This window comes from Dendrobium catenatum, unplaced genomic scaffold (assembly GCF_001605985.2).
Source record: "Dendrobium catenatum unplaced genomic scaffold, ASM160598v2 fragScaff_scaffold_206, whole genome shotgun sequence".
Taxonomy (NCBI): Eukaryota; Viridiplantae; Streptophyta; class Magnoliopsida; order Asparagales; family Orchidaceae; genus Dendrobium; species Dendrobium catenatum.
Window position 1 is genome coordinate 184,071 of NW_021318668.1, and position 72,089 is coordinate 256,159.

Sequence of the window (72,089 nt, forward strand, 5' to 3'; positions counted from 1 at the left end):
ATCTAGAAGGATCTTAGGATTTGGAATCTAGAATGGTCCTAGGATTTGGAATCTAGAGTATGGATGAATCCTAAGCTGTAGAGCAGATCCTAGGGTCAAGATAAATATGGAGTCTGGAAGGGTCTCAGTGACCTCATATAAAAATGAGTTCAACAAATGGACCCCCAATGTGTCTAGCAGAAGGAACTTCTACTGCACACATTGGCGTTGACCGAATGGAAATTTAAAAGGAATCTCAAGCATGTAAGGGAGGGCATCACCCAACCTTATGTCTATAGGATGCTGATAGAAGACTTACACCAAGTAGACAAGGTAGCTAGGAAAACCAAGGTAGGGAATACCTAGCCTTGGGTCTAAGGAAGGGCATCACCCAACCTTAGGCCTATAGGATGCTGATAGAAGACTTACTCCAAAAAGGCAAATCAACTGGGACCTAGGATGGTGCCCCAAAGGGCGTACTCCACCACTAGCGGGTCTAATCCTAAGGATAGGAAGAATCGGACCTTGGGGAAAGGATAAAGGTGCGTTAAAAAAAAAGGGTAGAAAAACATAAAAGAACCAGAACAAAGTTACGAATCAAAAGAAGATTTTATTAATTGATAACACGAGCTACATCAAGCATAGTATTTCTGAAGAAAACGCCCGTTGACAGGTAACATTGGGTGATTTCCCTTATAATCCACTAGCTGATACGAGCCTCCTTCGTAGACAGTCTCTATGACGAAGGGTCCCTCCTAAGTTGGTTTAAATTTACCACCCAACTTTCGATGTCCTAAGATAGGCCTCCAAAGGACCAGTACCAAATCTCCCACTTGGAAGGTCCTAGGTCGCACTAGCTTATCATGGGCTTGAACCATACGGAATTTGTATGACTCTAGACATTGTTGAGCTTGGAGACGTCGCTCTTCAATGCCTTCGAGTTCTTCCAACCGCAGTTTTGCATTTTGTTCATTCGTTATATGATTCCGAACTACAATCCTAAGTGAAGGGATTTGTACTTCCAAGGGTAAAACGGCCTCGGATCCATACACTAGTACAAACGGGGTGGATTAGGTCAGGGTTCTATAAGTGGTACGATAAGCCCATAAAGCTTCCACCAACCTCTCATCCCATCGTCGTTTGTTGTCATCAAGGTTCTTTTTAATGATTTGCACCAAGGTTTTGTTGAAGGCCTCTGTCAATCCATTTGCCCAGGGGTAATAGATTGTTGAGTATCTCTAATCAATATTGTGGTGTCTTACAAAGTTGTTGATTTTCGTAGACTTGAATGCGGACCCATTATCGGATATAATTCTGCTGGGTACGCCGAATCGATATACGATATGGTCACGAAAGATATTTAAGATATGGTGTGATGTTACATTACCTAGGGGAATTGCATCCACCCACTTTGAAAAGTAATCAGTCGCAGCTAATATGAAACAATGACCTCTCGAAGAGGGAGGGTCAATCGGCCCAATGATATCTGTGCCCCAACTCTCGAAGGGCCACGAGGCTATCGTTGGGTGTAACACATTAGGAGGCTGATGTAAAACCACACCATGGACCTGGCATTGATGACAGTGCTTTGCAGTATTCAAGCAATCGTTAATCATTGTCGGCCAGTAGTATCCAAGTCTTTTAATTTAATTTCATTTTTGGACCCGATTGATATGAACCGCATAGTCCTGAATGAACTTCATTAACAATTTTTAGGGCTTCTCGTTTGTCTAAACAATGCAGCCACATCTGATCGAATGATCGACGGTACAGTAAATTGTTAACTAGTGTATAAGATAGGGAACGTTTCTTAATTTGATTGGAAAGAGATTTATCTTGGGGAAGTTTCCCTTCTCAAATGTAGTCTATTAAAGGTTGTCTCCAATCGCCTTCCTCATCAATCGTTGAAGAGGCAGAAAGGACTTGGAAGGGACTCTTACTGATGTGTTTCAAATCTATAGGAGAAAGGGTTTTACGGCCCTGAATCTCTATAGGGATGGAATCTTCCTCAGGACATGCAAATTCCTTCGCGAGCTTTGCTAAGGCATCCGCTGCGGAATTGCTTCCACGGGGAACCGTATACAGAGTAACAGTAGGAATTTGCTCAAGCAGGTGAAGGGTGTACTGGTGGTATTTCAAAAGATTAGGATTTAAGACCTTATAGGTTCCTATGACTTGGTTGATCACCAACTGGGAATCACCAAAGATCTTAATCACTTTAATTTCCATTAAAATTACAAGTTCCAAACCAGTTATCAGAGCTTCATATTCAGCCTCGTTATTTGTGCAGGGCTCTGACAAATGATAGGAAAAATGCATCATCCCTTTCTCTGGCGTTATGAAAATTAAGCCGACTCCAGCCTTTCCAGGAATTATAGACTGTTGGGTGGTATTCCTACAAGAGGATGCTGCACCATCAAAATATAATTCCCAGATGGCTTCTCCAGATTCCCTCAAACGCATGATTTGTTCGTCGGGTAAATCATCATTCAAAGGAGAATCTGCCGGCAACGGGTGTAATGCCAAAAAATCGGCGACGGCCTGTCCTTTCAAAGCACGGAGGGGAATAAAAGTAATCTCAAATTGGAGTAGTATCATAGACCAACGAGCCAAGCGTCCCGATAATGTAGATTGGGTCATAAGATACTGCAAAGGATTAACTCTCGAAATTAAACTAATTGGGTGGGAGAGCATGTAATGCCTAAGCTTCTGGGCTGCAAAAACCAAAGCAAGACAGTGCTTTTCAATTGATGGGTACCGAATTTCGATAGGAAGAAGTCTTCGATTGAGGTAATAGAGAGCATTCTCTTTCCCTTCGTCGTTGACTTGAGCTAGCAAGGCACCTAAAGACTCGTCTAAGGCAACGGTATAGAGAATCAAGGGTTTTCCCGGAACTGGGGCTGCCAAAACTGGAGGGTTGGAAAGGTATTGTTTAATGTCGTCAAAGGCATTCTGTCACTTCTCGTCTCATACAAATTTAGTATCCTTTTTCGCAATTACAGAAAAGGGTTGACATCTCCCAGAAAGGTTAGAAATAAACCTTTTTATATATGCCAATCTACCTTGTAGAGACCTTAGTTGAGTAAGACTCTTAGGAGATGGCATATCTAAGATGGCTTCAATTTTAGCAGGATCAATCTCAATTTTGCGGTGCCTCACTACGAATCCTAAGAATTTCCCTGAAGTGACGCCAAAGGCACACTTCAAGGGGTTCATTTTCAAATCGTAGCAGCGCAACCGTTCAAATACAACTCTTAAGTCATACAGGTGAGTATCTTTGACCTTGCTCTTAACAACTAAATCGTCAATATAGCACTCAACTTGATTATGAATTAAGTCTTCAAAGATGCGAGTCATGGCCCGCTGGTAAGTTGCTCTAGCGTTCTTTAGGCCAAATGACATTACCTTATAATAGAAGATTCCTATAGAGGTTCTGAACGCAGTATTTCTCTCATCTTCTAGGGCCATCCTGATTTGGTTATAACCTGATGAGCCATCCATAAAAGAGAAAATAGCATGTGAAGAGGTAATGTCCACCATAAGTTCTGGTATTGGTAGGGGGAACTCGTCTTTAGGACATGCCTTATTCAGATCCCTATAGTCGACACAAATCCGAATTTGACCGTTTTTCTTTCGAACTGGCACGAAGCTGGCCACCCAAGAGGGATGTTGTTTCTCTCAAATGAATCTGGCTTCTGCTAATTTCTTAACTTCAAAAATGACTTGTTGTTCGATCTCTAAGCACATGCATCGAGGAGCTTATTTTACAGGAATGGCATCATGCCGAACCCCAAGTTTGTAGACTGCTACCTCAGCGGGCAAACCTGGCATTTCGTCGTATGTCCAGGCAAAGCAATCCCTGAACTCAGACAACAATTGAATTACATCTTGGGTTTCACCCTCGCTCAACAGAGTACTTATAAAAATCGGGCGGGGGTCATCATCGTTTCTCAGGTTAATTTCTCTTAACTCATCGACTGTAGATTTAATTTCCTCCTCAAATTCAGGGGGTGCATCCCGAACTTGAAGGTCATTGGGATCATCTAATGTCTCCAAACATAGCCCATCTAGAGGATAGAAGGGATCTGTAGGGACATTTGGAGAATCAAGATGGTAAGTTATCATTAGGCAATACTCATCATCATCAAATGAACTAACGGTTCCAAAGCCAATACCACTTGTTGGATTTTTCTTTATCTTTGTTTGCCAAATATTCTCGTGGTATCTAGCTTGACCCTTAGTCCATCGGTATGGTATAGAACCCTTAGAAAAAGTATTTTTCACATAAACAGGGAAGTAGCCGAAAGGTAATTCTATTAATTCATTGAAATATGCCTCCTCAAGGGTTACATCACCTTCATCCCTTACGGAGGAGGAGCCAGGAAAGAATTTCTGGACTTTCTTAAATTTACCATTCAAGTTGGGGGCCACTTTAACTTCTAACCTACAATCCGGCCTGCCAATAGTGGGGTCAGAGAAAGGGCCTCAATCCTCATACTGAGCTTTTCGTACATTGTTAATTCAGGCTCGTCACTTTTAGATTTTGAGATATCTACCTCAGGGTCACTGTCCTGGTCTAAAGTAAGATCAAATTTTGGAGGAGTATTTATGTTCTGGTAATCGAGAGAGAGGGCAGCACCTTGATTTTCTAGTTCACCATCAGAGTCTTCCAAATCAATATACACAGGTGCTGCTCTCCTATCTAATGAAGCACGGCCTCGACCTCGTGCCCTTAAAGCCATCTTCCCACCTCTTTGAGGTAATGTGCTTGGAGGCCTAAGGACAACGATATCAGAGTCGTCTTCACTACTCGATCGTGTCATTTCTTGATTGATATTTTTATCTTTTTCTTTCTTTTGATTGAATTTTTATCCAACCATTTTCTCCTCAACTTTGATCTCCAATTTAGAACAGGACAAGGACCCTTTTGGTATGAAATATGCAGCATCTTCTTAGATCCCAATTTCTTGAATTGAGAATGGTTGAAGATCACCCTTAATCACATGTTCATTTCCATCTCGTTGATACTTAACGCATTGGTGCAGGGTAGATGGAACCATTCTATATTCGTGAATCCAAGGTCTACCTAGAAGAGCATTAAAAGACGTAGTCGAATCAATTATATGAAATTTAGCTTCAGTTTTTAACCCTCCTATTTCTAGGAGTAAAGTGATCGAACCTAAAGCTCTCTCGCCCTTCTCGTTGAACCCATGAAGCACCAACCTATCGATTGAAAGCTTGCTAGTATCAACTCTGAGATAAGCAAGGGTCTTTATGTTCATCACGTTGACCGATGCACCCGGATCAACAAGAACTCTCGATAACTTGAAGTTTCTCACATCTACAGTAATGTAGAGGGGACGGTTGTGGTCAGCAGTTCCCAAGAGTAAATCTTCGTCGGAGAAGGTAACCCCGGGGACCTCTTTGAAGTAGAAGGCCTCATCTTTTGAAGTTGAAGCCAGTTGGGCTAAACAAATCTCAGGGTCGAGAAGTGCTTTGACCATAGACTCCCTTATTTCATTTGAAATAAGGAGGGCATCGTAAATGCTTAGTTTGGCTGGCAACTTCCTAAGATGGGCCAAAACATTATACTCAACCCTAGGGACGACAGACTCGAAACCCGGTGGAATTAGAGGAAATTTTGGTTGTTGAGGGGAGTCTGGATTTAGATCTTCGAAGGGGGATCGCTTGCCTTTGTCCTGAGGGGGCAACCTAGGAGGTAAGACTTTACCGCCACGGAGTTGCACCTGCTCGATATCCTCGGGCGGGCAAACTAGAGCGGTGTCTACACTCACTGTAGGCATTGGATCGTCGTTTCCCGAAAGAGAGTCAGAATCTAAAAACTCTATCTCGATAGGACTTCCCTGAAAATCAAATTGGGGGATATCACTTTCTGATAAGGCTTCACATTCTACACCTTCTTGAGTAGTCGACTTAGGAAGGTCGGTTTGATTAACATCAAGATTTATTTCACTAGGAGTTTGATTTAAAATAGGAGAGTCATCAATTTGCATTTGAGATTCATGGCCAATCATAAAGATAGAAGTAGAAGGATGTTTTTTATTCATCTTTTGACACTTCGCCTTTGATGGGGCAAAGTAAAAGTCAGATAACAAAAGAGGGGAAAGGGTTTTAACACCACCATCCGCCATTCTAATACATCTCTCATCCACACACTTCCTCTCTACAAAATCAACTTTCTTTTCTTTTATATTTTTCTCAGTAGTTCATACGACTACTAGAGGGGGAAGTGGCTCAACATCCTTCTACGAAGCGTCTAGGTCAACCTTCCACTCAGAGGCCAGGGCTAACGTAGTTAGCTGTTGAGAAAGATGAAAAGACTTGTTAATCGACTTTTTAAATGCCCGAGACAAAGCAATGTCCCAACCATCTTCAATAGGAAGAGAAGAATTAAGAAGATTACCTGAGATAGATTTTGACTGAAGCCTTTTCCAGATCGACCAAGTATTCTTTAGGAATTGTAATGTTACCTTGGATGTAGTTCCTCTCTAACCAATCTTTGAACACAACACAGTCCTCAAGTGGGTGACTAAGCATCCGATGGTATGGGCAATACTTGGGATCATCTTTCTTACTCTCATCCTCGGGTCTCCTAGCCTCTCGCAACTGTAAGTCAGGTTTCTTTAACAAGCTCTTGAAGATCTATTTAACTGATTCTCTTTTAAATGGATAAGGCTTTGCCAATCTCTCTTTAAAAAAGATAAAGGTATGATTTCTAGTATGCTGAGGAACTATCTGAAAGGGCTGCTTCTGAGGTGGCTGTGGTGGAGGTGGAGTGCTAGGCTGACTAACCACTGACCTCTTTCCTTTATCTACTATTGAAACCACAGCTTTCTTTTCAAAAGTTTTCACCAACTTAGGACCCTTCTTATCTTCAGATTGCTCTCGTAAGAATGGCATCCTAGGAGCCTCTTCCTGCAAATTGCTAGCCTTGTTAAGAAGTTTTTCAAAAGCTTTAATAGTTAAACCCTTCAGGAGAAAAGCAACAGGTCCGTGGATATTCTTTAGAAGAATCTCCACCGCGTGTTGATCTTGCAACTGGAGTTCACACTTCATCGAGAAATTTCTCCACCTCAAGATGTACTCAACCAGAGACTCTCCCGGCTTTTGCTTTTCAACCACAAGATCGCCCACGGTGGTGCGTTGTTGCGCTCCAAAAAATCTCTTAAGAAAGAAGTTTTCTAGCTTGCTAAAGGTTCTTACTGAACCGTTGGGCAAATTGGCGTACCATTCAAAAGCAATGACGGATAGACTACTCACAAATTGGCGAAATAGTAGAGCATCTGACCTTCCTGCATTGCAACAGCTTGCTCGGAAGTGGGTCAGATGCTGTCTCGGATTTTCAATTCCAGTGAAAATTTTAAATGTTGGTGGCACAAAGCCCTTTGGGTAAGGAACTAAGTCATATTCTTCAGGGTATGGTTTACCCTTTGGAATAGACGGGTTCCTTGCGAAAGGGCTAAGGCCTCCCTTACCTGGTCCTCAATTAGTTTCTTAATGTCCTTCTGAGGCAGAATTGGATGAGTGGTGGAAACTGTGGGCTGAACTGGAGGTGCTTCTAACAGGCAGGGAAGGGTCACAGGTGGTGACTCTAAGGGTTTGGAACTAAATTTTGCCCGCTTAGCCTTTTCTGTGAGCTCTCGAGCTGACTGTTGAATTTTAAGGGACTCTTGCTGTGATTTATCTAACTTTTCTTGCATCTCCCTGAATTGTGACATCATGCTCGCAAGTTGAGTCTCCAAGTTTTTTATGTGCTCTTCATCTCTGGCCTTTACAGACTCATCTGAATCTGACTCAACAGCATGTGAATCGTCATTTCTAACAGATCGACATTTTCTGGGCTCAGTTTCTTTATTAGACCCCCTAGTCTCAACCATACAAATGCTACCAACATAATAATCTTCATTTTCAAGGAGATCATCCATATCAGGGTCAAAAGAGGTAATTCCTTCTTTATTCAACAAAATGTTTCTTATTTCTTGAACTACCTCCTCGACCGGTCTATCCCCAATTGACTTAGGATCGAGGGGTAAGTATCCTTTGTACTCAGCCATATCAAATAATTCTTCAGAATCCAAGAGGGCAATGATTTCTGTAAGTTTTGGGTTAGGATCTGGTTCAGACTTTGTAACTAGTTCATCTTCCATTTCTAGATCCTGGTCAATTCTCTTCTCTTCGACTATCCCAGAATTGGTAGTTAGAAGAGTGGCATCCTCTACGGGGAGAGGGACATATACCTCGGGGGGAGAAGCAGGAGCTTGTAAAGTGATAGCTCCTACATCTGGCAAGGTAAGGTCCTCAGACACTTGACTAGGGAGCCTAGGAATAACACTAGGACCTTGGGGATCATCAACTGGGGTAACAAGTGTGGTGACTATTGGATTTTGAGGTAGACTGGCTGTGGTAGGACTGTCAACTGCAACAACCGGGGTACTAGTCTGGACATCCATCAAGTCAACTGAAACCGGAGTAGGGTTGGCTGGAACTCGTTGGAGCTGCAAAATGAACTTAAAAGTTCTTGGAGGTGGTGGCAGACTCTCCAACTTAGTTCTCTTTGGCACATATTTCTTTTCAGGAGATTTGGGTCTTTTCCCTTTAATGTCCATAGACTTTTGAATCTCAACCCCCTTTGGTTTAACAATCACTGAGGCCAATCACACAGGTTTATGAGGGGGTACCGGGCGTCTACCAGTAGGATGGTGGCCTCTCTTGGACAAAGTCAACACAATACCCTCCGTTTGAGATGACGGAGGGCGTGGCACCCAAAGATATCCATCAACCTGTACCGAAGTAGCGGGTTGTCTAACATACTTCTTATTCTTCATGAAGAATTGTGGGGTCAAATTCTTTGCCTCAGACACTTCTTCCCTCAACACTTCTTTTTGGAAGCGATGTGAGATCACTCCCTTTAATTGTTTTACATACTCCTCCTTAGTTTGTCCATACTGTGCAGCGCAGGTATGAATTATGTTTCTTAAAGTCCTTGTCCTCTGGAGATATTTTTCTTTCTGAGTCTTCTTAGTTGAGTAGTCGACCGGGCATGGTGGTGAACGGGCTATCCTAGCTGCCCACTCCTCCCCTTAAACTGAAGCCAGGGGGTAAAAGAGACTCACCTTTAGGAGGGGAGAGGAAGCAGGAATAGGTAGCTCCTCAGCAGCCTCAGGCTCTACTTGAGCTAAGGTCTTAAAGGGTACAACTCTCTTAGCCTTAGAGATCTTCTTTCTAAGTCTCCTCAAATAAATTTTCTTCTGATTCTTGGTGGCGAAGCTAAGTCCAGAACTAGACCCTTCCTCAAAAATAGATTTAACTTCAGTGGGAGGCTCAACAACTGATTCAGACTGTTTCTGGTCATCACTAACTACTGGCAAGGTAGGTGCAGATCCCACAATCAACTCAACCACTGGGGGAATTTCCTTATTGGCATCCAAACTAACAATCTGGTGTCCATCCATGGAGAGCTCAAGAGTACTGAATCCCATTCCAAAAATGATAGTGCTCCCTTGGTCATTAATAGTTGAGGACAACTCTCGGTCGAAAGAGAAAATTAATTGGCCAACCATTTGGGATTTTCTGAAAGTTAAAGAGAGGATTGAAATTATATTTTCTTTAAAAGGGAGATGAAAGAAATAATTTTTTTTTTAAATTAAGGCTTGTAAGAAAATCTCAATCCTCCAACACATGTGGAGTAGTGAAAGATATCACTTAGCATATGTCAGTGGGGTAAAGAAACTAAGTACATGCCAAAAAGGTTTTCTAAAAAAAAAATTGACATATGTTAGCCCACAAGGAGATCGTATGGGGTAACATATGACAACTTGGAGCTCAAGGAGAAATTTTTTGAAGAAAATTTGAATCTTGAAGGGTTTAAGGTGGATTTTCTCACAGACTCCAAAACACAACGGACAGAGTTTCCCCTTGCCCGAAGGCTTATGGAAATGTGAGAGAACCCAGGTAAAAGGAATAGTCTAACCCTCCCCACCCCTAGAGGTTAAAGAGGAAGTGAGGGGGTTAAGACTAAAGCACTTTGGAATGTACGAAATCAATAGTTTTCGAATTCTTTTCAATTTTAAGGATTTATATGTTGAATGCAAAATTTATTAACCATAAATCCATAAGATTGAAAAGGATATCCAAGGATCTGATTTGACACTGTCGCCTCATAGGCTGGGCCGGGGCCGAAGGTCAAAATCAGAATGAAAATTTACATTCAATAAACTTTGGAGGTAAAACCTCTCTTTTAATGTTTATTTCATCTTAGATGTTGGCCACACTCTCCCAAGAAAGAAATGGGTAGAGGGCCCAACGGAAGAAATGATAGTTAAAACTACCGAAGAAACAAAATTCTGCCATTATTAAAGATGGGGAGAGAAATTTGGTCCCACCAGGCGTGCCATTTTTTATTGGTAAAATTTTGAAAACATGTTTTAAAAAATATTAGTTTTCTTTGGGAATCATAAAATTTAGATTTAATTCTAATTCTGAAGTCGAATCAACTCGGTAGAAAAAGTATATCATCCCGAAAGACGAAAATAAAATTTCATAACGATGTTCAGACTTAGAATTATGAAACTCATCTTGAATATCATGACCGAATTCTAAAGAGAACTTCGTATGGCCCCGAGGGAACAGAATGAAGTTTAACTAAATGTCAGATTACAATATTCAATAAGTATGATCGTCGAATTCACATCCAAAGCCTTATCAAAGAAGGATGTATATCCCCAAAGGGAGATGACACCATTCAATTATAATTCTTCTAATGTAATACCAACGATCATTTTAACTTTTTCCAAAGAAATCTAATAAGATTTTAGAAAAGAATTAATTTTAAAAATCAGGTGCATGTGTGGTTCCAAATCTCCTATGAGCGCAAGCCCTCGTAGTTAATTACATCGTAGGTAGATAGAATCTCCTACGAAAACTCCCGATTAAAATGGTGGCAGAATTTCGTTAGATCATCTAGGAGTGATATCAAAAAGAGAGGAATTTTAGAAATTCAACAGGGAATGGATCAAAATTGAGCAGTTATTAACGGAGCTAAAGGTGGAGAGGTAGGGGACACTTTGAGATTCCGGAACCATCTGGAAGTGTCCCAACTTAATCTAAGTGTTGGGCTTTATGTTTTGGGTGGAAATGATATTTAATTAAAGTTGACCATTTTATTAGAAATTTGGGATTATATTCCCGAAATTTGGGGTCTTATAATCAAAGATCTGCCTGGATCGTAAATCTAATTTTTGACGCTGTACCACAGTCGTCCGATCCTAACTGATGCAGTGCAAGGTCTGGACTTACCCCGGCCTGGATTGGGGAGCCAGCTAACCACCTAATCGATTTAAAAAAGATGAGTCTGGTCTTTTATTAAGGAGTGGTAGGGATGTTGTATTTAAACTTTTGGAGAGTCGGGGCCGACATCTAGAGATTCTCCTAATTGGCCCCTTTGACTTATGCCGGGTGCAAAAAATGCTAAAGACTAAAGCAATTCAAATTTTGACACTTTTAATTTATTTCTAATGCGATGCATGCTAGTTAACAACCTCAAATCAAGTATGCTTAAAATTTTAAAAACAGGCTTAGAAAATAATTTTTTAGAAGATTGGACTTCCCCAGGTCCGGCACCTCATCCTCATAGGTCAGACTATCCGGACTCTACCCGCATGCGGGGAAGGGTCTAAAGCAAGAAGAGAGTAATGCAGAAATATGCATGCGACCCCAGGGTCGATTACCGGCTAATTCCCTAGATTCGTTATCTTTCTATGTTATTTAGACTCACTAAAATTTTAGACTTTAAGGTTATGAATATAAAAATTTTTCACACCCTCACGAGCCTCACGAGTCCAGGCAAAAACAAAAGTGGCACACAAACGCCAAAAAACTAAGAAAAGCAGGCAATCCTAGAGGCAATCAATTCAACTCATCGAATATAAATTAATTAATTAAAAATGTCCATAGGCAAAGTTGCCTTGCTTATTACAAACCAGAATTTTGCAGAAAGTAAAGTGGCCGGGCACCACTGACAACAACCCATATTCTAAACCTTGTAATGATGCAAGTAGTTTTGAGTGGGATGTTCTCAATCTTCAAATCTTCAGTCTTGTTGTTCTTTGGGCTTCTTTTCTCCAAGCTCCTTGGATTCTTCATACTGGACTACCCAGATGAATAAGAGGGCACTTCCTTTAAGGGGAAGGCCACTCTTTCCCCTTTGGGTAGAGAGGAGTGTGGCTCAAATTTGGATCTCCAAATAGAAAAGGTCTACTCTACTTAGGGGCATCCTTTTCTCTTCGGAGTCCAAGCTTTGGACTTATATATCCCAACTCAAAGCTAACTTTCACAACACTTAATAATTACATAAATTACATTTATCTGAAAATAAAATCTAGACTCACCTGCAGGGTTATCCCAAGCCGTTAATAAATGAAAAGAAATTATTTCCAAACAGTTATATTTGTTAAGAAAAATAAGTAAACACACTGGCCACGCTCCTTTTATTTTGGGGCTTTAGCAGCTGAAGCACCTGTGCAAGCATTTATAGCAATTGATATTTATTATTAACTTAGCCCCCCCTTTTTATTGCCCTGCATGAGCGTGGCCACCTGCTGAAAACTATGTGAACATCCAGATCGTACCTAACCTAAGAGTAATCTAGTCGCCAAACACATCAATCCATCCATAGAGTGCAGAAAAGTAAGCAGACACAGTAAAGCAATTTCATCCACAACATGCAGTAAAAACTATGAAAAATCTGGCACACAGCCGTAAAGTAAACACCGGCCTAGCCTAGATCTAGAGTTGGTTGTCCTAGCACATCATCTAAAGTGTGTGTAAAAGGTTGTGTGGCTGGGGTAGATCCTAAGTAGATGATTAGTTAAACTTCTCTAAAGTTCTGTGTTTGTTAAGGCTTAAAAGGGGATGTAAATTAAGGTTTAAGTATTAATAGATTAAGATTTTTTTTAATTAAATATATTTAAAAATTTGATTGATTACTACCTTTGTTTCACACCGAGGCCGTGAAGTTTATTTCACTTTCCTTGGGGCTAAGCTAATAGCCTCGTAGGCCTGGGTTACCCAGTAGCAATTGGGGTTGATTAAGTTATTTAAATTATTTAGAATTAAAGGAGTGGATTGATATTAAGGGGAGTTGGTTACTAATTTTAGTAGATTAGTTAAGAATTTTAATAATCAAGTTAGAAATTCTGGAATTTGGGGGAGTCAATAGATTTTAGAGAGTTATCCAGATATGTTAACTAAGGGGTCAAAATTTGATTTTTAAAATTAGGGTTAATCTTAAGGCTTTCAGATTTTTAATAAATACTAGACCTTATTATGAGTTGTTAGACAGGTGGTACATTCAATTTGGAGTTTTCTATCAAAAGTTATGATTTTTAGAAGTTTTGACCTGTGGTTGACCAAAATGTTGACTTTTTTATTTTGATAGTTTTTTGGTACTTTAATATTTTTAATAAATATTAGGCATTATAATGAGTTGAATTCAAGTGAGTTTGGTAAATTTGGATTTTTCTTGAATTAATTATGAATTATTAAAGTTTTGAGTATTTTAATGAATTTTGAAAATTGTTTAATTAAAGGCTTTTTATTGTTTTTGCTTCAAATGAGTTCCCAACTTCTTGAAAATACCTCCAAAGGTCAGGAATGACCTAAAGAGGGATTCGCAAGTGTTTGGAAAATTTTTGGATTTTTTTAATTATTATTAATTAATTATATTAATTAAATATTAAATTTTACTTAAAATTAAATTAAGGCTTAATTAGCTGTCAAATCAAGGGGATTTTAATTTTCTTTGGTTAAGGACCTGATTCGGGTTAGGTAGAGGGGTTACACAAAATTTTTAAGTTCAAAATGGATTTATTATATTTTTTAGGAGTTTTAAGGGCTTAATTAAGGTTTAATCTTAGGAAATTTGATTAAGGGGCTTAATGACTTCAAAAAATAGTGAAACTTTTTTTTAAAGCTGAGAGTGTCACTAAGTTTAAATGGTTAAAATTTCAAGTTCATATGATGTACATCCTAATTTCTAGAATTTTTCTAAGTTTTCTAAACATGTCCTTAATTATTGTCCCTAATAATGTCACTAAGTTGTGTAGGTTTGAATCAATGTTTTGACTAACCCTTGGACAAGCATAAATAAGCATACACAATAACACAATCAAGTCCTTAAAACTAGGAGAGCCTAGGCTAGGTGGTGTGTGTACCTTAAGCATGGAAAGGCTAAACACAAGTTAATCAATTAAAGAATTATTCAATGAACATTTACCAAAGTAATTGTCCATTGATTAAACTATCATTCCCCACTAATTCCATTGAAATATACTTAATCCATGCTTAAAATTTCAAAGGGGATCTCTCAAATTTTTAAGGGTTTAAATGTATATAATTTTAAAGTAGGTTTTAAAATATATAAATACATATATATGTAAATATATATACTTTTTAAAATAGAATAAATGAAAATATTATAAAAATAAATTTTTAGGGATTGAAAGACCCACTGATTTGTAGTTAGGGAAAATAATTTTTTTTTAAAGAAAGTAATTAGTATAATTTTAATTAAATGTTTAATTAAATATTAAAATATTAGAATAATTAAAATTAACATCAAAATTTACTCAAGTAATATTGAAGATATACTCTAAAAGTTTAACATAGGCTGAAATATATATTTTTTTATTAGAATTTTGAATTTATTTGATCTAATAATAATTAAGATAATCAAATAATTAATATTTAAAAAAATTACTCAAGATATATAACTTATTTCAAATTAATTTTATTTTTAAATTAAAGGCCCAGAAAAACTAAGCAATTTGATATATTACACTTAATTTTTTTATTAGTATTTGATTTTAAAGAATTTTTTAAAGTTTCTGGTAATTAAAAATAATAAAAACATTAATTAAACCTTAATTAATACGATCTGGCGGCAGGATTGACACGTGGCTCAACGAGGATCGTCCGATCGAAATGCAAAAATGGCAGAGCGATGTGGCGCAACGGGGACCGCGGGATCAAAGCGTGACGACGCCAATGATTAGCGGCGGTGGTCAGCCACGTGTCAGCCACAAACTGTTTCACGCTGTTTCACTTAACCACGTCAGCGCCGCACCGTGGTCGTTGGATCTATGAGGGTTTGATCCAACGTTAAGGATTAAATCCCGTCGTCCGATCTCAAATAGGAACGATCGAACGGTGGAGGATCAATCCCGCGGAAACGAACGGGCAGCCCGGATGTCGTCGAACGAGAAAACCATAAATAAACCGGATACACGGTCGAAAAGAGCCACGGAATGGCTCGATCTGAGCCGTTGATCGAGCGATCAACGGCCCAGAAAATGTGCATCCTTGTCAAACAACGGAAACGCCCTAGAAAACATTCTTTGGCTTGTTCTGGAGATCAGATGGACGAAATCACTTGAAATTTTAAACTTAATAAGAAGACATGAACAAAAATAGTGTGGAAACATTCGTTTTGCCTAAAACATTCAATACTTGAAGCTAATTAAATCCATCTAATGTGAGCTAGATCTAAGTTTTTGAGAGATTATACCGTTAGATCTTCAAAGTTTCTGGATGGATGAGCTTGTAGACTTTCCAAGTGTAGATTCCCAGCACAAAATTGAGCTTGAACACGCCTGGATCGACCGCTACAAGCCTAGGACGGACTAGGTGGTGGACTCGCCGGAGAACTCGCCGCCAGTGACGTGCAACCACTTGGATTTTGTAATGGAAACGTAGAGGAGACTCTAAGGATCTATAATGAAACAAGAGTTTTCTCTGGGAGGCTGGGATGAGTGAGAGAAAAAATGTTGTTTCTATGCCCTCAAAATCAACTTTTTCCCTATTCAAATGGCCTGGGCTAGTTTGGATGGTTGTGATGCATCAGGGGCTTCCCTCTGATGAAGGACAAGTATCCCAAGCTGTTCGATAACAGGGAGAAAGGCTGGAAAAGGCCTTCTAACCATTGGTTAATTCTTTTGAGGTGGGGGGGGGGGGGGGCACCATTTAAGGCTAAACCAAGGGCTGGGCTTGGTTAAAAAGCCTGTTAGAGAGCTTTAAGGTTTTAATAGGTCGGTCTAAAGCAGCCTAAATCAAGGGAAAGTGGGCTAAAGGCTTATTATGACCTTTTGGAGAGGTTTAAGCCTTGGGTTTGACTATGTTGACCAGTCAAGGGGTCAAGGGAGGCTGAGTTGGCATCAAAGCTGTGTTTCACTGGCTGGATGGGCCTGGGTTGAGCTAGATTGGTTAAAAAGGTCGGGTTGACCATAGAAATGATCCTTTAAGCCTTGAGTGGACTGGTTTGACCAGTCAACTCAGTCAAGGGTCTGATGAAGTGGCAAGGAGAAGTTTAGGATATTTGTAGGATAGATCAAATGAAGGCTTCATGTTATGCCATTGGAGTTTGAATATTTGAAATGGGATTTGGGCTATTTTGACTAAGTCCTAATACTTTGACTTAGTCGACTTGGCTTGGATTTTGATTGACTAAGAGTTGAGACATGGTTAGGTTATGTTAAGAGTTGATTTTGGAGCTCTGAGAAGGATTCCATGGGTTGAATGGGTTAAAACAACCCATTAGAGCCTTGAGGAAATTTTGAGTCAACCTAGGTTGACTGGGTCAACCAGGTTGACTCAGGGTGTGGGTTCAATCTGGATAGGTTTGAGACAACATTTGGAGTCTGGTAGAGGTGGTTTCAGAAATTAAATAGGCTTTTTGGGTCAAATAGGCCTATTGGGCCTTTAATGGGCCTTTAAGTCAAAGTTGGTTGACTTGGTAAACCAGGTGGGTTTAGGGTCTGGAAATGGGTTCAATCAATTTGAAATGAACTTTGGAGTCTATTGGATGTGGTCCCAGGGTTTGTAGGATTTGATTTGGCTAAATGGGCTTTATTGGGCCCATTAAGGGTCATTTGGGTCAAAATGGTTGACATGGTCAACCAGGTTGACCCAGGGTCTGGGATCAGGCTCCATAGGTTTAAAATGACATTTCAAGACCAATGGAAGTGGTTCCATGGCCTAGAGAGGTCATTTGGGTCAAAACAACCATTTGGACCCTTAAAGGCCCTTTTAGGTCAGCTGTGTTGACTTGGTCAACCAAGTTGACCCAGGGCCTGGAAATGAGTCCAACATGTTTGGTTTGATATTTGAAACTTTCTGGAGGTGGTTCCAAACAATTCGGAGGTCGTTTGGTTTGAAATCGATGTTTGAGCCCCTAAGGGGTATTCTGGTCATTTTTGGGCTCATGGTCACTAGGGGCTAAAATGAGTCCAAAAAAAATGCAATTTATTAGTCAACATATCAGGATTAATGGTCTGGAATTGATTAGAGGCTTTGGTGAAGCCTCTAGGGGCAGAATCTTCAAGGTGGGAGGTTCAGTGGTATAGGCTGTAAATATCTGAAGGTTTTACATCCTTCGGATTTTTATTTAGATTCTGTAGTTAGTGACCTCAGAATGGGCCCAAATTTGAAGGGTAACCTCTAGATACATGTCACATCAGTATGCAACTTACAGACCCTGAATCAGAGGTCATTTGACTGGGTTTCAAAGTATTTGAAAAATCAATGAAAAAGGCCTTCAGGACCAAGCCTTTGAACCTTGGATTTGAGTCTGGATTTTTTTTTTATTTAAAATGGATTCTGAGTTTGAATGACTGTATTTGAATTATCCGTATCATTTGTGATCATTTGGTATGATCATGAGTGGTAGGATAAGGTTGAAGTTTGACAGATGCAGGATTAGAGTTTTAACTGAAGTTTGGGTTTTGAACTGGACTGAAGTATGGTTTTGATTGAGACTCAAATTGAGTTGAGATCTGGAATGGGTTGAGGTCAGTATTGTTTTAATGTTTGAATTGATTGAAGCTTGGATTAGTTTAAGACTTGAATTGATCAGAGGGCTGGATTGGTCCTAGGATCTAGAGGGACTCTAAGATCTAGAATCTAGAAGGATCTTAGGATTTGGAATCTAGAATGGTCCTAGGACTTGGAATCTAGAGTATGGATGAATCCTAAGCTCTAGAGAAGATCCTAGGGTCTAGATTAATCTGGAGTCTGGAAGGGTCTCAGTGACCTCATACAAAAATGAGGTCAACAGTATTGTGCTATGAACTGAACCTTTGTCTGTTGCTCAGTGTCTTGAGATCCTGCCATATGGAACATAGTTGCTTTCAGCTAGTATTCCTATATATCAATGCTAAAAAAAAAAGGAATGACATAATATAACTAACAATAAGTACAAAACCGGCATGACATGAAGGGGATCCGCCGAACCAATTCTTATTCACCAAAAACTCACATAAAATTTTTATTATAAAAGATAAAATCAATGGTTCATCGGAATCCATTACTGCAATAAAATCATGGTGCTTTATTAAACCTTCATTGTAGAAAGTTCTTTATTAGTAGAACACAAATCTCAATATAAATAAAATGATAGTAATTATACAATGGATTCATAAGTTATTATTTACTCTATTACAAGCTAGAAAAGATGGTAATATTTATTAATTTTGGAGTAATTTTTTTGTATTCGATGCAACCTAATATTTTTTAGATATCTTGTTAGATTAGTAAATTTTATAATAAAAACCATAAAATTTATAATTTAATTAAGTAATTTAAAAATTATATTATTTGATATTAAATCAATATTAAAAAAAAATTATTTAAGATTAAAGTAGACATAAAAAGCAATTTTTAAAGTTTATTCCTGATTATTTTTTTGAGAGAATGAACAAAGTAAAAAAAATGTATTATTTTTAATTTAATTGAGCAAGTAATTGAAAAATTAAATATTAGATATTAAATCAATACTAATTAAATACTATAATTGAAGATTAATTTATTATTATAAATATAATTTTTAAATATGATTCTATAATGAGTTTTGGATAGAATGAAAAAATTAAAATATAACTGATATATCATAAAAAAATTATCTTGATCTTGCACGAAACTCGAGGCAAAAATCAAGTCGGAAACTTCAAAAATTAAATTTGGGATCATCTAAAATTTGATTTCAGCTAACTTACAGTCGAACTGATCGTCTCGGAAATACGAACCCAACGACACCAAATTCGACTCAATCCGAGCCCAAATGAGTCCAAATCAAGGACCCGAAGCGCTATTGGAAGGTTCAAACCACAATTTGGATTACCAAACAGTTTCCAAACATGATGAGCTTATAGTCGAATCGAGCGGCTCGACGAGAAAAATCCAAAGATCACAAGATCGCTGAATTACAACACCACTAAGACCTTCAAATGTATAACGAACAGTGCATAATCAAGGGATTCAATATCAGTCGTCCATCGAACCACTCCACATTTTACTCTGATCTCTCACCTATTTACGGGCCATGCCACTCCAAAAATTAATAAATAGATCCCCTTATTTCTCTTGAGAGGGGGGAGGGGGGACCCAAGTAAGAAGAAGAAGAGAATTATTGGAGGGAAGAAACTCCTCCACGACCACCGCCAGAATTCTGCTCGACGCTTGGGTGACGCCGGAATTCTACCCGACGCTCAAGTGACACCAGAATTCTGCCCAAGTAACGTCGGAGTTTCACCCGAACTCCAAGTGATGCTGGAATTCAGCTAGACCTCCAGTGACGCCGGAATTTCACCCGACCTCTAAGTGATGCTGGAGTTTCACCCGAACTCCAAGTGATGTCGGAGTTCTCCTTGGCCACCAACTGATGTCGGATTTCTACCTGACTTCAGACCTCCGGTGGTCGCCAAGTTTCTATTAGACGTCATACTTCTACTGGTTATCAAACTTTTGTAGACATCTATCCGATATTGGATTTTTGTCCATTGTTGGACTTCTAACTGACGTCGTCCTTCTAACCTTCATCGTTAGACAACAGTCCTTCTAACCTCTGTCGCCCATCAATTATGGTCTTTCTGACTTACGTCTCTCTCCAAATATAGTCATTTCGACCTCCATCGCTCGCCGACTACGGTCCTTCTGATTTACGTCACCCACCGCCTACAGTCCTTCTGGCCTCCATCGTCGGTCGACTACGATCCTTCTTACTTACATCGTCCACCGACAAGCGGACCTCCAGACAAAACGAACACGTCAATAAAGACTCTTTGTATTAACATTATGTAATGTACTCTATAAGATGTACATCAAGCTAAGGCCTTATCCCAAGGAAGGGCCTCATTTGTAATCAATTTCTATACTAATGGATTCATTCAAACCTAGCAGATCCTCTCGCTTATCTGATTATGTGCCAAAATTTTTTACAACACTAAGACACTAAACATTGTATTTTTCTACCATCGCGAATACTCCAGGATGCAATAGTTTGACACCATATGTGGGAATGTAGTTCCCAAGTATGGGGCAAATTTTGCTCAAACCTCAGAAGGTCATTCATATATACTTCCTGACATTAGTCATTATTGCATCAATTTCATAAGAATAAGATGCGGACCCTGAGGGGAAACTTTGACTCCAACCATGGTCAAACAGATCCTGCAATGTTTTCAATATATAGATAATATTTCAGGAAAATCCCAATGATAGCAAGGATACTTCCGATCAATTACAAGATTTATACAGTCCATATTTAAACTTCTATTCCTTGGGTAAGGTCTTAATATTGACCTCAAAATGGCATGAAAGATCTAAAAATTGGTCAATCTTTAACTTTGATTCTGGATACACACGGCATTCGCCCCCTCCCTATCAAGGAAAAAATCGATCCCAGGGGGTGTCGATTCGACCTCTTCTATATAGGTTTATATCGTCGAGCGAAGGCTCCGACATACAACCTTGGATAGGTCTTACATCCTTGGTGGATTCTCTTGACCTCTTCCATACAGGTTAACGTTGTCGAGTAAAGGCTCCGACATACAATCTCGGATAGGTCTCACTTTTTTGGTGGATTCTGTCGACCTCTTTCATATAGGTTAATGTCATCGAGCAAAGGCTCCGACATATAACCTCGGATAGGTCTCACATTCTTGGTGGATTCTCGCTGTTAAGAGAGTTGCTATTTGCATGTTTTACATTATTGCAACTTGTATATTTTTTATGATTCCAAATATTATTGTTTTATGTGTAGTTATCTCCTAACACTTTTTGGAAAATTTGTTTTTGTTCTTGTGTGTACTAACATTTCAGGAAACTAGAACTCCAAACTACTGAAGTCTTTAAATTAAATTCAACATAAGATATCTTGTATTTTGTATCTTGTAATTTTTGTATGAATTAAAGTTGAGATGGAATGATTGTAATTGAGTGAATAAACACACACACACTTGAGGAGATCTTAAAAATTTTGTACTGATCGTACGGGACGAATACAATTCATACGGGACGATCGGGTCAGTTATCTCCTTTTAAGAGCAATGTTGCGAACAGAAGTTGGAGGAAATTTTTCTAAGTCCTGATCGTCCAGGACGAAATTATTTTCATCCCAGGATGCGTTAGCCTCTATAAAAATTTCGTTCAGAAGAAATCTATAATCATGCCAGGATGACTTGGGCTCTGTAAATATTTCGTCCAGATGAAATTTAAATTGTCCTCGGATGTAGTCTTCTATGTAAAAATTGCATTCAGACGAAATTCATAATCGTGCTAGGACGATTTGCCCTCTGTAAAAATTTCGTCCGGACAAAGTTCTGTTCATCCCAGGACAATGGGAACTAACTTAAGTATGTTGGTTATATCCTGCGGTAATTTAGGAACCGACCTATAAAATAATTGTTCGTCCGAATGAACCTATTTCATATGGGACGATGATCGTGTACAAACATAGTTCGTACCAATATTCATTAGGATCATTTTCGCTACTTTAAGTAAAATCATCCAGGACGATCCACAATCATACGGGATGATCAATTTCGTGTTGACTTGAATATTTATAGTTTTTAGATGATTTTTCTTGTCTCTCCTATATAAGGTCCAATTTTTACTGTCACCTAATCATTTTACTCATTGATCTTCGTGCCTATTGAAAGAAGAGTTAAGGAGAGAGTGTGAGAGTGCATTGAAAGGAGGATTCCTACCACTGGAGTGTGAAGGCTTCGCTTGGTGTTTAAAGGTAAGAATCTCTACTTGTGATTTGGGATTACTTCACTCTTTTTTTTCTTCCTTCTAGAATTATTGTGAAAAGTTATGTCAAGGAGATCAGATTCTCTGCCGACACTTGGAGAGTGTGTACAGCCGCGGGTTCTTTGTCCACACTAGGAGACTATGAAAGGATGAAGGGTTCTCTGCCCACACTAGTCGAGTGTGAAAGGATGAAGGGTTCTCTGCCCACATTAGGAGAGAGTGAAAGGACAAAGGGTTCTCTGCCCACACTAAAAGAGTGTGAAAGGACGAAGGGTTCTCTACCAGCACTAGGGATAGTGTAAAAGGACGATGGTTCTCTACCACATCGGGTAGTGGTGAAAAGAGTTTTTGTAAAGGCTTCTCCGCCTTGCTGTGGGTGCAAAAGGAGAGTCACTAGTTGTATTAGTGCAATACTCGGAGGGTGCCTCTAGGGAGTGGATGTAGGTCTGGTTTTGACCAAACCACTATAAATCTGGTGTCTTTATTTTTCTACTACTTTTTATTTTTGTGATTTACTATTTAAAATTGTGATTGAAAAACTATTTCTATAAAAAATCACTAAAATTTAATTTTAGTTTAAAATACTTAAAAGAGGAATTAATTTTTAAAATACCATTTCACCCCCCTCTTGGTTAGCCGTGGGACATAAACTTAGGCTTAACAACCTAATTCATAGTGAAGGAGTTTCAACAAGTGGTATCAGAGCTTTGTTTCAAAATCATAAGTTTAGACTACTTTTTGATTATCGTAAATGGCTACATTTGGAAATCGAAACACCTGAGGGTTACTCTATAACTAGACCTCCACTATTTGACAATATACTTTTTGATTTTTGGAAATCTCACATGTCTACTTTTTTACAGTCACTTGATTATCTTATGTGGATCATACTCTAGGAAGGATATATAAAACCAACTAGATTAGTTGACGGAGTTAGAGTTGAAACACCTTTTGCAGACTGGATAGTAGAAGAACGTGACTTAGCATAACTAAATGCCAAATACTTGAATAATTTCTTTTGTGCTTTAAAATCAGAAGACTAGATGCGGGTTTTCACTTTCAAAAGTGGAAAGGAAACATGGGATAGACTTTGTATAACATATGAGGGGATTAATGGGGTTAAGCAATCTAGACATAATATCTTGTTGCATGATTATGAACTGTTTCATATGAAACCAAATGAATCTATTTCTGATATATAAACAAGATTCACACAAATAGTCACCTCTTTGCATGCATTGGGTTGGGAGTTAGCAAATGCTAAAATGGTTAATAAGATTCTTCATTGCTTACCTACTGCATATGATGCTAAAATTACTGCAATTACAGAGTCTAAGGATTTAAATATTTACTCTATTGACAATCTTCTTGGTTCGCTTATTGCTTACGAGCAAGGAGTTAGCCAAAGAAAGGTTGATGCAGGTGAACCACGAAGGGAGAAAAACATAGCACTGAATGTAGAAGAGCTGAGAGTGAACACTCACAATCTGAGGATGAAAATGACATCATATTGATGACTAAGCAGTTCAGAAGCTTTCTGAAGAGGAAGCAAAAGAGACACCAGCAATGGAATATAGGTAAATTCAATAGAAATGCCAAGGTTTCTAATGAAATTATTTGCTATGAGTGCAGGAAACCTGGACATATAAAGACTGAATGCCCAAAACTCAATGCCAATCCTAACAATGAGAAGGTAGAGAAGAAACTAGTTGTGAAGAAGGGCAAGAAGAAGTTCCAATGAGCTTTTTGGGCGGACTCAGCTTCGGACTCATCAAAAATAGAAAAGGAAGAGGAAGTCACTAATCTTTGCTTAATGGCCGACAATCTTGATCAGTCAGATCAAGAAGAGGTATGTGACTTAACTTATGATGAACTTTTTGAAATTTCTGAATGCATGCATGAATCATATAGGAAAATGAAGAAAATGCATGCTAGCCTTAGTTTAGAATTGAAAGAACTTAAAAAGGAATATAAAATCCTTAGGAAAGATCATGCTTTAATTGATAATAACAACATGAAATTACTTGATGAGTTTGATAACTTGAATAAAAATCATGAGAATTTAAAAACATCCTATGCAAAACTTGAAAGTGAATTTAAAAATTCTAAGGATGAATTTGAGAGCAAACTTTATTGAACCAATTATACAAATAAAATTTTGAAAGATATGAACTCATTTTTTAGATTAAAGATAAAAGCTCTCGAGGATAACAGGATACCTCCCAGACTTGAAGATTTTACTAATCCTATTTTGTATCCTAAATTCATGCAATCACTAAATAGACAAGTAAATGGTAAAAGACTTAGGAATCCATTTCCTAAAATAAAATGTAATAATTATGGATTATTTGGACATATAGCTCACACCTGTACTTTAAAGAGGAAAACTAATTTGGTGTGGAGACCTAAAATGCATAAACCTAGACATATCATACATGCATTCGATTATAAATTGCTAAAAGGTGAACCTAAACTTGTTTGGGTTCCCAGGTCTAACGTTTGATAATTTTGCAGGGTCGCCCTCACACAAGACCTCATGAGAGCATATGGTACCTAGACAGCGGATGCTCAAAGCATATGATTAGAGATACTGTTCAATTCATAACGTTGGAAGCCAGGAGTGGAGGTAAGGTTACACTTGGAGATAACACCACAAGGAAGGTGATTGGATCAGGTATGATTAGAAATTTTAAAAAAAATTTTATTGACAATGTGTTATTGGTAAAAGGCTTAAAGCATAATTTGTTAAGTATAAGCCAGCAATATGATATGGGTTATTGTGTCAATTTTTTTCCTACTAGCTGCATATTAAGCCTAAATGATAAAGATGTTTTGAATGGTAAAAGGGTAAACAATGTTTACATGTTAAATTTAAATTGCATTAATTCTCCTACTGCTTTTTGTTTGAAAACTATATCTGATGAGTCATGGCTATGGCATAGAATACCTTTTCATTCTAGCATGAAAAACATTAGGAGGATTACCCAAAAGAACTTAGTGAGAGGTATACATAAACTAAACATTACTAAGGACCACTTTTGTGATGCATGTCAATTAGGAAAGCAAGTAAAGTCCTCTTTTCAGTCCAATAAAGATCTTAGAGCTAGTAAACTTTTAGAGATTTTGCATATTGATCTTTTTGGACCTATTGGAACTATGAGTCAAGGAGGGAAGGTATACAGATTTGTGATTGTGGATGATTACTCCAGATTTATATGGGTTAGATTTCTATTTCATAAGAGTGAATTATTTGAGGAATTTAGAAAATTTTTGACTTGGATTTAAAGAAAACTAGGGTGTGAAATAATTTCTATACAAAGTGATCATGAAGGAGAATTTGAGAATGAGAAATTTGATGAATTTTGTAAGGAAAATGAAATTTATCACAACGTTTCTGCACCTAGAACCCCTCCCCAGAATGGGGTAGTCGAGGAAAAACAAAACATTAATAGAAGCCACCCGAGCAATGTTGGCAGATTACTCACTTCCAAAATATTTTTGGGATTAGGTAGTTAGCACTGCATGTTATGTTCTGAACATGATGAATGTGAGATCAAAATTAAATAAAATATCCTATGAGTTACTAAAAGGAAGAACACCTAATTTATCTCATTTGCATGTTTTTGATTGCAAGGTGTTCATTCATAACAATGGAAAATCCGCCTTAGAAAAATTTGATCCAAAATCAGATGAAGAAATTTTTGTTGGATACTCAAATGTTGGAAAATTTTATAGGGTATTTAATAAAAGAACTTTGGTAATTGAGGAGACCACACATGTTGTATTTGATGAATCTGGAAATATGAAAGAGCCAAATATTGAAGAAGATGAGATTGTAGAAAACTCACAAAAGTTTGATAAAATAAATTTGGAAGAAAATGTGGAAGAAAATTTAAAGATAGAAAACCCATTTCCTAGAGATTTGACATTTTCTAAAAACCACCCAAGGGAATTGATTATAGGTGAACCTAGTGAGGGTGTAAGGAATAAGCATGGATTAAATAAGGAAGTCAATCATTCAGCCTTCATTTCAACTATAGAACCCACAAATATTGATCAAGCACTATCGGATGAATTTTGGATTTTGGCCATGCAAGAAGAGTTGAATCAATTTGGAAGAAATAAAGTTTGGCAATTAACTATAAGGCCAAAAAATCAAAGTGTAGTTGGAACTAAGTGGGTATTCAAAAATAAAATGAATGACTCAGGAGTGGTCATTAAAAATAAGGCTAGATTAGTATCTAAGGGGTATAATCAGATTGAAGGGATTGATTTTGAGGAGACTTTTGCCCCTGTTACTAGACTTGAAGAAATTAGGGTTTTGTTGCCTTGCCTATTTTAGAAGATTTAAATTGTATTAAATGGATGTCAAAAGTACCTTTTTAAATGGGGTAATTCAAGAAGATGTGTTTATAGAACAACCTCCAGGCTTTAAAAATTTTAAATACCCAAATCATATTTTCTAGTTGAAAAAGGCATTATATGGATTGAAATAGGCACCTAGGTCTTGGTATGAGAGGTTGTGCACCTTCCTACTTAAAAGATCTTTTGAAAAAGGAAGTGTGGATACAACTCTCTTTTTGAAGAGATGTGGAAAGGATATACTCATTGTTCAAATTTATGTGGATGATATCATTTTTGGATCTTCAAATAAAAATCTTTATGATAATTTTTCTAAAATAATGAGTAGTGAATTTGAAATGAGTCTAATGGGAGATTTGAGTTACTTTCTAGGATTTAGCATTAATCAAATTGAGGAAGGCACATTTTTTAGTCAATCGAAGTATGTTAAGGACATCCTCAAAAAGTATGAAATGGATAATGCTAAACCTGTTGTACACCAATGAGTTCCTTAGTTCTGTTGGATAATGACCATAAGGGAAATTCTATTGATCAAAAGAAATTTAGAGGGATAATTGGATCATTGCATTACTTGACAGCTAGCTGCCTCGATATCATGTTTAGTGTCTTTTTGTGCTAGATTTCAATCAGATCCAAAAGAATCACATTTAAAAGTAGTGAAAAGGATTTTAAGATATTTTTTAGGAACTTAGAACTTAGGAATTTGGTATCGTATGTTTAGCTCTTCATTTGAAATAATTGATTATTCAGATTCTGACTTTATAGGATATAGGGTGGCTAGAAAAAGCACTTCTGGAACATGTCAATTCAATGAAAATTCTTTAGTCTTTTGATCCAGTAGAAAACAAAATTTAGTAGCCCTATCTACTGCTGAAGCTGAATACATTGTATTATGAAGTTGTGTGGCACAAGTACTTTGGTTGAAACAACAGTTTATTGATTTAGGATTGTTTATAGGCACTATTCCAATTTATTATGATAACACTAGTGCTATTTACATTTCTAAAAATCCTATTCAACATTCAAGAACCAAACACATAGACATAAGGTATCATTTCATAAGGGATCATGTATCCAATGGAGAAATTGAACTCATTTATGTTACAACTAAAAATCAACTTGCAGATATTTTTACAAAATCTTTAGCCTTTGATACTTTCAGTGCATTATGAACAAGGCTTGGTGTGAATGATTTAAAAGCTTAAATAAAAATGTTTTCTGCAACATTGATGTTTGTTTTCTAGTTAATGTTTTTGTGTTCGTTATGAGTTTTTAATCTTATTTTTATGTGATTTGTTTTTAATTTGTGTTTTATTGTTCTACATGGTGTTTTTAATGTGTCATTTGAATTTTAGTTTTTATTTGTGTGCAAAATCAAATTTTTTTTGTTGTGAAAAAACATCCGGGATGAAAAATTTTTGTACGGGATGATTTGTGTAATGTGTCAAAGTGTTAGATTTTAAACCGTTTGCATGCAGTTTTTAGTGTTTAATGGTCACTTCGTCTGGATGATAATTATGATTTTACGGGACGATTTATTTTTCAATCGATGGGCCGAATGAATAAAGCGGTTGAATGGATAAGGTAGTTTTTAATACGAACTTCGTACGTACGAACCTTTGGTTCGTCTTGACGAACACATGTCGATTCGATGTAGCGGACGGTTTCAACTGCCATTAAAACGATATAAGTTTTGATCGTCCCGGGACTAACACGTGTTCGTCTGTACGATCAGTCTGGTCAAAAGTCTGTACGAAAGGATGCTTCATAAGTCGCGTTGATTATGAAAAGCCATTTCATTCTGGTCGTATTGGATCGTCTGTACGAAATATTTTCATACTAGACGAATGAAAATGTCGTACGGGACGAATTATTTTTGGCTGGTACGAACGAATCATTTATTAATAAATAAGCGGTCTTTTCAACTCAATTGTTACTCTCTAAACATCACTTTCAAATCCATTCTTACTCTAGATCATTTTCAAATGGCCAGTTCAAGCAAGCGTCAAAAGGTCTTAGTCAAGAAACCACATGGGAATTCATCCGAAAATTTTTTGTCCAAAGAAAATGAGGATTCTTTTCCTAGGTTTGCTTCAACCAATATCACCCCATCCCGGATCTTAATCTAAGAAGATATTACCTTTCAAGTAATGCATTTATTTGCTTCAACTTAGTTTCGCTTTATCCTTACTCTAGTCCACCTCTATAACAAAGAAACCTTTCACTACTTTCTAGCCAATATGTCCTTCAACTCTGACCACTGTGATTCGTTCCTATGTCTTCAAACAAAAAGTTGAAATCACCAAGCATGACTTAGGAGCATTTCTAAATTTAAGGACTGAGGGAGAAAGAGCCCATACCTTAATCAACAATGATCAATATAAATGGTATGAAATCAATATGGTGATTAGAGGAAATGGGTTAAATGAGCATGTGGCTAAGGTATCCGGTCTTGTTCGGAATGCACGCATCATCCAGCACGTTCTTAGAACTTCAATCATTCCAAAAGCTGGTGATAGAGTCAATATTTCCCCCCTTCTCTCTATAGTGACCTTTTTAATCATGTGAACTGAGCCTATAGATGAAGCTCAACTTATCCTTGACTATCTTTATGGGCTTTCTGAAATTGGTCATGCTGAACAGAAAAGAAAAAGGAATATTATCTTAGGACACTTAGTTACCTTTATTCTGGAGAAGAAATACAAATCGGTTCATCTATATCAAGAATATGAAGAATATCTCTACTATAATGATGGATCATTTAGAGCGATCTTCAAGGAGGAATCAGGTAAAGCACATGTCATAAGTGATACAGAAGAAGAGCCAGAAGGTGCACCTGCTCCTGCTAATGAACCAAATTATCAGGATTTGGTTCAAGAATTTGATCAGTTAGAGACTCATTTTGATCAACGTTTTGATTAAATTGAGACTCATTTATAGCAACAGGCTGCTCAATATCAATATGACATGGGCTATATAAGGGAGCAAATGAATGATATTAGTACCAATGTACTTATGATGAATACATACTTTAACCTCTTTGGTGGTGCTCCTCCTCCTCCTCCTCCAAATCAGGGACCATCTGAGTGATAGATGCACTTGATGTTATGTGTTTGTGTTGTTATTATTTTTACTTTATGTGATTGTTATTGTTTGTTTTTAGTAGTTCGATGTATTTCTTTTTTATTTTAGATGTTTTATTTTGTATTGATATACTGATATATCATTGTAATATCTTCCAAGTGATATCAATATTAGTTCTTATGTTTTGATTTGAACTTATTCCTGAAATGCTTATAAGTCTTTATGAAAATCATTAGATTTTTTAATCTTAACTGTGCTATAACCTGAATTATAAGTTAAAATTAAATTCATTAGAAAATCTAACTATTCTAAGTTTAAGTTTTGGTTATAACTTGATATTATTAGAATTTTCAATTTCATGTCTCTCTTTTAGACTGCCTTATTGTTAATATTATTATTGCAATTGCGATGATTTCTTATTTTATATTTCACTTATCAATCATTATTTATGCACTTAGAAAAATTTAAAATTTTAGATTATTATTTTTGGAAAGAATAAAATTACTCTTGCAAATTGTATAAAAGTACAAAAAATCAAAAGGAATGCGCAAAAGTTCGCAGTGCAAAAAAAAAGAGGCACAAAATAAGCCCAAAGTAAAAATGATGCAAAAAAATGTGCCACAAATGTGAAAAAAATGCGCATAGCGCCACATATGATAGTTATTTCTTTCCAAATTCTTTTAATCTCTTAATTCAAATTGATCTTATGTTCATTTATAATTGATATTGAAATTTGAAATATACAATTTTTTATTCATCCTTAGTGCAATGATTTTCTATATCTTAGTGTCTAAATTGACTCATGTCTTTGATAAATTCTTTTTATTATCTATGTTATATCACTTCTTAATTCGTATGAATTTCTCTGATTTGTCAAATGTTTTAATTTTATTTGCATACAATATTTCAATCACTTTTAAGGTTAAATTGTCAAATAATTTTCATATTTCTACTTACATTTTAAGTATTTTTCTTCTTTACTTTTTGATGTTGTCAAAAAGGGGGAGAAATTATTTTTTTGTGTCTTATGTATTTGTGTCAAGTGTATTTATTTTATTTTTTATTTATTTTATCGTATGTTTTCGTATGTGTGTTTGATTGTTTTTATTTTATCTTTTTTGTTGTTTTGTGTTTTTTAAAATTTTTTTTAAACAAAATTTTTTTAATTTAATTGCCTCCTTATTTTCATGGGTTTATAAATATAGGGGGAGTTTAGAAGATTCTTATAATTTGAAATCCTACAAATAATAATTATTTTGCCATCATAAAAAAGGGAGAGATTGTTAAGAGAGTTGCTATTTGCATGTATTACATTCTTGCAACTTGTATAGTTTTGATGAATCTAAAAATTATTGTTTTATGTGTAGTTATCTCCTAGCACTTTTTGGAAAATTTATTTTTGCTCTTGTGTGTACTAACATTTCAGGAAACTCGAACACCAAACTACTGAAGTCTTCAAATCAAATTCAACATGAGATATCTTGTATTTTGTATCTTATAATTTTGTATGAATTAAAGTTGAGAGGGAGTGATTGTAATTGAGTTAATAAACACACACACACACTTGAGGAGATCTAAAAAATTTTGTACTGATTGTACGGGACGAATACAAGTCGTACGGGACGATCAGGTCAGTTATCTCCTTTTAAGAGCAATGGTGCGAATAATAGTTGGAGGAAATTTTTCTAAGTCCTGATCGTCCAGGACGAAATTATTTTCGTCCCAAGACGAGTTAGGCTCTGTAAAAATTTTGTTCAGACGAAATCTATAATCGAGCCAGGACGACTTGGGCTTTGTAAGAATTTTGTCTAGACAAAATCTAAATCATCCCCGGACGAAGTCTTTTCTGTAAAAATTTCGATCAGACGAAATTTGTAATCGTGCCAGGACGAGTTTCCCTCTGTAAAAATTTTGTCCAGACGAAGTCCTGTTCATCCCAGGACGATGGGCACCGACTTAAGTAAGTTGTTTACATCCTGTAGTAATTTAGGAACCCACCTATGAAATAACTGTTCGTCCGGACGAACCTAGTTCGTACGTGACGATGATCGTCTACGAACATAGTTCATACCAATATTCATTAGGATCATTTCCGACACTTTAAGTTAAATCGTCCAGGATGATCCACGATCGTACGGGATGATCCATTTCATGTTGACTTGAATATTAACAATTTTTGGACGGTTTTTCTTGTCTCTCCTATATAAGGTCAAATTTATACTGCCACCCAATCTTTTTGCTCATTGATCTTCGTTCTTATTGAAAGAAGAGTTAAGGAGAGAATGTGAGAGTGCATTCAAATGAGGATTCCTACCAATGGAGCGTGAAGGCTTTGTTTGGTGTTTAAAGATAAGAATCTCTACTTGTGATTTGAGATTACTTCACTCTTTTCTTTCTTCCTTCTAGAATTTTTGAGAAAAGATCTATCAAGGAGATCCGGTTCTATGCCAACACTTGGAGAGTGTGAATAGCCGCGGGTTATCTGCCCACACTAGGAGAGTGTGAAAGGACGAAGGGTTCTCTGCCCACACTAGGAGAGTGTGAAAGGACGAAGGGTTCTTTGCCCACGCTAGGAGAGTGTGAAAAGATGAAGGTTTCTCTGCCCACACTAGGAGAGTGTGAAAGGACGAATGGTTCTCTGCCAGCACTGGGGATATTGTAAAAAGACGACGGTTCTCTATCGCACCGGGTAGTGGTGAAAAGAGTTTTATTAAAGGCTTCTCCGCCTTGCTGTGGGTGCAAAAGGACAGTCACTAGGGGTATTAGTGCAATACTCGGAGGGAGCCTCCGAGGAGTGGATGTAGGTCTAGTTTTGACCAAACCACGATATTCAAGACGAATTTCATAATTCTAAATCTGAATACTGTTATGAAATTTTATTTTCACCTCTCGAGGTGATATACTTTTTCTAACGAGACAATTCGATTTTAGAATTCAATTGTAAGTCCCAAAGAAAACTAATATTTTTCAAAACCTGTTTTCAAAATTTCACCAACACATTATAAATCTGGTGTCTTTATTTTTTTGATACTTTTTTTTTTGTGATTTACTGTTTAAAACTGTGGTTGAAAAACTATTTCTACAAAAAAATCACTAAAATTTAATTTTGGTTTAAAATACTCAAAAGTTTGATTAATTTTTAAAATACCAATTCACCCCCTTCTTGGTTAGCCGTGGGACATAAACTTAGGCTTAACAACCTAATTCATAGTGAACGAGTTTCAACAATCTCGACCTCTTCCATACATATTAAAGTCATCGAGCAAAGGCTCTGACATACAATCTCAGATAGGTCTCACATCCTTTATGAATTCTCTCGACCTCTCCCATACAGGTTAATATTATCTAGCAAAGGCTTGGATATATAACCTCAGATAGGTCTCACATCCTTGATGGATTCTCTCAACTTCTTCCATAAAGGTTAACATCATCGAGCAAAGGCTCCAATATACAACCTCGGATATGTCTCACATCCTTGGTATATTTTCTCGACTTCTTCCATATAGGTAAACATCATTGAGCAAAGGCTCCGACATACAACCTCAGATATGTCTCACATCCTTGGTGGATTCTCTCGACCTTTTCCATACAGGTTAAAGTTATCAAGCAAAGGCTCAAACATACAAGCTCAGATAGGTCTCACATCCTTGGTGGATTCTCTCAACCTTTTCCATACAGGTTAATGTCGTCAAGCAAAGGCTCCAACATACAACCTTAGATAGGTCTCACATCCTTAGTGGATTCTCTCGACCTCTTCTACACAGGTTAACGTCATCGCATGGCTCTAACATATAACTTCGAATAGGTCTCACATCATTGGTGTTCTCTCAACCTCTTTCACACAAGTTAATATCATCGAATAGGGCTCTGACATAAAATCTAGGATAGGTCTCACATCCTTGGTTGATTCTCTCGACCTCTTCTATATAGGTTTATGTCATCGGGCAAAGACTCTGATATACAATCTAGAATAAGGTCCTATATTCTTACTAGATTCTCTCGACCTCTTCCATACAGGTTAATGTCATCGACCAAAGGATCTGACATACAACCTCGGATAAGGTACTACATCCTTGGGGGATTCACTCGACCTCTTCCATATAGATTAATGTCATCGAGCGAGGCTCTGACATACAACCTTGGATATTTCATGTATTCTTGCTGGATTCTATTGACATCTTCTACAAAGATTCTTAGCAAGCTAAAAAGCCTAAAAAAGTAGATTACACAACATATCAAAGTATGCCTCATAGATGCATAAATAATTTAGCTTCCTTTGAAGTATAAATTCTAAACTTTATTTACAATATCACTGGAATTACATTGCAAAGAAATACACAATAAGTTCATTTTTGCAAGAATCGGAAATCAAAAGGAACATTCATATCATCAGTATAAGTTACAATCATCAAGCAACAAGCAACTTCAAAATGATCAAATATCCTTGGTGGATTCAAGTGACATCTTTTCTATTATGAATTGATGCATTTTCTACAACTTATTCTTCAAAGAAAGATTATAATTTGATCTTTATCAGGCCTCAACTCAGTTAACACTATATATATGTCGCTAGACAACTAATATAGCACACTACTTTGGCTCCTTGAATAAGGGATATCTGATGTCAGCAAACTTCTCTATGGATGCTTATTATCTTTACAAAATTCCATTAGATACCCGCCATCATCGTACATTCATCTAATTTCTGCCAACGGTCCTTTACTTCATATCAGCCATCATCGGATTGTCAATTGACTACTACTTGCAATGCATCTTCGAACTCTTTCTTTTAGCTCTCCACTCGGTCATTGATTGGAAACGGACTTTGGCTTGATCATCCATCACCGACAAGCTTATTCTCAAACAACATCGAAATTATCCCCGTCTACTCATTACTTCTAGTTTTGGTCCAGGACACTATAACCGCCAGATCTTTTCAAATCACCCTCGCATACATACAGTGATGGATATTCTTCTATCAAGGGTTATCTATTAAGAAGATATTCTCTCATCGTGACTTCTTTTACATAAGAGACGGGCACTGAAGCTTGATATGGGAATGTCACCTATCTCCGACAGTAGAATGCCTCAAATGCAAGAAGAAGAACACAAGTGAAGAATAAGAAGGAAAAAATCTCCTTATACACAAGAGAGGGACACTGAAGCTTGATAGGGGATTGACGCATAACCATGATAGTGGAATGCCTCAAATGTAAGAAGAAGACCATATGTGAAGAAAATGAACAACACTAAATTTTCTAATTTCTACACACGAAGAGGGACCCTGAATTTTAATAGGGGATGTCGCCTATAACAAACAGAAGAATGCCTCAACTATAAGAAAGATATAATGAGGGAGGAGAAAGAAAAGAAATTGCTACAAAAAGTTAAACTTCTGTACAAGAGGAGGGGCACCAATTTAAGTAGGGAAAGTTACTTACAAAAAATAACGGAATGTCTCTATTGTAAGACGATAGCAAGAGAAGTAGACAGTGGAAGGAGAAAAATAGTCCTTTTATACTGAAGATGAGCGCTAAATTTAGGTAAGGAACATCACCTACGAAAAATAGCAGAATTTCTCCCCTATTCTAAGTTTAGAACACGAGAGTAGAAAGAAAAGAAAAGGTTGCAAAAAATTTCAACTTCTGTAGAAGAGAAGGGGCATTGAATTAAGTAGGAAAAGTTACATATAAAAAACAGCAGAATGCCTCCACTATAAGAAAGCTAGAATGAGAGAAAAAAGAAAAAATTCTAACTTCTATACAAGAGGAGGGGCGTTGAATTAAGTAGAGAAAGTCACCTCTGAAAAGCAATAGAATGCCTCTACTGTAAGAAAGTAAGAAGGAGAAAAGAAAAAGGTGCAAGTTTTCCCCTGACCCTTGGGGGGTATTTATAGCCTTTTTTTTGAAGGAAAAAACATTTTGGAATTTTTTAGAATTTTGTGAAATTTTTTCAATTTTTTTTAAATTTTTTTCAGAAATTTATGGAATTTTTTGGATTTTTTTCAGATTTTTTTGAATTAAAAAAAAAATCATGTGGGCCCCAAAAAATTTTAAATAAATAAATAAATATAATAGCCAGTCATAGAACAGCGCACCCCAAGAGGCTCGCTTATTGGAGTGCCGCGTGGGCACCGTCGCCGGCTGCAAGAGGCGGGTGGGCGGCCGGTTCGGCTGCCTACGCATGTCTGGGCCCAATTTCCGGACCGGACAGTCCAACTCCGATATTTTTGAGGTCCCCGGAGACATTTTTTGACGTTTCATACTAAATTTTGGTACTTTCAGAGCTCAACGAGGCCTCTATGAGCAAGTTTGAGTAAGCATATGTTTTATGGAGCGCAATTTTTGGCGATTTAATCAAATTGAAATGTTAAAATATATATTTTCAGACTCCTAGAGCTTTGACATTCGAAAAAAGGGGGCAACTGATATATCATAAAAAAATTATCTTGATTGGGCACGAATCTCGAGGCTAAAATCAAGCCAAAACTTTCAAAAATTAAATATGGGATCATCTGAAATTTGATTTCAGCAAGCTTATAGTCAAACATATCATTTAGGGAATACAAACTCAACAACACTAAATTCGACTCAATCCGAGCCCAAATGAGTTCAAATCAAGGACCTGAAGGGTTGTTGGAAGGTTCAATCAACAATTTGGTTTTCCAAACAGTTTTCAAACATGACGAGCTTTTAGTCGAATCGAGCGGCTCGACGAGACAAATCCAAGTGAAGTCAGAGTTCTCCTCGGCCGCCAACTGACGTAAGATTTCTACCTGACGTCGAATCTCCGCTCGTCGCCAAGTTTCTACCAGACGCCGGACTTCTACCGTTTATCTAACTTTTGTTGGACATCTATCCGATACTGGATTTTTGTCCATTGTTGGGCTTTTACCTGACGTCGTCCTTCTGGCCTTTGTCGTTATAAAATAATCCTTCTGATCTCCATCGCCCACGGACTACGGTCTTTCTGACTTACATCACTCACCGACTACAGTCCATCCAACCTCCGTCTCCTGCCGACTACGGTCCTTCTGACTTTCGTCGCCCATCGACTATAGTCCTTCCGCCCTCCGTCGCCCGCCGACTACGATCCTTTTGAGTTACGTCGCCCACCGACTACAATCCTTCTGAACTCTGTCGCCCGCCGACTACGATCCTTCCGACTTACATCGTCCACCGACGAGCGGTCCTCTCGATCAAATGAACACGTCAATAGTGACTCTTTGTATTCACATCATGTAATGTATTCTATAAGATATACATCAAGCTAAGGCCTTCTCTCAAGGAAGGACCTCATTTGTAATCAACTGTTATACTAGTGGATTCATTCAAATTGGGTTAGAACTCGTAGTTTTTCCCCCTTTTCAGGGGTTTTTCACGTAAAAATCTTGCGTCTTATAAATACTAGACCCTCTCTATTATCTGATTGCGTTCCGGGTTTTTGTACAAGATTAAGACACTAAATTTTGTATTTCTCTACCGCCGCGAATACTTCAGGATGCAACAATAACATATTAAAACTTTATATATATACATATGGAAAGTAGATTAAATAGATGCTATTTTTCATTTTATTATAATAATAAAAGTATAAATCAAAATATGGCGCTCTCTCGTATTGCAGGTCGACAAGGTTTATTAGTTGAAATTTTAATCATACAATAACATAATTGCATTTAAGAATAACTTATTGGAGGAATAAATATAAGCATCACATGAGCTGTAATATAATTCTTTTGACATGACAGTAATGTGGATATCCTGTGCTAAGGCCTTGATGAGGTGTCGGTTTCCCAAATAGTGTTGGTTTCATCGTCATTTATGACGACATTGTGATCTGCCCGGAGGATGAGCTTATAGATTTTCCAAGTTTTTCGATAGGTTCGACTGGACCACAAAGCACCCCTAATATTGTACATGACGAGGTTGCCATCATGTTGCAGCTTCAGGCTGCAGCCGATATCTATATGTTTGGCCGTTGCCCACCAAATAATTTTCTTAGTGGAATCGCTGACGGCGATGGTACAATTTTGCATCATCGTGAATGAGTAGCCAGCCTTCTCCAAAGATTCTCCCGATTTTAGCCATTGCCCCGATTTCAAACTGTTGCGAGCAGCGACCGGCGTGGCAAAATGGCTCACCATTAATAAAGCTGTCATGAAGAAGAGGGGGAGAACTGTAGTAGCCGAGATGAAGGAAAAGGCCATGGTAGCTGCTTGGGATTTCAGTTGGACTTTGCTGGACCCCTGTTAATTTCCCTCTCTCTTTCTTTATATATATAATGTCTGAAATTGAAATAGACTTTTAAAGTTTGACTTATTCCACTAATCATGTTAAAAAAAGAGCTAGCATTGCCTACAAGATAGAAAAGCTGCCTGTTTTTTTTTTTTCATGTAAGAGTTCATTTTATTGCGTGAAATGTTAAAAAACAATTTAAAAAGTGTTAAACGTTTTTAGATAATGATCATATGTCATCAAAATTATAAAGAAGATCCAGTATATATAATTAAAATATAAATATTATACTGAATGAAATAAGTTCAAAATATTAAAAAATTTTAGCTGCAATACCTATATATTATGAAGGCGACATTATAGAAGTGAATTAATTAAGATGTTGAAATAAATATTAGTTAATATAATCTTTTGATAAATTAGCTGATGTGACTACCATTAAGTATGAGTGACTACCATTAAGTATGAATGAATTCCAGTTGTCTTTCTTTCAATGGGGTTCTCCCACTTTTAACTCGCCTGGTGAGCAATATCAAAATATTTTAATGCTAAAGATAAAAAAAGCTAATACATTTTAACTTTGCAAACTACAACAACCTCATTTGGATGTTATGTTGAAAACCTTATACATGACAAAAGAAGAGACCTTATAAATGAAGAATTATTTTGAATATTTTCAATATCATACTCAAAGATTCAACTTGATTGATAACCTATCCTTTTTCACTTTCGAAAAAAACCCTAGCCGCCTCTGGCAATTTGGAGGCGATTTTGAGTCTGCGGTGGTTTGGCTTCATCTTCTCCTCTCTGATCTTTCAGCTTGCCTTTGGTTCTCCTTCGCTTAGTTGGTAATCTCGTTCCTTTCTCTGCTCTTTCGCTTTCGGTGGTTTTCTCAGTCTTTTTTCCCTGTTCGCCTTGGTTTTTCTCCGCTGGTGTTTTGTTTTGTTTTTGGGTTTTCGTTGGGTGGGGGGTTGATGACGTCTCCGACGTCGTCTTCCCCGGTGGTCCCTCAGACCTTAGCTGGTAACTCTTGGTCTTTTAAGGATGTTGTTTCGGGTGCCTCCTCTTCTTCGGGATCGAAAATTCATTTTGTGCACTCCTCCTATAAAGGGTGTCCTGCTCTTATCTTTGACGATGCTGTGGTACAGAAGTTGGCTATTCCCTTTTTGTTTACTCTTGTTGGCAAATTCATGCTTCGTAGACCTAATTTAGACATCATTCGAAAATTTTTTTATGGGTTAAAATTGTCGGGTTCATTTCATGTGGGTTTGTTAGATTCAAAACATATAGCTATTCAACTTGCTAACGACTTAGATTACAGCCGTATTTTCTCTCGTCGGTCTTACTATATCCAAGGTTGTCAAATGAGGTTGTTAAAGTGGGTTTCCTGGCTCAAGGGGGGTGCTGTCTTCCCCTGTTTCTCTAGTCTCTTTCGTGGTTGGTTGTTTTTCTTTTGCCAAGCTATTTTCTGGTGCCTGTCTTTGGCCGTTGCTTTCTCTGTGGTTCTTGGTGAGGGTGTTGTCTGTTGGCTGGATTGGGCTATGGCTGCTCCCAGTTGGGTGGTCTGGGAGTGATTTTGGTTGGCTTATTCTGCTGTTATTTTCTCATTTCTATTCTTATTACAGGTCTCTGTTTACAGGCAAGTGTCCCGGCTTGAGGGGTCTTCCTTTTTACTGTCTTTTTTTCCTCTTTCCTATTTTAATTGCTTGTTTAGTTGTTTTCCTAGTATCCTTGCAGGCCTCTTTTGCAGGTTTTTGGAGCTTCGCGCTCGTTTTGTGCAGGATTCGTGTGCTGGTTGTAGGGCTTTGCTGATGTGTTGATTCTTTCCCTTCAGTTTTTTTGTTGCTAGCATGTTTCTAGGTTTTTTTGTATCTTTCCATATTAGGGAACTCCGGCTCTTTGGTTTATTTTTGCTTTTGTTTGTAGCTCGTTTGAGCACTTGAGAGTTAGAGGGCCCTTTAAGGACTTTGTAATTTTTACCTTATTTTAACACGTAGGCCCGTCGGTGGGTTTTAACCAAAAAAAAAAGATAATGTTTTTTTAGGTTAGAGTATTGATATATTCAATGGTAAACCAAAGATTGGATGAATTCAAAGTTGTTTGTAGATGATACCCTAGCCTACTAACATGCTAACTCTAAGAAAATAACCCAAAAACTCTTATTAGAATGTAGAGACGACGCTAAAGAAAATCGCATGATATTGACAGAATTTGTGGTGGATCAAAACCCCTCACCAGACATTCAGGTGGTATTCTCGGCAGAACAATCGAAAAATTCCAGCAGTATTTCTAAAAAATTATGGCATTTTACCAACAATTTTTGTAGAGGTTTGGACCGCTAGTAAGCAGCCCAAAATTTTCGTCGACGATTAATCTACACCCATCACTTCCCCCGCCGATCAAACCTTGACACGAATCTGCCAGACAAATTTTTTGGCAAGAAAACTACTGTTGAATTTTGTTTCCTACGCGGATATTGCCGGTGGAAAATTTTTTTGTCAGAAAGCCACTGAAAAAATAGGAATCCACCTGAAATGAACAAATTTTCACAGGTATTAGGTGATTTTCCTGTAGTGAGAACAATACAGTATAGAAGATTTATAGTACAAGTTCTCAAGATGCTCAATATCTCAAGGAGTTATAACATCCTAAATGTCTTTCTTCGCCACTTTATTATCAGGATCTGAAAGCTACAAAAAAGGCTACATCTAATAAATATAATGGTTTGATAACTCTTAGTATGGAACACCCTTGACATGTGTTACCTCTCATTTGGATAAAAAGACAAAGGTGTTTTATAGCCTTGATGATTTACCTCCAGGAGGAGTTAGTAGTGTAAGTAGGCACAGGAAAGTGTGCTTGGGTAAGCCTATTGGCAAGTACCGAGTTGATTGTGCCTCTAACTAGTAGATGCCCTGGAGTCACCAACTACTTATGCTGGAGCCTTGGATGGCCTAGGAATGGAACGCGAGTTAGCTGGTGTTGCAAGGAGAATGATCTATGTTGTCTGATGATCTCAAGAAAGTGAGTTGAGAGCTTCGTTAGTAAGGACCTTTTAGTTGTTTTAATTAGATAGCATTAATTTAAGCAACCGCCCTGAATGAAGGTAGCTAGCTTTGATGATTGATCTTCCTTCATAAGATGAGTGTCATGTCGCCTGATCTATGAGGTTCTTTGGTTGCCTCCATGAGCTAGGAGCGGCTTCCTCTATGTTTACAGGCTAGTTGGATCTAAGCGTCTTTGGTTTAGTTCTTTCTTGGGGCATGATACATGCGAGTTCATTTATGAAAATTCATGAACTACCTATTAAGTCTCTAAAAGGTCTTATGCTAATATACATTTAATTACTTGATTCAATTGATCATTTTGATAGATGAGTGTAAAAAGGAATGTCTAAATTATTGGTGAGAATTAAATATGGCTATCAAATAATAACATGAGAGTAAAAGTAAAGCTAGTGACCTGTTTATTATTGTCTCCATAATAGTATAGATTCCTCCATAATGATGATGTGATGCCGCTTATCTCCGACCTCTTATAAGTAGTGGCTCAACGTTAAATATACCTTACTCCTTTAATCATTTGATGAGCATTAGTTGAACCTACAAGCGCTATAAAAATAAACCTCACCAAGTTTGCTTTCTCTAGCATAAAATAACCAAAGAGGGCACCTTTTTTCCTTTGTAATGCTGACAAATTTGAGAGTGGTTCCAGTAAGTCTCCATCAAGTAAGATTGCTAAGGGAGCCATGCAAACTATTCCGGAATCTATGGAGCCCTTTGTCATGCCTCCTACAAAATTATTAAAGTTTACACTTGGGCAATGAAGGTCACTTTGGCTCTATTAACTGCGGTAATGGATTTGTTGAACACCCAACTACTAGCATCAATATAGAATGAGCTGAGAGAAAAAACATCTTCTTGGTTTTTGCTGAAAAGGATCCTCTGAACTTAAGGCTATAAAAGATTTTGAGTTTCCCATAACAACATCTCACACTAATGATGTAACATCCATTGCGAGTGTTGCAACTCATGAGGCTGAGTAAGTCAATCTTGCTAGAAAATTTAAGAAGAGGAGAAATTATTAAATTGTTTTTGTAGTATGCCATATCTTTTATATTAGTTTCATACATAAATGAGTAAATGATCTATATCTCCTTGAGAGAATCGTTGGGCATGTGCCAAGAAAGTTGAAGTTGCAAGATTTGGCATAATGCAAGCAAGGAAAATATATTAAGATGATGATCTTGCATGTTATGCTTTTAGTAGTCCATTGATCTTTCCAAAGACAGAGGTTTCAATTACTGTCCTTTTATTATTCACCATAAGGGCACCACATACACATGAAACTTAGTCTATGAAGCCTTCAATAGTGGCACATAATATTATGGTTGATGAGTCGATTGATGGAACAAATATTAAGAAGGATGTTATGCATATCAGTGAGTTGGAGGATCCCACTTTCAATGTCATAACTGAGAATTCCTACCACTCACTTTACGTAGACCCTTCTAGAAATGACATCTCTCCTCAAGCTCCTACTACCATAGAGATGCTTTCTAGGATAGTTAGTGTATTAGAAAAAATGATTAATATATAAGGGGAGGTTGATTGCTTTCAAGGATGTTCCATCACAGAAGAGAATGTAGGGATAGTTAACTTGTATGACACTAAGGGCAACAATAGTAGTAACTCACAATCGGTTTAAGGCTGTAATAATTATAAAGGGAAGAAATTAAGTTCATTCTAAGTTATTTAGAAAGTTTATGGGTCATACCACAATAGGTTTCCAGTGGAATGTAATGTATTTATGATGGAAAGTAGCTTTGCCTCACTTTATTTAGCTTTATTTAATATGTTTTTTTATTGATGAAGCCTTATGTAAAATGCTTTTCTTAAAATAGTTTCTATGTTTCGTTGTCTACTCTTCTTTTTTTTTTTATTCATTTCTTTGTCAAGAGAGTACTCACATTTGTTTTACGTTCTAGTTAATACAATATTTTTTAGCATTACCATGAGTGCATTAATAGTAATGAGATGGTGATCTATTATACATATGCTCTGAGTGACAAGTAAAATACTCGAAATATTTGTATTATATTTAATTTTACATTTTTGTGGTGAGTTAGATAGTGCCATAGAATAATGAGTTCATTATTTAGTTAGATTTTGTCCTCACTCATGGAGGTGTTAAGACCATGGTTGTTCCATCTACTTATAATCTCTCAAGGAGTACCTAGAGGCCATGCTTTTAGATAAGCTCAACAATGCAACTTTGAACTCATAGTGGTAGCCATGACTATCTTATTATGTCATAGCTTATAACACCAAGTGGTTGATGATGCTATTTAGTAGATGATGCTATTTAGTAGTACATGGAGGATGAGAGTTTAGACACGCTTACTGCTAAAGAAAGGATGGAAGATCTATAGAGGATGCTCATTTAGAGGAAGGAAGCCCTGAGGGTGGACTTGCTGTAGGAAAGGTCGTTGAAGGAGACGACACTAAGTGTGAAGGAGCTAGCTAAAGCAAAACTAACCAATGTTTCCACAGAGTTTTAGGGCATTTAAGAGAATTATGTATCCTTTTTCATGTCTCACAACTATGGGGATATCCTAAATAAAGAAGCTCGTCTTGATGGGCAAGCTCATTGCTAGTTTTCTAAGTCCCATTTTCTACTTTGAGAAGGCCTCAGGAAGTATAAAGAGTGGTGATTTAAGTGCTTTGGGTGATTAGGTTAGACTCACTTATCTCAATATTAGTGTTTCAAGTTATTGGTAAGAAGCTTTTGAAAGGAATAAAAAGTTTTTTGTAATTGATATTTGAAAGAGAGCTTGACATAGTGGAGCTCGACACTAAAAATTTATGATTTAACTTGTTGGAAGAGTTGATTTACCTATATATAGTGCTGGTTCTATTAAACTAAAATCTAGTAGTATAATAATTTTAGCTTTGACTGAAAGAGATTGTACCAAAAAATTTCTTATAAAGGTAAGAAGTATAAGAATATTTTGAGAGCATTAATAAAATCTTCTATGTATTGGGCTTAATAGTAGTTAAGAGTTGTAATTTATTTTTTCATTTACTTAGTGATTAGAAGATATGTACGTTGATTGTAGCTTTTCATGTGTTGTGTGTAGGGTGAGCTTATTCTTAATTGATATTATGGAGGATCTCAACATGAAGTCACTTGCTTAACACCATATGCTGAACCTTTCAATTTTTATGGTCGTAACCATCCTGAACCACTAGCTTTTGGGGACTCACATGCTACTTACTATAAATCATATAAAAATGGGGGGAGTCAACCTATGAAGTTGTTCTCCCTTTTGATGGATTCTTTATCTCCTTCAGTGTTTACACTAAAATTTATAGCTTCTTAGTGGCAAGCACTAAGACTCTCATGTTATAGGGAAATCATGTTCTACACATTGTAGATCTTATCACTAAGAGGGTAATCGTACTATAATGCTTGGTAGATTAATGTGAGAGCTCAACGACTAGATAATTAGACCTATATACCAGTAATTCTTAGTGTTAGTTAGTTATCTTTTACGTTGACTAAAGATAAGACCGTGGGAAAATAAAACCACATATATTTGAGGTTCTACTATTCTTATGACTAAATACTACATAAATAATAATATACCATCTTGAAACTTAGACATATTAAAAAATGGATCCAAAGAAAAAAATAAGATTTTAGAAAGTTGTCTTTTTTATAATTAAATCAAACACTGAGAATAACATACTATTTCATAAGAAAGACATGATATTCTATAATGGCTTTTGAAAGAAAATATAGAATTTTATAAAATTTCCATTTCTGTAATCAAATATAGTAGAGAAAATAAGAAATAATCCTAAAATAAGAACATTATATTCTATAAAGGTATTCAAATATATATATAAAAAAAGATTTTGAAAAATTATATACGTTCCGAGAGATCTTTTTAATCTTATAAGAAAAAATTGGGTTTATTTTACTCTAGAGTTATACGTTCACAATTAATGCAAGCCATCATGGTTAACTACATCTTATGATAGATGATTACCTTTAGAATGCTGTCAATTAGAATAGTTGCAAATACTTTTTGTTATTTTAAAGTTTAAGAAAAGTATTAGAATTTTGGATTTTTTTAAAAGAAGATTAGTTTAGATGGGAACAATTCTTTTGGAGTCAAAGGAAGAAGTCTAAAGAGCAGTTGTTTCTATGAATCACAGAAGTGCTCTAGTACACCCTATTTTACTATTTAATTCCTTAAAGTGAGATTTTTTATTTGAGTTAGTAATTTATTAGCAAGTTGGGATTATATTTTAAGAGGATGAGAAATTGTGATTTAAGGTTTGCCTCATAAATTTAAACTAAAGGTAATAACTACATAGTAGTGAATAAAACCTAGACTAAAAAAATGGAAAAAAAGGATGGGATTTAATTTTATAAACCTTTTATGAGATTTAGGAGAAAACTTGAGAATACTGGACTTAAATTTTTATGGAGTGGAATGCCATTTAAACTCCACATAGCACTTTAAAATCATGATTTTTATCTTTAGAATATGTAAGATGGATAGGATGTTGTCTTAGAATTTCTTTGAATTTGACGCCAACATCTTGGTATCGTTAATGGTCTTAGCCTTATAAGAGGTACTTATGTATTTAAGGTTCAATATAATTAAATTTTATATTTGAATTTTCTTCAAATTCAATGCATGATAGTTTATTATACAATATTAAAATAATTTAAATGGCTTAAAAAATAGATTTTCTTAAAGAGTAGGCCTCCCATGATATATAACAACCACCTTAATATATTAGGTTCTTGACTAGAGCCCAACACAGGGTCCTGGTTGAGTACCCATTGGGTACGCACGCTCTGTGTCGACTGGCTTCGCCCACTCACCCCCCACTCATAATATTTTTCAGGATGACGTACCCACCCATACCCATGCATTGTTTGACCTTAGACGTAAAAGAAATCCTACAGAGAATTGAAATGTAGAAGACAATAATAGAATAAAAGTATTTTCATATTTCCCAAATGCCTATAATATAAAATACATGGTTTTATATAATGATGCAGGGGACAAGTTGTTAGAGTGCAGCACAATATGTTATATGAAGCTTGCGATGCATTGGACTAACATGTTAACAAGCCGCGCAAGTCATTGTTCAATCGGTAGATTAATAGATCATTCACGTGAGCGGGCTTTCGACTGTTGTGCTTCTTAGTCAGTGTGTTGCCGGCGTCTGGAAAGTTGTTCTCAGACATGGCACTGGCAGCCGTAATGCATAAAATAGAGTTTATGATTAGTGCCATGATCAGGAACGTCTTGATGCCCACCAGTCCCCGCCACTTTAGGACATCGAACTCCCCGTCCTCGTCACCGCACATCTTCTGTTCTTACAGGCTAACCTTATGCGCCATGTAGGCCGTGAACTCTAGGCCGGCTCTGATTTGCAAGCTATTAGGGGACTAATGCAGGGCTCTGTAATCTTGACCTAACCCATAGGCATGGAAATACCTAGATAAGGAATACATGTAAAATACAATTGATCCTGGTTAAACCTTGGTTTACTTTTTAAAAGTAATTATCTTTCTATGTTATTTAGACTTAAATTTTATTAAAATTATTTTTCTTAAGAGCTTATTGAAAATCTATGAAAAAACGCATGCATGCAGTAAAACTTAAGAAAGTAGGAGTTTTTTAAAAGGACAATCAAACCATTCACACAACCAGCCTAGCATATAAACATGTAAATATAATAAAGTCCAAGGGTCCAAAAGACATCAAATGTGTCAAGTGACACTTAACTACAATGATTTATAAAAGTGTGAAGTAGGTAATTCCTTTAAATTACAACCCAAATTCTACTCCTAGAATTAATTCAAATCATATAAAAAAAAGATTTCTCACAAGTCTTTAGCCTTCCTTATATAAATCCATCCTTCAATAATACTTCCAAAGGAAGAAAACCTTTAAGAAAATAAATGTTCTTTTCTTTTGTTTCCTTTCTCTTAAACATGTGTAATATCTTTTTTTTTTTTTTACTTTCACATTATTATTTCTATTTACATTTGAAATTAGAAAAAAAAAACATACAACCTAGAGGGTTTGTAAAAAAAAATAATTATGACACAATCATTTCAAATATTCATCATTTGACTTTTAATTTTCTAATCTTATTTCTCAATGTTTTTATTAATTTAAAATAAATTATTATTTCAATGCATATTATTTAAAAAATATTTATTTATTTGTTTACGAATGTTTTATGTTACGGTGTTCATATGTATTAACTATATATGAGCATGTTATTTGAACTAGTAAATGAATTCCAACTTTCATGAAATTTGGAAGATGAACCAAGGACCTACCCATGAGAACTTGAGCACATTTGGAATTAAATTAAATTTTAAATTATTTATTAAATATACATTTGGCTTATTTGAATTATGATTTTTAATATGAGAACTTGCCAAATCTATTTTTTTTCCTATTATCTGCTTTCCATTACGAATTAAATAATTTTTATTATGTATTTTGTATTTATTTTAAATTATTTATAATATTTAGAATTTATTAGTAAGATTAGGGCATCCACATACATAAAGATTTAGTATTTGTGATTTGGACAACATTGGTGATTTGGACGCCCAAATGAACTTCAAATAACATGAAATTGAATCCATAAGTTATTACTATATTGAAGATCAAACCTTGAAATTTTTAGCTCATTTGGTAATGTTTTAAATTTTTAATTATTTTCTAATCCAAGGATTTGACATTTGATTGACCAATTCTTGCTTGTATTTTTAATTACAAATAATGCGATGTTTATGTTTTCTTCATTTCATGATAATAATGAGTTTGTTCTGAATTCGTTTTTTCTATATTTTTGTATAATTATTAGTGAATTATTTATGTTATCCTTTTAATTAAAGCTTTTTCCTAAAGATAAATTTGGGTTTATGACTTGGACCACCAAATGACCTCAGAAAAGTTTATCGAAATTCATTACTAGCTTATGGCACAATGCCAAAAAATATGAGGGTTCTTGGTGTTGCATTCTATTTTTAATGATTTATTAGATATTTTAAAGGGGTTTTATTTAAGAAATTTTTAAGTGGCCATTAGCCTATAATCGGAGGTTCTAATATTTTTCATAGGTTCTTTGTGCTTTTTGGAGTTCATTAAATTTTATTTTATATTATTTTTTTGGATTTATTGTCAATTTATTAAGTTTGTTCAAAGTTAAAGTTCACTTAGGTTAACCAAAATAGTTGAGATTTAGAAATTTATTGTCTTATGTAAAAAATGGATTCGAAACTTCATGGAATTAAACTTAAATGTCCCTAGGGACCTTAGGAAAACTTCATTAAAGTTTCAAGGGGTTTGGACCACTAGAAAAGATTATACAATTTACCTATTTTCTTATTCCAAGATTTAAATTATTTATCAAAGGAGAATAATATACTACCTTAGGCTAAAATTAGATGCTCTCTAACGTCAAAATAAACATACAAATTCAGTAAAAAATTTACATCAAAATACCTTATAGATGATATAATTTTTTTAAATTTTAGCTCAAAAATTGACTTAAGACTTAGAAAAATATATAAATGGTGGAGGATGCATCGCATTACCATGAGTAAAATACTATATGTTTAGGCCATTTGTAAAACCTCCTATGATAAATTTGAGATCAATCAGAGTTGAATAATAATGTTAATTCATTTTATTAGATTAATTAATTTCCCTTGAAAATATTTTAATAATTACGAGGTGAAATTCAAATCCGTAGATGTATAGCATGCTTAATTTGGCTAAGAAATCTCTAAATTAAACAAATTGCCCAATCATTTCAAATGCGATTTACAAGTGGCAAAATGTAATTAAGTAATTAAATTTTTAGCATGTCCTACTACTTATAGGAATTACTAGTAGTTATATGATCTTATATAGAATGAATTTTTCAAAAGTACTCAAACGTGCACTGCAAAGTGGGGGGGGGGGGGGGGTGTTTATAATATAGTCTAATGAAAGCAGTGCCAAAATTTAAAAAAATTATACTAAATGAATGGTTCTAATTTTGTCTTCCCCATTTAGCTTCAACCATAATAAATCCATAAAAATGGCTTGATCTTGACAACCCATTTGATGTAATTTTTTTTTTTTAAATTATTTCAGTGGGATCTAAGAGTTTAAAATGTTCAATCCAATAGGTAGATTTCCATGGATTGAACATTCCGTAGAAAAGTTCTACGTACACTAAAATTCTTGAAGAGGCTTTAGGTTGCTATGACTATTCCAAAGCTTGGTAAACATGTTTGCTTAATTCCACAAGCAATGAGATGCACTAGATCAGTTTTTTTTACTTAGAACTATGCATGACTTGCCAAAGCTCTCACAAATTCTTATTAAGTGGATTCTAGAGAGGTGGGCATGTTTAGGGATTAAAATAACACTATGGGGAGCTTATGGATTGATTTATAAAACCTTTCATAATTTAAATATGGGGGGGGGGCTGTTATAGTCCTTTTAGAAATGAATGTGGCTAGATTTTTCGTTGTGGCTAGCCATACCAAGCAATAAATTTGGATGGGAATTATCATATCAGGTATTAACAAGTGTTTAGATCTGATTGGATGAAAGAAACTAGAAGGCATTGGTTATATTAGTGTGAAATGAACTCACATTGGCTCATGTTATGTTAGCTTTCCATCCACCTTAGGCTGGTTCAATATCCATCCTAGCTTGCATCATGTCTCAAAAATTTAGGGAGTGTTAAGGAATGAAAGGTTAGGTGTGTTGGTTTCAATTTATTATTGGTTATGTTGGGGTTCTCTTGGGTTAGCTCAAATGGGTGATAAGGCTGGTCTGTTGTATGTAATGGTCAGGTTAGCTTGTATGTGATGTTGGGGATCAAGGACCTAAAGGTGGAGCCGAGGGGATTAGTGGAGTAGGCTTAAACCATGAGTGAAAAGAGAAAGAGCCATTTTGACATAATGAGTTATTTAGTTAACTATGGACAACCTTTGCAAACCTTGAGTTGGAATGCATTTTGTTTATTTCCATGAAGTCCTTAAGAGTCTTAGAATAATAACTGAGGACCTAGGGTGAACTTCAACCAAGAAAACCCTATTAAAGTGGCTTAGGTTATTTTTGTTATTATAGGTTTTAGCATGGTTAATAGAGTATAGCATGGGTCTGGATTGGAATAGTTATAGGAGAATCCTAAGGTAGTATTAGAAATTAATGATCGAAGGCTAAGATCTAGGTTAACTAGTTTAATCAAGGGATCCTATATTTGGGTACTTTGGGTTATTTAGGATTTATTAGTAGTTTTAAATATTTTGGTCAACCTAGAGTAAACTAGGTTGACTAAGGGTCAAAGGCGAGTTAAACCCTTGGCTTAACCCTTGAGCTATTCTTTGTTTTATTTTGTATTGGTCTATAGCCATTTATTGTATTATAGTGATTTTATTATATATGTATTTTATAGAAATGAAAAAGAGGAATTATGGAAGACTTATTTTTTGTTTCAAAGAAGTTTATAAATAGCCTTGTTGTTTGTTAACATTTGAAAGATACTTTAAATGTTCTCCAAAATTAGGTCTCGTGATTGGTTTACAACCATCCAACATGATGTGACCCATTCTATCTATGAGTTATATCAAGTTGGGATGTAACTGTGCCTTTTTTCATCAAAGTAGTGATTTTTGATTATTAATTATGAGCATATTAATAGGAATGGAACTATAGTTGAGTAAGATAGTTCAAGGTAGTAATGGGCATTCATTTTGCTTGTTTTTTTGTCCATATTTCAACTCAACCTTCTATTCTATGAGCTCTTTTAAAGGATCAACAAGACCCTGATATGATTGATGAGTAGTTTAGTCACATTATGCACATACAAATTATAAAGTACTATTTGTACTACTTATTCTAATTCAAAAATTCAATATGTTAGTTTGGGGGCATAATTATTAGGTGAGACCCAGTGTAGGATTTCATCTGTTAGATTCAATGATGTTGACATATACTTATAGAAGTTTTATAAGTGAAGCCTTTCATGTTTGAGGTCACTATTGAGTTTAGCGTAGTATATAACTGGTTCATTTAAATTTTTCTTAAATACATTTTTATTTATGACTTTTCTTTATTTAAATTTTGATTTTTTTTAAAGATTTATTAACGATTTTAATTGATTAATAGCGTCCATATACATTATGGGGATTATGGTTTGATCTTTACACAATTAAATGGGCTTTACACTTTATAAAATTTTAGTCATACATCATTCCTGACATATAAACCAATTCATAAAACCTTATGGATTATTTGAGGTTAAAAAGAATTTCAATGATTTATTGAAATTTTGGTTTAGTTTTAAGTTGCTCTTAAGTTTGTCTTATTTTTGACTTAACTTATAAAATAGATGATTTTAGAATTAATGGATTCTTAATGCTACAAATAATGTATTTTTAAGATATTTGGAAATATTGTTGAATCATAAAATCCCTTATTTTTTGAATTATTAATAAGTTTGATCATTTTTACTTCTTTCTCTATTACATCAAATGGGTGATAAATTTTAGTTTATGTTTTTTGAGTTTTTATTTATTTATTTATGTAATTTGAAGCTTCTAGTTTAAATTTTTTTCAGGGGCCTACATGTTAATTAAAAATAGAAATTACAAGGCCCTTAAGGGAGAACTTCAGCTCTCTATTATTCGAAAGAGCTAAAAAAAAAGAAACCTATGTTCCAAAAGTCCCATCTAATAAAAATTATGAAATATCCTTGGAACATTCTAGGGGGGCCAATAGCTAGCAAAGAAAAAAGAAAGATCCATTTATAAACAATAAGCATAATCTTTCTACAAACCAAGGATAACTTGCATTCCAAAGAAGCATACCAAACCATCTGCAAAAAAGAAGTCTGCAACACAAAATAATAATGCACGGAATAACATAGAAATTGAACATTAAATAGGAGGGATTGAATGCAATATAATAGGAAAAAATAGAAATTCCACTGGACATGAGCTCAAGAACAATAAAAGTATACTTGCACCACCTGTAGAAGAGCAAATCAGCAGCCAACAAAAAATAAAGCATATTTAATTCATTACTAGTAGCAGTAGTAAAACCCAATTGCAGCACCTCAAAATTACATGAAAATAGACATTGACTTGCATAGCCTAGATGAAGACCATGGACAGAAGGTGGCCAAAATAAAGCTAAAAACCAGAACATATCTAAGGAAGTGAACATCAAAATATAACATCAGAGGGACACAGACACCCCTCACATCCACCAGACCCAAACCATCACATCAAAAGAGGGCCAGGGACCGAACAACAAAATAATGAAATTGCACCATAAAAGGGTAGTAAATAAATTACAAAACCTAGAGAAGAATAACAACAATGTAGGGCCACAAACACCCCTCACTACCTTCAGATCCCAGCCAGCACATTCGATGAAACAGGATAATCAATAACATAGGCCTGAGATTTAATTCAATGAAGATGGGCAGCATAATAAAAAATAAATCCATCCAAATAATACATGGGTCAACATTAAATAGAGAATAATGATAGTACATCAAACAAGGTTGGATCAAGCAAAAGTTGATTCCCCAGAATAGATGCTCGGGTAAAACACCAAGGCAACATTCGAGAAAACAACATAAGTAGAGCAGACATAAAATAGAAAAAAAAAAGAGATATGCAAATTATCACATCTTTAAATAGAGAAAAATGCTCAACCCAGAAGAACCAAAGAAATGGAAATAAAAAATAACATGCAACAACAAATAACAGCTCAACTTATAGTCATTGTTACTAGTAATACATGTTCCAATCCAAAAAATAAAGTGGCTCAAGATAGAAGTACAACGATATTCATAACCCATGAAAATCACATGTTGCTCAAATCTAATTCATCTCCAATACAGGTATAGAAAACACCCATTGGATAAGAGAACAAACCAAAGGACTTACAACCTACCAATTACCAAGCCAACAGTGTGAGAGCATAGATTCCAGTAACCTGTAACCTAGCAAAAATAGAATGATTAAGGAACCCAAAAATACTTATAAGAATAACGAATAACTTCTGAGAGTTTGACTTGATCCAAGAATCATTCCAATAAATAAAATACCTAGAACTATTCGAATATAGATAATAACCATCCTGAAATAAAAATTCAATCCAACCACCCAACCACATAGCCTCTAAGGAAGTTAATATTCATGGAGGAGAATATGAACAAAAAAGGTGCTAAAAGTTAATATTCATAGAATTACAATCATTGCTAGACCCCAAAATGCTTGCCCAAAAACAAAGCAAAACACCAAAAGAAAAAACTAACAGCTCAATTAAAAACAAACAACCCATCTTGGACTGAAAACCAAAACCCCCACAAAAGAAAGAATCAACCATGAGAAAGTCAGTTGAAACAACAGAATAGATGTCCAAAAAGAAAAAAATCTCCAGCAAAAGATCCAACAAGGAATGATAAACCAAGAAACAACTAGGCAAAACCCATCAAAAAACAAAAAGGAAAAATTCCCCATCCCCAAAAAGCATCATAACACCAAAATAGCATAGCCCATAGATCAGTCTAATCTAACTAACCCTTTAGGCTCCCTAGGTAAAGACTGCTATATAAATTCAGTGAATCCATTCAAATTACACCCAATTTTAGCAAAGGGAATCAACAACATCATTACCATTCCTAAAAATATGAGAAATAGCGAAAGTTACACGTGAAAGCCAGTGCTTAATATCTCTTGACATGCAATAATTTGTAGGATTAGAAATAGAATCACCCATAATAAAATGAATCAAAAGCATAACATCCACTTTAATCCAGAAATTTGTGATACCTAAAAAAATACATAATAGAAGACCAAAATGAAGAGCCTTTATTTTAGCTTTAATAATAATATTAGCATTACTAGGACCCACTAAGGAAACAATGACATAACCATTAGAATCCCTCATAATACCACTACAACCACCATACAAGTTGTTTATTGACCCAGTATTAAGTTTAAAGCAACCCTCCAAAGGATTCTTAGATCTTAGAAATGATCATTTTCAATTCAAAGGTCCACTTCAATTACCAGAACTTATGGTCAATTTTACACCTTGTCATGCAATATTTACCTATATTGATGGCTCGTATGGATAAAATTAAATTAAAATGGTTCCTAAGGAAGAAAGGAATGAAGCTTTTAGAAAAATAATAAAAGTTTACTGTTATAAATTTATACCATTTGGAATAAAGAATGTTGGGGCAACATAAAAACAAGCAATGATGAGAATTTGTTATAAACTAGTCCAACATCAAGTGGAATATTATATTGATGATCTAGTCATTAAAGGTATTAAAAGTGTTGATCATTTCTAAGATCAAAGAATTATTTTCCAAAGATTATGCTAGCATAACTTAAAAATGAATTGTTGAAGAGTGATTTTGGTGTCATTTCAAGAAAGTTTTAGTTTTTACCATCTGATATTAAGGTATCAAGATAGATCTAAATAAAATTAAAGCTCTGATAGAAATACCACTACCAAAAAGTCTTATTCAGTTAAGATATTTTCAAGGTTGACTAGCGTTTAATGGGGGCTGTGGATTGCACTATGGAATTATATAAATCTTGGGCTATATCACCCATAAAATATGCTTAACTTAAATTTTCTATATAGAAAATAATAAAACTACAATTTAAATAAGGAAGTATATGTGTAAAATCATGTAATAATGTGATAAATAATAGTGTTAAACCCATGAGGAAGTATGCTTACTTGCAATAAACTATTATTATGTAATCTATTTGCAGCTGTTATCCTACCAAAATAAAATTGAAAATTTTTGGAGATTCTATCTTTGAATAAAATTGTAAAAATATTAGGTACAATTTTTAATTAAAGTATTTTATGAAAGTTCATGAGGGTTATTAAGCCCTTATGAATTAGTCCCAAGGCTAACAAAGAGGAGGAGTGAATTAGATATTTAAAAACTTCTTTAACCAAAACAAAATCTTTTTATATCTTGTAGCAAAAATAAAATAAATTAATAATAAAAAGATTAATCAGAGATTTCACCCAAGTAGTAAATCGTAATAAAAATAAAGTATAAAAGATAATCAGAAAGAACACACCAGATTTATAGTGGTTCAGTCCAACCTGACCTACGTCCACTTCTCGGAGGCACCCTCCAAGTATTACACTAAACTTTTAGTGACTCTCCTTTAGTCCCCGCAGTTAGGTGGAGATCCCTTACAAAATCACTTTCACCTTCCCCTTTGTGGTGGTGTAGCCGGGTCCTTTGTCACCCAAGAGATCTTCTTCTTTCCAAAACTTTTCTCAAGACGAACCTTGAATCTGATGGTACTAAGGTGTAAGCATGCCAAAGCAACTGTGAGAAATCCCCTCCACACTCCCCTTAAATACCCTCCAAGGATCTTCTTCATCTCTCAAACTTGACCCTTTCCTCTCTTCCTTTCAATTTCTCTTTTCAAGTTTTCTCCAGAAGAATGAAGCCTCAATGACTACCAAAGATACTTCCAAAGTGCCTTGAAAAATCTTAAAATGAGGATTTTCAAAAACCCTAAAAATCAATCATGGTGACAAATATCGTTTAGGATAATTTCAATATCACCTCGTATGATGTGCTTAAAAAAGAAGGGTTCAGAAAACCTTAAAAACCTAATTCCAGTGCCAAATATTATCCTAGACGATCGCAGGATCATCCCGTATTATGTGAAGAATTTCTCCTAATAGTCCTGGACGATATCATGATAGTCCTGGATGATCAATTCAAATTTGTACAAATCATCCAGGATGAAATTTTGGATTGTCCTGGATGATTAGAAGAAAAATTATGGTATTTCATCTTGGACTATCTAGGAAAATCAAATATGTCGGCAAATATCATCCAGTATAATATACAAATCATCCAAGATGTTCTGATTGAACAATTTAACCATAATGAGTCCCCTAATTACATAATCAATTTGGGCATGATTGGTATTGATCATCTGGGATGATTAGAACAAAATTTGAATCTTAAATCTTTGCCTAAATTATCGTTGGAGACTATTTTTTAATATCATAAAGGATCATCCTGGAGGATCCAAAATCATCCAGTATGATTAGTTCAACGAGCTGATAATCCTGGATGATCAAAATCATCCATTATGATTAGTTCAAAACTTAAACTTCTAGTTTTGATTAGATCTCACTCCCCTGAGTGTATATGTACATGAACACTAAGCTAGCAAACACCTTTATAAGACTTGACTCAAGAAATTAAAATTACATCAATGAATATTAAAGACTCTTTACAACAAAATCTTATTCTACCCAGTCTTGAGCTTTGATTATTTGTTGGATGGTGCATGATGTTCCTGAAATACTAGTATACACACAAACAAATATATAATGGAAAATATTAGGAGACATAAAGATTTTTGTTATCATCAAAACCTAAACTCATGAGATCGAGTCAAAACATTTTAGATTGATGAATATAAATTGCACATCTTTCCTAATGAGGCACTTCATTGTAATATGATTTAGAGCATATGTATCCCTTGATTTTTATCGAGGTTATATGGGTGAAAATAATATTCGATAACCTCCTACAATTATAGTATCTTCTTATGAACCTAGAATATTTTACATCATATGTCTAGTAATGCAAAGATTTTATCTCAATATTCCCAGTTGTTCTCACATTCCTCCATCGAGGCTATACAACACACAATATTTTAATTATGCATATGACAAATATTTGCATTAAATAAAGTGTGAGATAAAATTGAAATTTTTATTATTATTATAATATAAGAGTCTTCATTTATACTCAACATGCATTTTACATCATCAGTATAAAATAAGAGAATTAGCTAGACATAAGACGAATAACTAGCAAACTCATTTTCATTAAACTCATGGAAGAATGAAAATATACGAGAGTAATATCATTGGGAAGGATAAAAGTTTCTCATATGCACTCCTTCTCCCTTAATTTATATAGTTTCTTTAAGAAACATAATCTAAATACTCCAAATGATTGTATCTTATACTTCTCTAGCCTCCTTTAGATTTAACTCTAGAAGGGAATTGGACAAGTACTCTAAATAGTATTAAATCTTACCTAAGTGTGTACACTCTCTTATAGAAAAAAAATAAAAAGGCATCTGGTACTACGATGCTTAAAATAATGGCATCGGGAACCCGTAAAGTGAACTAGTACCTTCGTGCTAGAATTTCTTCGCTGCTATGATGCTCACTGAGGTGGATCAATTATTTAGTGAATAGTTGCATCTTTTCACTAAAACAACATGGCCTTTGAATTTTTAACTTTAACGACATTATGTTGTTGACTTTCAAGCACTATGGTACTGAAGTAGCAAAAAAGGTGCGAAGGCTTGTTAAATGATGGAATCAGGGTAATTAAAAATATAGAATCCGATACTACAAAGCTGACTTTCTAACATTGTAGTGCTGATAATGTTGTGGTGTTGTCTGTGTTACCATCACAACACTTGCAAATAGAGAACTCAACCCAATAATCTCAACATTGGGGAACCTCGATAGTATTAAATAAAGTGCTGCAATAGTATTTTATTGGATGTTGCGACACTGTAGAGTATTTATAATTTTTTATAGTTTTTTAGTTTTTCCTACACAAATTGCTAAAATAACACATTTTCACTGAAAATAAAAAAACATAAAAGATTATATAATTTACATTTGTCAAAGTTTCTCCATCTTAAAAATCTTTCTTGTCCTCGAGCAAATAAAGAAATATATTAATTTGATTAATAAAATAACCAAAATAAAAATTAATTATTTAAAAAGTTTAAATTATATTATAATATATCACGATATATAAGTAATGGAAATGAATAAAATTATAATTCAAGTTTAGAAAATACTAATAGTTATCCTAATGAGTCGTCCTTATTATTTCTTAGTTTAAATTTACATGTTATGAATATAATCATTGACTTTTGAATTTTGAGTTAAATAATGTAGCTTGAAGATTAGGTGTGTTTGTAGCTAAAATTAAAATTTCTTAAGTTCCCTAGGATATGTACTAGTTCTCCTATCTTTTTCTTTATGGATTTAAGTATAAAATTGTAGTCAGACTCTAAGCTTTTATCTGATACCAATTTTTGAATGTACTCACTTTTTTTCTTCTTCTTTTTTTTATCCTTTTCTTTTTAAAACTCTTTTCACTTTTATTTTAGTGGAGTACATAGTTCATAATTTTGAATATCAATTATGTTACAAATCTTCTTATAATCTTAATGAGTTTAATGTAAGGTTTTAATAAGATCGCTAATTCCAAATTCGGGTTGCTTATGATTTTTAATTTTAATCTACTCATATCTCTTATTTAGTCTTAATTATTCATCTTCAATTCAAAGGTCAATGTATAAATGTATAATTTATAAATTCAAAGGTCAAGTTGTTTATTGACCCATCAGTCTTAAGTTTAAAGCAACCCTCCAAAGGATTCCTCCAATTAACAACTCTAACTTTAATAATAGAAGAAGTGGATTGAATAATACAACCAAACTAAAAGCAATATGATGAAATCCCTTAAAAGAATCACCAATAATTAAATTAGCCACAAACATTCATCCTAATCCTTACATGCTTAGAGTCGTTCCTACTTCGCCATAAAAATCAATAAATAATGATAGGTTAAATGTTCCTAATATGACATATAGTCAAAATGAACCATTCATTAAGAAGATTAGAAATGTAATTATAACAAGTGGAAGATTGTATATTGAACATATTTTCAAAATATAACCAAACTTTTATAACAATAGGGCCTTATATAAAAACATGATTATTAATATGATAATAACATTGGCATTTAGAGACTATGTAAATAGCTTTTCTCAATAAGATTGAATTCTAAAGAAAGTAATTATGAAAAATTCTCCATAAATGAACATAATAGGAAGGAGGGATACTAGTATGCCTATAGTTGAATAAAGCAAACCATTAAGATAGGCTTGCCTAATAGAATTCTAAATATGGTTAATCACAAATTTACCCTCATCGGAGAGATTAAACAAAACACAATCCTTAGTATACAAATGAATGGGAATATTAGAATAATATTCATAATACAATCTAGCACATAATTAACAAGCTGATCAATATTATAAATGCCATTATTTATAAAATCCTTAACTTTTCAAGCAAAAGTGATATGCGTTTTAAAAGATTATCAATGGAGTATACCCAACTAATTATCTTGCCAAAAAAATGTTGCCAATCTCATACCCCATTTGATAAATTGTTCAAACTACCACTTAATGGAACATAATCTTTTCCATTAAAAGAATCACTTTGTTTAAAATAACGATTGAGAGGATGTTTCTCAACACAATACTTAGAAACCATACGATTTGTCAATAAGTTTTTCATAAATGCTTTGGACACATCTGTCAAAGTTTTAAAGCCTAATCTCTCTTCATCAATAGCCTCAAAATAAATTTTCCAAGACTCCCACAAAATAACATGTTTACCATCTTTAGCACCAAAGAAAATTTTATTAAATAAATTCTCCATTCTATGAAAAATATTAAAGTAGGACATAAATTATGAAACAAATAGATATGAATAGAATGTTTAATAAGATAAATTCTAACTCCAAAGTAAAGGAAATAAGAAGCCTAAGAAGAGTATTTCTTGTAAATCATAGTAAAAATGTCATCAAATTAATGGGAACGTTTCTTACCCTTGTAAAGCGGTGTATCCAGGTACTTCATAGGTAAATTTTTTGAGGTAAACCCAAATTTGTTTTCAATACTAGCAATCCTCCTTAGGGATATAGATTTAGTAGGAATAAAGCAACTCTTAGAAGGGTTAAAAATTAACTCACTTGAAAGCTAAAACTTATTGAGGAATTCAAAAATAATGTAAAGCATTTTAATAGAACCATTAGTAAAAATAATGAAATCATCAGTAAAACTCAAACGGGTAGTAGGAAAACCACTAAAAATTCTAAATTACAAATTAGGATTAAATCTAAAAGAATAATTAAGCCCTATGGATAAGAATTTCACAACAATATTTAAGGGAACAGGAGATAGAGGATTTCATTGCTTCAACCTATAAGAAGATTTGAAATAGCCATGAGATTCATTGATCATTACAAAAAATAAATAATTCTCAATATTATTCTTGATCAAAATTTTGAATAACAAATTAAAACCAAAGTTCTTTAACATAGTATAAAGAAACTCCAAATTTAAATTATCATACTCTTTACTAATATCAACTAAAAAAAAAATATTACCATAAGCAGCACTATTATGCAAATCATGAACTAATTCTTGGACAAGCTGAAGATTATAAAATATAGACCTCCCTATAACAAAACCCATTTGCTCAAAATTGTTAATTTTTGATAAAAGTAAAACTAATCTACTCCTGATAATTTTGGCAATAAACTTGTATAAAAAGAAATATAAACGGATGAGACAGAAATAATTCTAAAACTAAATGGCATTAGACTTAGGAATTAAAACTATAGTAGTAGAAGTAAAAAATATAGAGATAGGGTTGCCAAAAAAAAATCCACAAGAGCATTGAAAAGATCCCGTTTAATAATAGACTAAGAAATCATAAAGAACATAGTGGTGAACCCATTAGGACCAACCATAAAATTAGAGTTCATACCTTTCATGGTCTACAAAATTTCCTTTTTAGAAGGAACCTAAATTAATAACAAATTGTCCTCCTTAGTAATAAAGGTAGGATTGAAAAAAAATGTTCAAATCCAGACAGAAATCTTTATTGAATGCATTTTTAAAGTCATCAATCCTAGAAGCAAAAATCAAATAAGGATTATCTATAATAATACCATTAGGAGAAGTGATTTTTTTAATCTGCCTAACCACTTTATTTGTAACAGTGATATTATAAAAAAAGTGGTATTATGATCACCATCCAGAAGAAATTTATAAGAAGCTTTCTATCTCTAATAAGCCTCTTCTTTTTCCTATAGTTTAAAAAGAATGGTCTTAGCCTCACTGAGAGTATACAAGTTCTCAAAAGAAGTGTCTTGCATGTACATAATATCAGCTCTGTCAGCATTCATTTTGGTAAGCATAATAATAGAGAAGTTCTTCTTAAATATGCATTTGTTGGACCAGGATAAATTTTATTTAAGTCTCTTAAGTTTAAACCACAACTGAGTCATACCAAAAAAATCATCAAAAGGAAAAAGTGCAGCATGACAATTTCTTTGAACAGCCTTTAAAAAAATTTCATCGAGAAGACGCATATTTTGAAATCTAAAAGATTGATAAATATTTCTACTATTTATAGAAATACCTTACAATAAAGGAGAATGGCCAAATAAAGTTCTTGTTAAATGTTTAATATGATTCATTTGATAATTAGAAATCTAGTAATCATTAAAAAAAAATGTGATCTAATCTTTGTCACATTGTACCCTTATTCTAAGTAAAAACATTTCTAGAAAACCAATATCTTCGAGATTCCAATTTAAAATCATATCGTTAAAGTCCTTCAAAGCTTGACAATTAGGATGATTACCCCCTATTCTTTCAAAAGTATTAATAATAGTATTAAAATCCCAACCAACAAACCAAGGGCCTTACTACAAGAAGAAAAATTGTTAAGTTGTTTCCAAAGCGTCTTCCTACCTAATTTAGATCATGAAGCATAAGCATAAGTTTCATAACAAGATAATTGAATAAAACTAATATTAGTTTAAATAGTTTGGGAAAAATCCATAATAATCTCTAAATAAATAAAATGCTTCTAGAAAATAAAAATTTTACTATAATAATTTCTAAAAGCCAAAACAAAACTAAGCTTTTGCGAACAGAATCCAACTTAACAATAGAAATTAAAGGCTCAATTAAAACAAAAAAGGCGAATATCATAAATGTTATATAAGTTCTTAACTATATCCTTTGATAAAGTACTTTCCACATTACTAATATTCCATACAAGACCTTTAACCATTAGTATAAGATGAAATATTTGAAGCATGGGTGGTCCTATGGGACAACTAAAAAAAATTTCACTAATCTTATATTTCTTTAATAAACACATATGGAAATTATTGCTATAGTGACACCTCCTATAAAAAATGGCTATAATTAAGCTAATTAGATAACTGAATAGTAATACTATATAATCAAACAATCACATAAAAAATAAACACCAGAAAGCTTTAAATTCCCAAAGAAAATTTGAATAGTGACAATAAAGGTCTCTGGATAGAGAACTTCTAAACTAAAGTAAACTAATACAGAGAGGCTAATTTCATAAAATCATCATCACTAAATAAAAGAGCCCAGAAACCATTAACATGAGCTTTAGTAAATAAGAAAGTTAGTTCTTTTGAATATGAAGCACCCAATACTACATTACAGAAGGAACGTGATTTAGGAGCAAAAGCATTATTATCCCCATCAAAAAAGTCGGCCTTAGGAGTAACCATATTTAAAATTTTATGGAATTAAGGTTAATTCTCTCTAAGGACCTTAGTTGCATCCCTTATGAGTTTGAACTCATTTGGACTATAAGGGAAGTTTTAGAATTTTCCTAAGTGATGCATACCAAAGGATTATAGGATTTAGTTAGGGAAATCAGTACTTTTGATTAGCGTAAAATTAGTGTACATCTAACTATAGTACCTAAACATACATTCCATAAAACAATCACAAAAAAATTCCCTATGGATGGATATTTATAATTTTTCAAATTTCTAGGCTAATTTATGACCATTATACTTAAAATTATGCAAATGATAGAGGGCTAATCAAAACACTGGAGAAAAAAAGTTAAAGATGTACATGAAATTTGTTGACCCACATAAGCTTGTTATATACAATGGTTTTGATGATTATGAAAATTATCACTTATACTAAATAGAGGTTTAGTTATGTGTGCAAGTTGTTGCTTTTTTGTGTTAACATTTCAAGTAAAGGACGGATAGTAGTACTGTGCACATAGATTAAAAAATTAGGATACGAACATAATGTAGGTAAAGAAATAAACATACCAAGGCCATCGAAGACAAGAAGATCAAGAAGTTAAGTGCGTTCCAAACACACTGTGGGTGTCCAAAGGATTTTGTTCGTGGGGAACATAATACAAAGGATACGATCACACTATCCCATAGAACAAAATGGTCGTAGACCTTTACGCCCTACGTAAGCTGGGCAATAGAAGAGCAGATGGAATCATACATATTGATTATTGTTAAATATTGAATAGGATTTTAAAACTAAGCTTATGTCCGAAGGCTATCCAAGAGGAGGGGTGGTGAATTGGTAATTTAAAAAAATTATTTCTTAGAGTTTAAAAATTGAAATCGGTTATTGATTCATAGCAATTTAATTGAAATTATTTGAAAGCAAAATTTTCAACCACAAAATTAAAAAATTCAATAAGTAAGCAGTAGAAATAAAAATGACACAAACTTTTATAGTGGTTTGGTTAAACACGACCTACATCCACTCGCTGAGGACTCCCTCTTTGGGTATTACACTATTACCAAAGTGACTCTCCTTTTTCACCCACAACAAGCCAGAAAAGTCTTTACAAAACTCTCTTTCATCAATCCCCGGTGTGGCAGAGAACTGTCGTGCTTTACACCCTCCAAGTATAGGCAGAGTACCTTCATCCTTTCACACCATCCAAGTGTTTTCAGAGTACCTTCATCCTTTCACACCCTCCAAGTGTATGTATAGTACCTTCATCCTTTCACACCCTCCAAGTGTAGGCAATGTCCCTTCGACTATTCACACTCTTTAAGTGTCGGAAGAGAATCTTCTACTGTTTACACTTTCTAAGTGTCGACAGAGAACCAGATGTTCTTCAAAGATCTTCTCACGAGCAATCTAGAAAGACAAGAGGAAGAGTGAAAAACACAAATCACATACTGAGATCCTTACCTTTGAGTGACCTTGTGAACCCTTCACACTCCACTAGAAAGAAATCTCTCTTAAACACTCTCTCTTTTAATTGCCCTTGAAAAATCATGAAATAAAGATTTATAAGATTATTCACGTCATTCTTTAATGGACCTTTTATACAAAAGACACAAAAAACTGTCCAGAAAATTGAAATTTTTAATTTAGAGCATGCACGATCGTATAATATGATCATATATTCATACGCATGAATAGTTTAAATACTGTTGCATATGAACCTATTATGAATTGGTACGAAATCATTTTGTACCCGATCATCATCCGATATGAACTAAGTTTGTCTGGGATGAATAGTTAAAAAAACCAATTTTTGTCTTTATGAAACATCAGGATGAAATGAGCGAGAACAGACCCGAGACATTCATCCAGGTATGAAACAGTAATCATCCTATACGATCTAGACTTAGAATTTTTTTTTTGTGCAAGAACAAAATAGAGGCATTTGTCCCTGTATAAAAATTAAGATCGTCCAGTATGATCTTCGTATGAGAATAAAATAGAGGCATTCATTCTTATACGAAACTTAATATCGTCCCGTACAATCTTTATATGAGAATAAAATAGAGGTGTTTATCCTATATGATCTTCATATAAGAACAAAATAGAGGCATTCATCCGTGTACAAAAATTAATATCATCTCGTACAATCTTCATGCGAGAAAAAAAAAAGTAGAGGCGTTCTATTGTGGATCAATGGTTTATGATTTTGATGATAGCAAACATTCTTATTTTTCTATGACTGCCCTATGTACTGACATTTCAAGTTCACACGATCAGACTGCAATTTGAAACCAGCTCAAGATTGGGTAGACTAGGTCTGAGTCAGTTTGTACGCCTTTTCCTTTCTTGAGTCTATTGTATTTAGTGTGGCTCCTGATGTTTTGTAGCTTGGAAGATTTTTTTGTTGTTCCCTAAAGATTTCTATTTTTGGCAACATCGTCCGGTATGATATTTATATCGGCTTGGACGATCGGTCCAAAAGAAGAAACCCTAATTAGGGCATCCTCATTAAGGCAGCCGTCTTGAGCTGATCGGCCTGGATGATACTTGTATCGGCTAGGACGATAAGCTCAATTAAAAAAGAATCACCTGCCATGATCAGATTAGGTATTCATTATTTTAGGGAATCGTCCAGGATGATATAAATATCTTCTAGGATGATCTAAATCAATTATGCCTAAATTGATCTTGTATATTTGGAAAGCATTAATGCCTGATTGATACGATCACATCGTCTGGGACGATCATAGGATCGGCTAGGATGATTGCCTGGATGATTTGCATCGGCCAGAATCTATCAAGGGCGATGATCAGGACGATTGAAATCTATTTTAAACTAATCGTCCGTGACGATCATGAGGTCGGCCAGGACGATGTAACCAATTTTATTCTGATCGTCCCAAATCGTCTCGGGCTGATGTGCTGAATTTGAACTGATCGTATAGGACGATATGCCTATCGTCCTGGATAATAATGTCAGCAACTTGCATTAATGAGATCATTTTGAGATCTTCTATTTAAGCTTTGTCAAGGCACTTTTATAAGTGTCTTTGGCAGCCATTGTAGCTTTATTCTTTTGGGAAAAACTTGAAGAGAGAGCTTGAAAGGGAGTGACAAAAGGGTGGAGTTTGAGAGAGGGAGAAGATCCTGTGAGGGGGGACTCAAGGGAGTGTGGAGGGGGTTCCATACGGTTACTCAGGCAAGCTCGCACCAGAATACTATCAGATTCAAGCCTTGTCTCGAGGGAAGTTCACCAAAGAAGAAGATCTCTTTGGTGTCAAAGGACCCGGCGACTCCGCCGCACCGGGGAAGGTGGAAGTGATTTTGTAAGGGCTTCTCCGCCTAGCTGTGGGGGCTAAAGGAGAGACGCTTATTTAGTGCAATACTTGGAGGGTGCCCCCAAGGAGTGGACGTAGGTCAAGGTTTGATCAAACCACTATAAATCCGGTGTGTTCTTTTCGTATTATTGCTTCCACATTTAATTTCCGCATCATTGGTTTTGATTGTGATGAATCTTATTTTTGGATTTAAGATTGTGTTTGTTTTAAATATTGATTCACCTCTCTATCTCTTTGTTAGTCTTGGGCCAGTTCATAAGGGCTTAACATCCCTAACGAACTTTCAAGTGGTATTAGAGCACTTTATAGTGCCATCTGAGCACTTTCACGTTCATCCCTATTTGAAGATTGGAATCATCCCGTACGATTCATACTTAGAAAAAAAATAATTTCATTTTTGTTTGTTCAATTGCTCGTTGGGAGAAATAATTGATCAGATCCTCTCGTACGAAGTGATATCATATAGTACGATCAGTTTAAAAAATATGAATTTTTAACTGTCCCCTGGTTTGTGTGTGTGCTTAGTTTCTCAATTACAATCACACTCTCTCAGACTCAACAAAATAAAAAATACAGACTTCATTTACAATAAACTTCTAAATTGATCTTGATTTCAAGTCCTTAATAATTTGGAGTATGATTTTTCTAAAATATTAGTACACACAAGAAAAAAATTATTCTTTTAAAATATGTTAGGAAAAATAATAACAAATTAATAATATTTGGAATCTTCAAAAACATAGAATTTGTAAAATATCTAGAATAAAAAACTAAGTAGCATCTATCTCAACAATCTCCCCATTTTTTATGATGGCAAAATAAGTATTATTTCAATAAAATTGAAAGTCCTAAATTTCTCTTTAACTCCCCTTAAATGAATAAACATGTGAATATAAGGGAATTTCTATCAAGAATAAGTCAATTTAAAATTTTTAATTAATTAATTTTTTATTTTGCATAAACTCATAAACCGACAAAACAAAACACTTCAAAAACTCACAAAAAACTCTTCAAACTTAAAACAGAATAAAACAACTCTAAGGAACACAAAAACACAAAAAATCAAATGCAAACAAATAATATTTTCCCTCTTTTTGACAACAACAAAAAGAAGAAAGAAGAAAAACAAAAGAAATGTAAGAAGTCATATGAAAAATCTTTAATAATTGATCTTGAAGGAGATTGAATTATAAATGCAATAACAAGATTATTGCTCATTTAAGAAAAATAAAAATTCATAACATTTAGATTAAAATATAACATGGACAAGATAAATATATCAAGGTCATGAAACAGTCTAAAAAATTTGTTAAGAAAAATTATTGCAATAGTGACGAAAGGAAGATTAATTAAATTCAAATTGCAATATAAAATATAATTGAACATTAGATTGATTTGAATTTGAAGATTAAAAGATATAGGAAAGAACATTATTAATACACTTGCTTGGTGACTTTGCTCATCTTTTCAAATATTTGTGTCACACTTTGTGCATCTTTTTGTATTTCGGCTAATTTTGTGCCTCATTTCAATTCAACCATTACACATTCTTTCGTTTTTTGTACACTTATACATTTCTCCATTTTTTGATTGATCTTTCCAAAATCAATAATTTAAAAGCTCAAACTTCTCTAAGTACAAAGATAATTACATTGAAAAGTGAAATAAAAAATAATAAGACATCAAAATTACAATAATAATATCAAAATTATGTATGCCTAAAAAATATATGAGATTGATAGACTTAACTTGATCGAGTTATATATTAATTATATTTTTGAAAAATTATATTTCCTAATGAAATTAATTTTTGTATTGTTGTTCATGTTATAACACTTTTTAGATTAATTAAGTCAGGATCAAAATATAGACAAACTAACATTTCAAACAAAGTAAAAAAAAAAACATATTTTTTTGATATCAATTAAAAATAGAGATATATTGATGCATAGTTGATATTAATATAAACACAAAATATAATTAAAAAAATAAAAATAATAACAAAGGACAATCATAGAAAAAACTACTAAAAATATTACATCACATCTCAAAAGTCTAACAAAGATAGCACTAAAGAAGTCATCTATAACTCTAAAGGGCGCTGATCTGGAGGAGGTGGTTGGTTGAAGATAAAAAGAATAGTTATTCATCATAGCCACATTAGTGTTCATCGAGTCAAACTGACCTCATATCCAACCCATGTCCTGCTGGTGTTATGCACCCTCTTGGTGTATGTGAGTCTGAATTTAATGAAAGTGCTTATCAAAATGACATTCTAATCGGTCAAAGCGCTTGACCGTCTTCTGAAAGTCAAGTCTATGAGCAGGCACAGGTGCAGGTGCAGGTGCATATGTAGGTGCTCCCCCTTCTCCCTCAAAATCCTCACTTGCATGGTCTCTCTCAAAAAGTGCTTGAAATGAAGCATCTGTGAAGTAGATATGTAATTCAAGTAGAGGATCAGGATGAACAAGATTGTACTTCTTCTCAAGGATATATGTCACTAGGCGTCCTAAGGTAATGTTCTTCTTCCTCTTATATGAGACATGACAAATTTCAAAAATCCCATAAATATAATTAATTATAAGTTAGGATTCATCAATTGGTTATCTAGTCATGATAAGATAAGTTACAGTGGACATAAGAGGAGTAATATTAATACGGTCACCAGCTTTAGGAATTATGGAGGTCCTACGAACATGCTGGATGATCATTGCATTTTGGTTCAAAGTAGAGACCCTAGGAAAATGCCATACTTGTTCAATCCCTCTAATAACTTTATTTATTTCAGTCCAGTAAAAATCAGAAGTTGAAGTCAAAGTGTGGGCTCTAATTCCTTGTGTACTTAACTGCAAAATATTTCCCAAATTTGCTTTTGTTATTTCTTCCCACTTTTTTAGTACATAAGATCTAATCCTACTTTCATATGTTTTAAAGGTCATGTTGGCTAGAAAGTAGTGGAAGATCTCTTTGTTATAGGCATGAATCAGGGTCAGAATAAATGTAAATTAGGTGGTAGCAAAAAGGGGCATCACTTGAAAATGAATACTATCTTGAAGAAGGATTCTTAAAGGAGTGATTTTTGATGAGACAAACCTAATGAAAGAATCCTCATTAGTCTTGGATAAAAAATTATCGTCTCCTCCCCTGGAAGATGAACCCTTAGTGAGTTTATATCTCTTGTTAGAACTGGCCATTGCTTGAAGGATTGGAAAAGGCTATTAAAGTGAATGAAAATGAATTCCAAAGCCATCCTATTTAAAGAAAAAATGATATTTTATACGTATTAAAAGAGGTTCGTACAGTATGATTCATTGGTTTGTATATACGAAAATAAATTTAGTATGTACGAATAAATACGTTCGTAATGAAACAACTTTTTGTAATCACACACAAGTTACGAGGTGGCCTTTCGTACAGGATTTTTGACCATACGATCGTAAAGACAAATAAGTGTTCGTCTGAGATGATCAGTTATTTAAGATCATTTTAATGATACTTAGATTTGTCCCCCACATTGAATGACACATGGTTCGTCCATATGAAATAGGGGTTCGTACGCTTGATCAGTTATAATAACTGATTCTTCCCGGATAACTGTCTAGGTGCATACATATGAATGAATACACATCGTACAGGATGATCTTAAGATTGTACAGTACGTTATGTATTTGAAAAATAAAATGATACATAAATAGTTCAATAATAATTATCGAAATGTTACAAAATTTGTACAAGACGAAAATAATTTCATACAGTACGAATATAACACTTAGAAAAATTTGCATGATCGAACAGAAACCAGAAACCCGATGTGAAAATGTTTCAAAATCACACAAAACTTAAAAAAAAACATAAAATAACAAATACAAATAATCACATAAAATATAAAAAATAGAAAATACATAAAGGCATATATCAAGTTTGCATAAAATTTAATTAAGCATTTAAATCAATCACACTAAGCCTTGTTCTTAATGTGATAAAATTTTTAAAGGATAGTGGTTTTATAAAAATATCAGCAAGTTAATTTTCAGTTGAAACATGATTCAATTCAATTTCTCCTTTGGATTCATGATCCTTTATGAAATGATGCCTTATGTCTATATGTTTGGTTCTAGAATGTTGAATAGGATTATTTGAAATGCAAATGACATTAGTGTTATCATAATAAATTATAATTGTGCATATTGTAAATCCTAAGTCAATCAACTATTATTTCAAACAAAGAACTTGTGCCACACCACTTCATGTATTCATCTTCAGCAATAGATAGGGCTACGAATTTTTTTTTTCTACTAGACCAAGAAACTAAATAATTTCTTATGAATTAATTAACAAGTTCCATAAGTACTCCTTCTATCAACACTACAACCTACAAAGTTCGAATCTAAATATCCAATTATAACAAATGAAGAGCTAAACTTAGGATACCAAATCACTAAGTTCTGAGTTCCCGAGAGATATCTCAAAATCCTTTTTACTGCTGTCAAATATGCTTGTTTTGGATCTGATTGAAATCTAGCACACAAATAAATACTGAACATAATATCGGGTCTACTAGTAGTTAAGTAAAGCAAAGATCCAATTATTCCCCTAAAATTCTTTTGAATAATAGATTTTTCATTTGGGTCCTTATCCAACTGAATTGAGGAAGTCATAGGTGTACTAACAAGTTTGGCATTATCCATTTCTCACTTTTTGAGGATGTCTTTAATATACTTCGACTAACTAAGAAATGTTCTCTCCTTAATTTGTTTGATGCTAAAGCCTAAAAAGTAACTCAAATCTCCCATTAGGCTCATCTCAAATTCACTACTCATTATTTTAGAAAAAATTTCACAAAGATTTTTTTTTGTATATCCAAAGATGATATCATCAATATGAATTTATACAATGAGTATATCCTCTCCCAATCTATTCAAAAAAGAGTTGTATCCACACTTTCTTTTTCAAAAGATCTCTCAAGTTGGAAAGTGCTCAACCTCTCACACCAAGTCCTAGGTGTCTGTTTCAATGCATATAATGCCTTTTCAATTTAAAAACATGATTTAGGTATTTTAAATTTCCAAAACCTAGAGGTTATTCAATATAAACATCCTCTTGAATTACCTCATTTAAAAAGTTACTTTTAACATCCCTTTAAAACAATTTGAATCCTCTGAAACATGCAATGGTTATCAAAACCCTAATTGCTTCAAGTCTCGCTACAAGGGAAAAAGTCTTATCAAAATAAATCCCTTCAATCTGATTATACCCCTTAGCCACCAATTTTGCCTTATTTTTAATGAAAACTCCTGAGTCGTTTACTTTATTTTTAATATCCACTTAGTCCCAACTATACTTTGATTCTTTGTCCTTGCAATTAATTCCCAAACATCAGTTTTTACAAATTGATTTAATTCCTTTGTCATTGAAATAAAGGCTGAATGATTGATTTCTTTATTTAGTCCACGCCTACTCCTAACACATTCACTAAGTTTACCTAAAATTAATTTGTGAGAAAATCTTAAATCTATAGGCATCGGGTTTTCAAACTCCAAATTTTTTTCCAAATTAACTTTTTCAATCCTTTGGGAGTTATTTTCTATTTCATCCTCTTCCAAAATTGGCTCTTCTAAAATTCGAGATACATCAAACACAATATGTGTGGTCTCCTTAATTACCATAGTTGTTAAATACTCGATAAGATTTTTTAGCACTAGAGTAGCCAAGAAATATTTCTTCATCTGATTTTAGATCAAATTTTCCTAAAGCAGATTTTGTATTATTATGTATGAACACCTTACAATCAAAAACATGTAAATGTGACAAATTATGTATTTTCCCCTTAAGAAGCTCATATAGTATTTTGTTTAATTTTGATATGATATTCACCTTATTTATAACATAACATGCAGTGCTAACCTCTTTAGCCCAGAAATATTTTGATAGTGAATATTCTGCCAACATGACTTGAGTGGCTTCTATTAATATTCTATTCTTTTTTTAACTACCCCATTCTACTGAGGGGTTCTAGGTACAAAAAAATTATGATCAATTCCTTTCTCTTTACAAAAATCCTACAATTTTATATTTTTAAATTCACCACATTGATCACTTTAGATTATTAAAATCTCACATCCTTATTTTCTCTGAATCCAAGTTGAAAAATCTCTAAACTCCTCAAGTGATTCACTCTTATGATATAAGAATTTAACCCAAGTGAATCTAGAAAAATCATCAATAATTACAAATCCGTATACCTTCCCTCATAGACTTACAATTTCAATTGGTCCAAAAAGATTCGTATATTAAATCTCCAATGGTTTACTAGTTATAAGATCCTCATTAGACTGAAAAGAAGACTTCACATATTTTTCTAATTGACATGCATCGTAAAGGTGATCCTTAGTAAAGTCTAGTTTTGGTATACCTCTAACTAAATCCTTTTGGATAATTTTTCTAAGATTTTTCATGCAAG

The 72,089-nt window shown here is 34.6% G+C and overlaps 2 protein-coding genes across 2 annotated transcripts; both read right to left on the reverse strand.

Moving 5' to 3' along the window:
- Positions 1 to 1,833: 1,833 nt before the first annotated feature.
- On the reverse strand, positions 1,834 to 4,802 carry LOC114579170. The gene is made up of 4 exons (XM_028692982.1): positions 4,492 to 4,802; positions 4,155 to 4,435; positions 3,804 to 4,064; positions 1,834 to 2,888 (listed from the first exon to the last, which is right to left on the reverse strand). The coding sequence occupies exons 1-4, from the start codon at positions 4,800 to 4,802 to the stop codon at positions 1,834 to 1,836; spliced, it is 1,908 nt and encodes a 635-aa protein (XP_028548815.1).
- A 32,492-nt stretch (positions 4,803 to 37,294) lies between these two features.
- On the reverse strand, positions 37,295 to 37,735 carry LOC110093770 (lectin-like). Its single transcript, XM_020818754.1, has one exon. The coding sequence runs from the start codon at positions 37,733 to 37,735 to the stop codon at positions 37,295 to 37,297; it is 441 nt and encodes a 146-aa protein (XP_020674413.1).
- Positions 37,736 to 72,089: the final 34,354 nt, after the last annotated feature.

Coding starts and splice junctions, on each gene's coding strand:
- LOC114579170 (XM_028692982.1), bottom strand. CDS start 4,802: ATGACACGATCGAGTAGTGAAGACGACTCTGATATCGTTGTCCTTAGG. Junction 4,065..4,154: donor AAAGAAAAATCCAACAAGTG/GTATTGGCTTTG, acceptor ATGTCCCTACAG/ATCCCTTCTATCCTCTAGAT. Junction 2,889..3,803: donor GACATACGACGAAATGCCAG/GTTTGCCCGCTG, acceptor CCAACCCTCCAG/TTTTGGCAGCCCCAGTTCCG.
- LOC110093770 (XM_020818754.1), bottom strand. CDS start 37,735: ATGGCCTTTTCCTTCATCTCGGCTACTACAGTTCTCCCCCTCTTCTTC.